Source organism: Phyllobates terribilis, unplaced genomic scaffold, assembly GCF_046119375.1.
Source record: "Phyllobates terribilis strain yellow unplaced genomic scaffold, ASM4611937v1 Scaffold_2__4_contigs__length_985480577, whole genome shotgun sequence".
In the NCBI taxonomy this organism is placed as follows: domain Eukaryota; kingdom Metazoa; phylum Chordata; class Amphibia; order Anura; family Dendrobatidae; genus Phyllobates; species Phyllobates terribilis.
In genome coordinates, this window is record NW_027362762.1 from 479963981 (window position 1) to 480036069 (window position 72089).

At 44.0% G+C, this 72089-nt stretch overlaps 1 protein-coding gene across 1 annotated transcript; it reads right to left on the bottom strand.

Annotated features, from left to right (window-relative positions):
• Nucleotides 1-10324: 10324 nt before the first annotated feature.
• CLIC4 (chloride intracellular channel 4) lies at nucleotides 10325-59133 on the bottom strand. Its single transcript, XM_073665819.1, has 6 exons — nucleotides 58759-59133; nucleotides 26091-26200; nucleotides 20534-20659; nucleotides 20071-20177; nucleotides 15531-15712; nucleotides 10325-15430 (listed from the first exon to the last, which is right to left on the bottom strand). Exons 1-6 carry the CDS (start codon nucleotides 58825-58827, stop codon nucleotides 15266-15268), a joined length of 759 nt encoding a protein of 252 aa, XP_073521920.1. The 5' UTR covers nucleotides 58828-59133; the 3' UTR covers nucleotides 10325-15265.
• Between the last annotated feature and the right edge of the window lie 12956 nt (nucleotides 59134-72089).

Sequence of the window (72089 nt, forward strand, 5' to 3'; positions counted from 1 at the left end):
AACTGATACGTCATGATCAAAAAATCTCCATATCATTCAAAAAACATGTGAATCCATTGGACTGTCACAAAGCAATGAATTGTCAATAGTTATCAGAAGGTAACAACTTTTGAAAAATCTACCGTGAAACACGCGTTAGGGATTGTGCCCGGTCCTGTGCAGGATTGATTAACTTGTTACTACTATATTTAGAGCTGATATATTATAAATTCGGTTGGAGGTTACATCCTCTGATACATACCCATCTTATGTGTTTATACACACTTTTGTTCAGGCTCTCTACTCAGTTATCCACCATGCTCTATAATTTTATTATTAATATTTTAATAAATTTACACTGTATACTGCAATACTATGGTATTGCAGTATACGTGATCAGACGATCGCAGGTTCAAGTCCATTCAGAGAACTAAAAAAAATAAAGTAAACATTGAAAAAAAATGTTTTGGAAAATATAAAAAAAATGTAAAAAATATAAGTTTGAGTTACCCACCTTTACCCTCAGTATAGAAAAAGAAATAGAAAAAAATTTAACATATTTGGTATTGCTGTGTTCTTAAAAGTCCAATCAAAACAGAAAATTAACCTGATTAATAAACACCGTAATGAGAAAAAAAGCAAAATGTCAGAATTGCAGCTTTACGGTCACCACTCACCCCTAAAAAATGCAATAAAAAATCTAAAATGTTGTATTTAACCCAAATTAGCATCAATAAAAGTCAGCAAGTCACGCAAAAAGAAAAAAGTCCTCATATAGCTCAATTGATAGAAAAATAAACAATAAAAAAATAAAAATATGTTACAGGACTCAGAAAATGGAGACAAAACCCCAAATAAAAAAAATTAGATTTTTTTTTTTACTTAAATTAAAAAAATAACATTCCTTTTCCATGTATAGCAAGAGTGGCATTGGCATTCATGTATTCATTAAAGGGAAGCTAACAAATGATGGATTGGGCAGCATGTATTAGACTTTGTTTGTATGACTTCAGCTAAGTATTTTGACTCTGAAATGCTGCTGCGATTCAGAGAAAAACATACTTAAAAAACCACCAGGAACCAAACTGAGGCTAGTCGGACAGACGGGTCCCTGGCAGCTTCTCCCTGCCTATGGCTAGTGACTGACAGGTCTCTCCCTATACATACACACACACACACACACACACACACGTGTCACTCAAGGGCATCAGACAAGGAGAAGCTGCCAAGAACCCGCCAGTCCGGCTTAGTCTTTCTTGTGGCTTTCAAAGTTTGTTCTTCTTTACTGCAGCGTTTCAGAGTCAAACATACATATATACATGGTTCAAATCAATACAGTCAGTGGATCGAACAGCATGTATCAGCTGTCAGAATCTCTTTAATCCCAGTGGGTTGACACATTGTGAATATACACTGCTCAAAAAAATAAAGGGAAACTTAAACAACAGAATATAACTCCAAGTGAATCAAACTTCTGTGAAATCAAACTGTCCACTTAGGAAGCAACACTGATTGACAATCAATTTCACATGCTGTTGTGCAAATTGAATATACAATAGATGGAAATTATTGGCAATTATCAAGACACCCTCAATAAAGGAGTGTTTCTGCAGGTGGGGATCACAGACCACTTTTCAGTACCAATGCTTTCTGGCTGATGTTTTGGTCACTTTTGAATGTTGGTTGTGCTTTGACACTCGTGGTAGCATGAGACGAACTCTACAACCCACAGAAGTTGCTCAGGAAGTGCAGCTCATCCAGGATGGCACATCAATGCAAGCTGTGGCCAGAAGGTTTGCTGTGTCTGTCAGCGTAGTGTCCAGAGGCTGGAGGCGCTACCAGGAGACAGACCAGTTCACCAGGAGACGTGGAGGGGGCCGTAGGAAGGCAACAACCCAGCAGCAGGACCGCTACCTTCTCCTTTGTGCAAGTAGGAACAGGAGGAGCACTGCCAGAGCCCTGCAAAATGACCTCCAGCAGGCCAAAAATGTGCATGTGTCTGCACAAACAGTTAGAAACCAACTCCATGAGGGTGGTATGAGGGCCCGACGTCCACAGATGGGGGTTGTGCTCACAGCCCAACACCGTGCAGGACGCTTGGCATTTGCCACAGAACAACAGGATTTGCAAAGTCGCCACTGGCGCCCTGTGCTCTTCACAGATGAAAGCAGGTTCACACTGAGCACATGTGACAGACGTCACAGAGTCTGGAGACGCCGTGGAGAGCGATCTACTGCCTGCAACATCCTTCAGCATGACCTGTTTGGCAGTGAGTCAGTAATGGGGTGGGGTGGCATTTCCTTGGAGGACCGCACAGCCCTCCATGTGCTCGCCAGAGGTAGCCTGACTGCCATTAGGTACCGAGATGAGATCCTCAGACCCCTTGTGAGACCATATACTGGTGCGGTTGGCCCTGGGTTCCTCCTAATGCAGGACAATGCCAGACCTCATGTGGCTGAAGTGTGTCAGCAGTTCCTGCAAGATGAAGGCATTGAAGCTATGGACTGGCCCGCCCATTCTCCAGACCTGAATCCGATTGAGCACATCTGGGACATCATGTTTCGCTCCATCCACCAACGTCACGTTGCACCACAGACTGTCCAGGAGTTGGCGGATGCTTTAGTTCAGGTCTGGGAGAAGATCCCACAGGAAACCATCCGCAACCTCATCAGGAGCATGCCCAGGCATTGTAGGGAGGTCATACAGGCACGTGGAGGCCACACACAATACTGAGCCTCATTTTGACTTGTTTTAAGGACATTACATCAAAGTTGGATCAGCCTGTAGTGTGTTTTTCCACTTTAATTTTGGGGGTGACTCCAAATCCAGGCCTCCAATGGTTAATAAATTTGATTTCCATTGATGATTTTTGTGTGATTTTGTTGTCAGCACATTCAACTTTGTACAGAACAAAGTATTCAATGAGAATATTTCATTCATTCAGATCTAGGATGTGTTATTTGAGTGTTCCCTTTATTTTTTTGAGCAGTGTATATGTTTGTATACATGCCACAGCGTATTTGTGCACCAGCATACTAGTTTAATTCTAAAGGTGTACAGGCCCTTTTTTTTTTTGCAGTATACATTGTGCGGTGTGGTACCTTCCCGGGGTGTGGCCCCTTCACAGACTGTGCCGTATCCACCCGTCTTTCCCAAAAAGGTTTCATTACGAGCTAAATATGGTTCTTACCTCTCCATGTGACCAGGCAAGCCTCAAATTAATTGGGGAAGAGAGAAGAGGAGTTAGGGACCATCCATATGAGGTACACCTTGACATGGTTAGATGACATTTACACTTTTTGATCAAAAATGATAGCCAAGTATCTCAGGTTTATGAGTATAGCAATAGTCGAATTCGAAGGCATGCGGTGAGTTGCTGCATTGTGACCTGCTGAGTGCTTTTCTACCTGTTTAGTTTTATTGGGCTTTTTAAAACCTATTTTCTCACTACAGTTTTACAGTTTCTTAGTTTACTACCTGTGTATTTAAGGGTTAACTACATTGCAATAAAATCCTGAGGTGTAGCTATACTCACAAGGGGTTAATTAAGAGGGAGGGGTCATAATTAAGGGTTTATAAGGGGCAGCTGGTTGGGCATCCAGTCCTTTGGAAGTGCATTGAGCTGTAGGGTGCATTGCTGGAGAAGGGAAAAAAAAAAAAAAAAAAACCTCTTTAAATCTCTTAGTTTGCGAGTGTGAACGAGCTGCGTGTGTCCGGAGCGTAAGTGCGAACGAAAGTAAGTGCGTGACTTGTTTTTCAGTGACTTCGGATTCAGGAAGTTTGGAAGGGAGGTGGAAGGGAGGACTTTGGACTGAATTGCTGTCTGTATTTTATTAATTCTTTACTTTTCTTTTTACTTAACATTCTGTCTATTGCAATCCCCATTAGGAAATGAGCTCCATTATTGACAATTCTATCCGGTGTACATCTTGCCACATGTATGCATTCCTTGAACAGCCGGTCGGGGTTGCTTACTGCTGCGCGAGATGGGTGCACGTTGTGCATTTGGAAGCCCAGGTACTGGATCTAAATGAGCAGCTGGCAACACTGAGATCCATTGACAATATGGAAAGGAGTCTGCTGCTCACTGAGCAGCAGCTCACTGGGGTAGATGTGGGGGAGGGTGGTAGTCGGGAGCTGCAGGACAGTGAGGACGTTAGTTGGGTGACAGTTAGAAAGGGAGGTAGAAGGAAGAGTGCCAGGGAGGCTAGTCCTGATCTGGCACACCCCAATAAGTTTGCAAAGTTGGCAGATAGGGAAGTGACGGTACAGGGGTAGCAATGCTGCAGCAAGGCATGTCCCCTGAAAGCCGGAGGAGTGTCAGCTCCAGTAAAGAGGGAAATAGGAGAGCAGGGCAGGCCAGGCAGGTGCTGGTAGTGGGGGACTCAATTATTAGGGGAACAGATAGGGCAATCTGTCACAAAGACAGGGATCGTCGAACAGTGTGCTGCCTACCTGGCGCTCGAGTCCGGCACATCGCTGATCGGGTTGACAGATTACTGGGAGGGGCTGGTGAGGACCCAGCGGTCATGGTGCACATTGGCACAAATGACAAAGTTAGAGGTAGGTGGAAGGTCCTTAAAGATGATTTCAGGGAATTAGGCTGCAAGCTGAAAGCAAGGACCTCCAAGGTGGTATTCTCTGAAATACTACCGGTACCACGTGCCACGCCAGAGAGGCAACGGGAGATTAGGGAGATAAATAAGTGGCTCAAGAACTGGTGTAGGAAGGAGGGATTTCGGTTCCTGGAGAACTGGGCCGACTTCTCAGTTGGCTACAGACTCTACGCTAGGGACCAGCTGCACCTCAATGGGGAGGGTGCAGCTGTGCTGGGGGAGAAAATGGCTAGAAGGTTGGAGGAGTATTTAAACTAGGGTTTGGGGGAGGTATTCATTTTATAGGTGGGGAAGATAGTGCAGATAGTGACCTGGGCACAAATAAAGAAATTGGGGGTGGGGTTAGAACAGTCAATAAAGTAAGAAGGAATAGAGGTACAGAGAGATACATAAAATGCATGTACACTAATGCCAGAAGCCTCACCAACAAAATGGAGGAATTAGAATTAATTTTGTTGGAAAATAATTATGACATGGTAGGGATATCTGAGACGTGGCTGGACGAGAGCTATGACTGGGCAGTTAACTTACAGGGCTATAGTCTGTTCAGAAATGACCGTACAAACAAGCGAGGGGGGGGGAGTAGATGTAAAATCATCCTTAAAACCCGTCTTGCGGGAGGATATAGGTGAATCTAATGAAAATGTAGAGTCCCTGTGGGTGGAGATAAGGGGAGGGGGAGAAAATAATAAATTACTGATAGGGGTTTGTTATAAGTCTCCAAAAATAATGGAAGTAGCGGAGAATATCTCGTAAAGCAAATAGATGAAGCAGCGACTCAAGGAGAAGTCATTATTATGGGAGACTTCAACTACCCTGAAATACATTGGGGGACAGAAACATGTAGTTCAAGCAAAGGTAATAGGTTTTTGACAACTATGAGAGACAATTACCTTTCACAACTGGTTCAGGACCCAACAAGAAGGGGGGCACTGCTAGACCTAATATTAACCAATAGGCCAGACCGCATATCAAATATACGAGTTGGGGGTCACTTGGGTAATAGTGATCGCAAAATAATACGTTTTCATGTAACCTTTAATAAAATGTGTAGTAGAGGGGTTACAAGGACACTAAACTTCAGGAAGGCAAATTTCCAACGGTTGAGAGATGATCTTAGTGCAATAAACGGGGACGATATCCTGAGACATAAAACTACACAAAGCAAATGGGATACATTTATTAGCATCCTAAATAGGACCTGTGCACAATATATACCCTTTGGGAATAAACATGCTAGAAATAGGAGGAAACCACTATGGCTAAATAGAGCTGTAAGGGGCGCAATAAGTGACAAAAAGAAAGCATTTAGAGAACTAAAGCAAGTAGGTAGTGATGAGGCATTAAATAAATCTAGAAAATTAAATAAATTATGTAAAAAACAAATCAAGGCAGCAAAGATTGAGGCAGAGAGAATCATTGCCAGAGAAAGTAAAAATAACCCCAAAATATTCTTTAACTACATAAATAGTAAAAAACTAAAAAATGGTAGTGTTGGCCCCCTTAAAATAGTCTGGGTGAAATGGTGGATGAGGATGAGGAAAAAGCAAATATGCTAAATGATTTTTATTCAACCGTATTTACACAAGAAAATCGCATGACAGAAAACATGATTAGTGATAACAAAAATTCTCCATTAAATGTCACTTGCTTAACCCAGCAGGAAGTACGGCGGCGTCTAAAAATCACTAAAGTTGACAAATCCCTGGGCCCGGATGGGATACACCCGCGAGTACTGCAGGAATTAAGTAACATCATAGATAGACCATTATTTTTAATCTTTAAAGATTCCATAATAACAGGGTCTGTACCACACGACTGGCGTATAGCAAATGGGGTGCCAATATTCAAAAAGGGGACAAAAACTGAACTTGGAAATTATAGGCCAGTAAGCTTAACCTCTACTGTGGGTAAAATCCTGGAGGGTTTCCTAAGAGATGCTATAATAGAGTATCTGAAGAAGAATAACCGCATGACCTAATATCAACATGGGTTTACGAGGGACCGTTCCTGTCAAACTAATCTGACCAGTTTTTATGAGGAGGTAAGTTCTGGACTGGACCAAGGAAATGCAGTGGATGTTGTGTATATGGACTTTTCAAAAGCTTTTGATACGGTTCCACACAAAAGGTTGATACATAAAATTAGAACAATGGGGATAGGGGAAAATATATGTATGTGGGTTAAGAATTGGCTCAGTGATAGGAAACAAAGGGTGGTTATTAATGGAAAACACTCAGACTGGGTCTCAGTTAACAGTGGGGTACCACAGGGGTCAGTATTGGGCCCCCTTCTTTTTAACATTTATTAATGACCTTGTAGGGGGCATACAGAGTAATATTTCAATATTTGCAGATGACACTAAACTCTGCAGGGTAATCAATACAGAGGAGGACAATTTTATATTACAGGAGGATCTATGTAAACTAGAAGCTTGGGCTGATAAATGGCAAATGAGCTTTAATGGGGATAAATGTAAGGTAATGCACTTGGGCAGAGGAAATAAAATGTATAATTATATGCTTAATTGTAAAACACTGAGCAAAACTGTTACTGAAAAAGACCTGGGTGTATTGGTGGACGACAAGCTCATGTTTAGTGGCCAGTGTCAGGCAGCTGCTGCAAAGGCAAATAAAATAATGGGATGCATTAAAAGAGGCATAGATGCTCATGAGGAGAACATAATTTTACCTCTATACAAGTCATTAGTGCGACCACACTTAGAATACTGTGTACAGTTTTGGTCTCCGGTGTATAAGAAAGACATAGCTGAACTAGAGAGGGTGCAGAGAAGAGCGACCAAGGTTATTAGAGGACTGGGGGGTCTGCAATACCAAGACAGGTTATTACACTTGGGGTTATTTACTGTGGAAAAAAGAAGGCTTGGGGGTGATCTTATTACTATGCACAAGTATATGAGGGGACAGTACAAAGACCTTTCTACTGATCTTTTTACTCTGAGGCCAGAGACAGGGACAAGGGGGCATCTTCTACGTCTGGAGGAAAGAAGGTTTAATCATAATCACAGACTGGGATTCACTATTAAAATTTAAGAAGGGCATGGATGCCTTTCTTGAAAAGTATAATATTACAGGTTATATATACTAGATTCCTTGATAGGGCGTTGATCCAGGGAACTAGTCTGATTGTCGTATGGAGTCGAGAAGGAATTTTTTCCCCAATGTGGAGCTTAGTGTTTGCCACATGGGTTTTTTTGCCTTCCTCTGGATCAGCATGTTAGGCTATGGGTTGAACTAGATGGACTTAGTCTTCCTTCAACCTAAAAAACTATGTTACTATGTATTCACCGCTGAGATAGTGTTTGCATCATGGCCACAGCATATTTGTGCACTTGCATATTAGTTTAATACTAAAGGTTAGGAATACCTGCCGTGGTTGCAATCATTCTCCTCCGGTTTCCAGACTGCTCCGCTAGTCTGTCCGCGCTGGGGGCGGAGCTAGAGCGCACTTGGGTGGTGCAACTGCGCACAGTGGTACTTCGTGTGTGGAAGTGGTGAGCGATGTGAGAATACAGGACGCCGTGCTTCCTACTGGTTTTGTGGCTTGGGAGACATGGGAAGCTGTGTCTCCCGATAGCCAGGCAACGCAGAAGGCTGCCTTGCCTGGTGTTAGCCAATGGTGGGAATGTGTTCACCCTGCTGTGCAGGTGAGCAGGGAGTGGCTCCCTGGACATGACTTGGAGGAGTGCATCACCTGATTGTGGAGGTGCAAGTGAGTGCTTCCTAGTTGAGCTCTGGTTCCTTCTCAGTAGTTGCTAATGGTCGCTATTGGTTCTTCTTTATTAGCTACAGGGTTTCCCTTTGGTTTTCCCTTTGATTTTCATTTGGGCTTTTGCCAGCTTTGGATTTACTCTTGTACCTGACTATATATCACCTGCGTTACGAGACGCCAGCTATTCTGCGACAGCAGTCTGGGAAGGGCTCTGTAAAGATTCCCTCCCCTTCGGGAGTGGGCGAAGAATATACCAGCCCTTAAGGACTTGCCTAGCAGTGGTGGCTTGCACAAAGTTTGTCTGTGACTGCGCTTTTGCTGGTCTGATCTGTCTTGCTACATCGTAGCTAGTCCTGCGCATAACAAAAGGTGTGCGGACCCTTTTTTTCTTTTTTGACTACAACTCATTTTGCAAAAAACCAAGTCCTCGTATGTCGATGGAAAAATTAAAAAAAAGTTATGACTTTTGGAAGAAGTCATTCCAGAATATTTTTTGCAGTGTGGCAGGGTACGTTATTCTGCTGAAAGAGGCCACTGTCATAAAGTGGTCTACTTTGTCTGTTTAGAAAGGTGGCACATGCAAAAGCAACAGCCACATGAAGGCCAAGATGTATAGTTTCCAAGCAAAACAATACCCAGAGCATTATACCGTCTTAACTAGCTTGCCTCGTCCCATGGTGAATCCAGTTCCCATTTCTTCCACAAGTAAACAACAGACACTCATCTGGACGCTCAAATTATTGAAAAAAAAAAAAAGATTTATCAGACCAGGCATCCTCCTTCCATTGCTTCACGGTTCAGTTGTGATGCTCAAGTGGTAATGTAGGTGGTTTTAGCAATGGATAATAGTCAGAATAAGCGCTATTGACCAGTCTACTGCTACTCATCAAGCTGAGATGCACTATATGTTCCGACACTTTTCTATTATAGCATTAACTGTATGATTAATTTGTACTACAGTGGCCCTTCTAAAATCAGAAAGCACAGACTATTCCCCACAACATCATTGAGCTTGAGGTGCCCCCTAACTTTTTGCTTCTCTGCTGGTTGCCCTTCCTTCAACCACTTCGCTTCGGATGGGTACTAACTAGTGTTGAGTGAATTTGCTCAGATAAGTTATCCGAGCACACTCGTGTGCTAACAGAGTGTCTTTGGCATGCTCGAAAAATATATGTTTGTGTCGCCGCAGCTGAATGTCTCGCGGCTGTTAGACAGCTGCAACACTTGTGGGGTTTGTGTTTATTAGGCATTCCCTGCATGTGTTGCGAACCCATTTTTCGAGCACTCCGAAAACACTGTTAGAACAAGAGCATGCTCGGATAACACCTTATCAGAGCACGTTCGCTCAATACTAGTACTGACCACTGCATATGGGAAGGACCTCACAAAGCCTGTCATTCGGAGGTATGTGACTATGTCCTCTAGGCACGACAATTTAGCTGTGAAAGTTACTTAGATCCTTACAATTTCCCATTGTTCCAGCTTCCAACAAAATAACATTAAGAACTGAGCAATCTACCTGAAGTAGATGATCAATGTAAGGCTACTTTACACACACACCACACAAAAAAATACAACCTTGATTTCTGTTATATATTTTAAGGCCCATCTGTGGCTCCCTACTGTTTGTAGAGGTAAGGCGGTAGTGCCACACAACTACTGCCGGATGTAAATTTATTATACAGCTGCAGTCAGTTTATTTTCTTGCGGTGTCATGCAGAGATCCTGCCAGGGATTTTAGGTTGTTCACTTTTTACATCATGCATTATCTTTTTATTGTGTATATATGTATATGTATATATATATATATATATATATATATATATATATATATATATTTATTAAATACAATTTAATTTCGTTTTGGTTATTTTTGTGGAGTCTTTTATGAGCCATTCATGCACTCTGTTCTTTTTCTTACTTCACCATTTGGATAGGTGTTCTGGAATAGTTTGGACACCCAAATGAATAGCGGATGTTTACGCAAGACACTGGCATCATCAAAACCAAACTTTATTAAAGAAATAAAAATAGCAACAATTTCTTAAGTACAGTCACTGATTACAAAGCAGACAATAAAAACAAGACTGGTGTTGTCACATCATATTTCTGCAGAATTCACTTTAAAGTAGTTGTCCAAAAGTATAACAAAACAAAAATTTCTAGGCAAGGATTGTTTGAAGATAGGAAACTGAGGCATAAGCATCTTCCAGAGCCTCCCACGAATACAGCGCAGGCCACTCCGGAAGTAGTTTCTCCTATGTAAGGAGAGTATGCCTCCATTTTGAAAACAATCCATGCTAGAAAAAAAAATAATGTTACAATTGGGCAACACCTGTAATCCTCAAGTCAGAGAAAACTTTTTGAAATCATGTAAAAACTTTTTAGTGGGGATATTAAAGTAGTTTTCTGGGCAGTTATAAACCGTATGTTTAGTAGATTTATCATTAAAGGGAATCTGTCAGCAGGTTTTTGCTACCTCATCTGAGAGCAGCCTATTGTAGGCAAAGAGACCCTGAATCCAACGATGTATCACTTAATTTACTGGGTGCAGCAGTTCTGACACAATCAGAGCTTTTTGTTTTAACAATGAAGCAGAGCTGAGAAAGCTAATCCCGCCCGCACCAGACTGTCTATATACAATGTCCATAGACAGTGAGATGTTCATTACAGGAGGGGCGTGTTGGACTAGCATATACCACTGCTGTGTCCCAGCAATGATAAGCTACTGGTTAAAAAACAATCATTACAGGTAAGAAAAACCTCAGAGCTTGATAAGAGGCATTGCTGAAATCTGTGTTTCAAACCCTACAGCATGCTGCCTTCAGATTACATAGCAAAAACCTGATGACAGATTCCCTTTAAGACTTTCTTATATTCACTTGGCCAATATTTAAGATCTGAGTAGTCCGCCTTACATGCGCTTCATCCATACAAATCAATCTAATGCAAGAGCAGATACCCACTGAAATCTAGTTATCAAAAACATTTTTGGCCAAAACATTCATAAACAATGTCTGCCCCATGATATCATGGACCTCAAGATTAGAACTGAATTATAATTTCTAAGTAGAAATATACCGTATGTGCTAGAGCAATAATACTAGAACTAGATATGTATAGCATTATAACGGCATGCTGGATATAATATTAGAGAACCCCTTTATATCATCATCGTGCCATGTGTAGCGCACACAAGAGTTGACACACTATATATTAATCACTTCATGAGAATTAAGCTGAATATACTACTCATGTGATAAAACTGTATATTACCTTAGTAGCTGTAGGGAAGATAGAATGATATAATAGAACATAAGTTTCCTTTATGTGAAGGTAAAATAAAGCACAGGACCTTTAAAGCCCCATATTGTTAATTAAAAGAAAACACAGAAACTGCTTATACAAAGAAAATTCAAATACAAAACTGAAATTATATACAGCATAATTAATCTATAGTGCACAACATGAAAATGCCATATTCAACTGAAAACCAATACATTGTTGTTAGAAAACGGTTAAGCTTGGTGTTAAAACTGGACAGATATGCCTATATTCAAAGGGTTGCACTGTGTTTTCTTGTAAAAAATGTAATAAAAAGAAACAAGTCAGTAAAAATAAACTTTAGTCTAAAGTGGAGATTATGCTCTCGCAAAAAAATGGTACAAGAATAAGTAAAGGACACTTTTCAGATAAAATTGTAACATAAAAGCATTTAACAGTCTCAGAAATCCCTGAAGATATAAGTAAAGAAATAACAGACAGCCAGGTAGCAAGGAAAAGTGCACACCAAGCAACCTGTCACGTCTTACAAAAGATTAATCTCAAACAGCATTACTGGTACATTGTATTTATTGCTTTATACAAATGTGCACATTGTAGCCATTACTGCGAATAACAACTCCCTGTCGGCAGACCCACTAGGACGTTTATTTCGTACTGTGTATACAAATCAAGCAGGAATGAATTCTTACAAATCCTACTTGAAAACAACCATGTGTCTTAAAGGGCATCTGTCAGTAAGGCCTCCCCTACATAAACACAAATTTGTGCGTGCCAGTCTTCAAAATTCCATCAACATCTTTATATCTTCTATCTGTTGTTGCATTCCTGAATGATTAGCAATTTTAAGTAATAGGCAATTGAGGTGTTATGTGCTCTGGATGTGAAAGAGCACTTAACAAGCCACTGATAAGTACTCTAGAAGTGAATGCGCAATTGACGCCTCATTTGCATAATAAAAACTGCAGCGACAGATAGAAGATATTACTAACCGATTCCCTTTAAGCAGCATGCTGACACAAAAGAAGCTTCCTGACATTGAGCTTAATGTAATAGCTTCATGCCAACAGAAACTCCTGACCCGTCTATAGTAAATTGCCTCTTTTCTATGCTTGATCCCAGGCGGCAGATTCTGAACATGTCTCTATAGAGGTCAATTTATCTTGCTCTCTGGAGGGGAATGTACAGGAACATTTTTATTTCTGGTTTGTATATAGGATAAATGTGCCGCATATAAAGCAAAAGCAATGGAATAAAAGTGTTGACTGATAGGACAGCTTTAGTGTGTTTAATGCTATTCTACCAAAACTTCCTATGCTGATTATACATCACGCAACACAAGTGAACAACTGATAAAACACACATCTTCAAAAATTTGGGCATCGCTCAAGTCGGTCGTAGGGCAGAAAAATAGCTGGTAAAATAGAGCCCTAAGCAGTTAGAGATAAATGGGGTCACAACACAATTTCAGCCTACTGTCAGGTTCCTTTTATATCTTAAATAGGTTGTTCATGATTAGAAGGTATGGTTGTTTTATTTTTTAAAACAGTAGCACTATTTCAGAAGTAAAAGCAAGACCATTTTTTCTAATCCTTAAAAACCCCTTTAAGTACATTCTCTATGTGTTCTAAAGTATGCAAAGAGATGCACTGCAAGATATTAACAATGGTTAGATCAGAAGTCTATGCCCTACTTAAAATTGTCAGATTTTTCTAAAGTACTTTGTTGGGCTAGTAAAACCCCTTCACTAAATTAGATTTTGTACAATAATGTAGACCCCTGCTTTTTTTTTAGTATCTATTTAAAAGGCCAAAACAAGATACATGTATGTTTTCCAACTTTGGGACATAACATGAATACATGACACTTTATAATCTTTGTACAGAGTTAGTACTCTATCACTCAAAAATTAAACTTGTGAAATCCTTTGGTGCATTGCTGTAGATTACATAGACATTAAATATGCTGTTATGTAAAATAAAATAAAAAATCAAGTTAGAATTAGCTCAAAAGCATTACCTAGGGTGGTGGTTTAGTATCTATTGCTAGATATGGCCATAGACTCGCCACTTATTGGATGATACAACCAATAATGAGTGTTTGTGCCAATAGTTTGCTCATCTACAGTAGACCGTTATTTTATCAGACCTGCTTAAAAACGTATTTCTCTGCTGATCCTCGTCGATTCTAGACTTGGAAGTCATCTACTTGGGAAAATTAATATTCAATTATACTGATTTGTCATACATGGAAAATAATTACAAAACAACTATACATATATGTTCCTTAAAAGACAAGTGGTCAAATAATGAAAACCCATCAGAACCTTTGTCTTTACTTGACCTTTCGTTTAAACCCATGTCAATTTGAGACAAGTGAAAATCCAGCTACTTAGACCCCCCAATAAATACAGAAAACAGATCAGTTATCCCATTTTGGAGATGGCCACATCAGATAACTCTACTGAAATGATTGGGATTCGTGGAATTGACTTCGTGTCCCCTTACTCCATACAGCAGCATTTTATCACTGAGAATGATTGCGAATCGCCATTGTACCAAGTGGCATGCAGAGGTATGTAAGCACTGCTATCACAGCAGATTGCATCTACTATACTGTCTAAATTCGATCTCTAGATGTTTTGTTTTTTTGAGGGGGGGGGTAGATACGGACTCTGTGTGGCAAAATTTTATGAAAATTGTCAGTCAGTCCAATCAAGTGAAAGGCTAGGCAGTTTTAGCCAAATGACTGCTGTATTAGTTTTTATCAGCTATAGGGGGCAGGATTAAAACATACCAAAACTGCTTTTCCATTTTCCACCATATTTTTCTTATCTAAAGCCTTATGTAGAGACTAACCATTTTCTTAAAGGTACAATGCCACAAACATCTAGTGGCTAGGCTGCCAATTTTAGCAGGAAATGAGACTAGTACCTGGTGACAAAATACCCACTCTGAAAGATCATTTCCATAGTTTTGACCATAATTTAGCAGCTCAGTAACATTTACGAGATAAAGTATTCCCTGTAAGAACCTAGTAAAAGATGGATCTTTTGTAGCTGAGAAATCTCCGGGTCATAAATATTATTGTTCTCCATTATGGCGGCCCAAGTTACGACACACTTAATATATTTGTCACCTGTACAGTATAATAATTTTTTTTGCTTCTAGTTATAGGGCTAAATATATTCTAAATACATAAAATGTAATATCTCTTGCATTACACATTATCATGTCACAATGGCACATTTTTACTATTAAAAGGTGTAAGGATTAAATCCAGTATGGCACAGTAGCTAATCTACTTGGATGGTAATGACTGAGGGTTAGAAGATATATACCAAACCTTATCTAGATCAATTTTTCAATTAAAGATTCAGATGAGATTGCTTTATTACAATACTGTACTTGGCAACCAGTATTTATGTATGTAACCTACTCCGAACAGAAGAAATACGTCTCGTACTAAATAGGGACTTAAATTATATAATTAGAAAGTAGGGGTTCATTCTGCTTACTTTAGGCCTTGGTTTGTATGGTGTTAAATATTAGAAAACAAAATGAGGCTTTGGGGGAGAAAATAATAAAAACCATTTTGCCCATGAGAATCTCAGATCTTTTTGTGGATTAAGGCCCGGACTGGTTACAAAGCACAGTTCACTTGGTGAGCCTTTTGGCTACGTCTGCATATGCTACTTCTATCTCTCGGTCACATGGACAAGTGTTGATGAATTCGTCTCTGCTGTATGCATTGCTCAGATATCTCCAGATCCCAGTCATTGATTTGGGAATATTGAAGTTTCTGTATTTTTTGGTCACCACCTGTACAATAAAAACATATAGAAAAGGTTAGCTGGCTAGTTAACAAAAATCCCTAGTTTCCCGCACCATGCTAAGCAATGTTTTTTCTATTTTTATGTACCTTTACTATATGAAGCTTTGGCAAAAGATTACAATCAGCTAGAGTCATGTCATCCCCATCTAAGAATTTACGGTTGGAAACTGTATCATCATCAATACTATTCTCATCGATTTCATCAGGCAAGAGCGAGTTCAGGTAGTCATCAAGCTTCTGCAGCGTCTTCAGTAATCCTCTTTCTAGTGCTACAGAATAAACAAAAAAAAAAAGCAATGAAAAGAGAAGTTTTCCTTTCAAAAAGAAGACAAGAAATTAGTGGTCTCTTACTAATTTTAAAGGGGTTGTTCATCATCTTTATATGACCCATCCTTATATTAAGTCATCAATATCAGATTGGCGGTATCGGAGAGCTGGCATTCCCCTTGATCAAGCATAATCTGCTCCGGCAGTGGCCGGACGTAAACAGTGTACAGAGCAGAGCACCAAAGCTCTGTATATTTTGTAGTGGCCGCTCCCAGATACTGCAGCTCAAATTCAATAATAGTAGCTGATCTGCAGTTCTTGGCAATGACCACTACAGAGATTGTACAATTATTACATATAGCCACTGTTGGAGCTGATAATAGCTCATCGTTTGGGGTCCAAGGGGTCTTGGGCACCACCGATCTGATGAGGACTTCATCCACAATAGGTAATCAACATAAAACAACAACTTGAAAGGGTTATTCCCATATTCCTGCCTTTTATATCCGAGAGATTAGTAACTGCTTCTATTTCTCGGCCACCAGAGATGGGATTATAATAACAGCCAAGCGCACCTGTACTACAATGTTTCCGTAATTCGCATAGAAATTAATGAGAGTTACAAAAACAGTGTAGCAGGGCAAGCTATGCTGTTTGTGTGCCTCCCAAGTTATAAACTGCCTCTTCAGAGAGGAAGAGGACTATAAGTCTAGTGCCACATACAGGAAGTAGCAAACCTAAAAGTCAATATTGACTCTCTAACGAGCCTTGTCACATGACTTCGGATAATAGCCAAAACCAAAATCTTAATTTGCAGACACTGTTTCGGGGTACTACCCCTCATCAGTGCAAAGTGTGAGATCTGGTTTGGCTGGGTGAGAGGCGTCTGATCTGGATCCAAGGGGTAACGTTTCTCCTTGTGGAGAGTGACATGTCAAGCCTGACAAGCCACTACTTGGACAACCATGTCTCAATCACCATTTCACCCAAGTTAATAACCCTCGTACGCACATCCGATGCTGGCGCCATTCCAGCAGTGTCGAGACTGGCTCTCCTGGGGCCCGTGTGACATTATGTTACACGAGCCTTGTAGCCAATCAGCGGCCACTTCACTGTCTCCTTCTTTGGACGTAACGGATATCTGGAGGAAATGAGAGCCGTGTCTGCTCTCTCAATTCCTCCAGACGTCTGATTTGTCCAAAGGCAGGGACAGTGAAGTGGCCACTGATTGGCTGTTTGGAGAGCCAGTGCCGACACCGCTGGGACGGCGTCTGTACCAGAGGTGAGTATATGGGTTATTATTTACTTTGGGGAAACATACTGATTGAGAAGGGATTTTCCGAGTAGTGGACAACCCCTTTAACAATAAGTATTTCATTAATGCACTCCCTGAGCAGTATCCTTTGCCGCCAACCACACACTCCAGACTTTTTCAAACTTGTAAGCACATTTCCTATGAATATATACACACACGTGGTCAAAATTGTTGGTACCCCTCATTTAATGAAAGAAAAACCCACAATGGTCACAGAAATAACTTGAATCTGACAAAAGTAATAATAAATTAAAAATATATGAAAATGAACAAATGAAAGTCAGTCATTGCTTTTCAACCCTGCTTCCACAGAATTAAAAAAAAAATTAAACTCATGAAATAGGCCTGGACAGAAATGAAGGTTCCCCTGAAAATAATGTGACAAAAGGGACATGTTTAATCAAGTTGTGTCCACTAATCACTAGCATCACAGGTGTCTACAATCTGTAATCAGTCAGTGGGTCTGTACATAGGGATACAGATACTCACTGTGCTGTTTGGTGACATGGTGTGTACCACACTCAACATGGACCAGAGGAAGCAAAGGAAAGAGTTGTCTCAGGAGATTAGAAAGAAAATTATTGACAAGCATGTTAAAGGTAAAGGTTATAAGACCATCTCCAAGAAGCTTGATGTTCCTGTAACTACACTTGCACATATTATTCAGAAATTTAAGATCCATGGGAAATGGAAGTTTTTGGCAAAGCACATCAGCTCTATATTCACAGATGGAAAAATGAAGCATATCAAGAAAAGAACACTGTCCCTACTGTGAAACATGGAGGAGGCTCTGTTATGTTCTGGGGCTGCTTTGCTGCATCTGGCACAGGGCGTCTTGAATCTGTGCAGGGTACAATGAAATCTCAAGACTATCAAGGGATTCTAGAGAGAAATGTGCTGCCCAGTGTCAGAAAGCTTGGTCTCAGTCGCAGGTCATGGGTCTTGCAACAGGATAATGACCCAAAACACACAGCTAAAAACACCCAAGAATGGCTTAGAGGAAAACATTGGATTATTCTGAAGTGGCCTTCTATGAGCCCTGACCTAAATCCTATTGAGCATCTTTGGAAAGAGCTGAAACATGCTGTCTGGAAAAGGCAACCTTCAAACACGAGACAACTGGAGCAGTTTGGTCATGAGGAGTGGGTCCAAATATCTGTTGAGCGGTGCAGAAGTCTCATTGACAGTTACAGGAATCATGTGATTGCCTCAAAAGGTTGTTCAACAAAATATTAAGTTAAGAGTGCCAGCATTTCGGTCCAGGCCTATTTCATGAGTTTAATTTTTTTTTAAATTCTGTGGAAGCAGGGTTGGAAAGCAATGTCTGACTTTCATTTGTTCATTTCCATAGAGTTTTAATTTATTATTACTTTTGTCAGATTCAAGTTATTTCTGTGACCATTGTGGCTTTTTCTTTCATTAAACGAGGGATACCAACAATTTTGACCACGTGTGTAGTATTTTATACATTGGAAAATATTAAAATAATTGAATGCAATGAGATATCCTTGAGACATCTGTAGATTAGTTATCAGATTTTGGACCACCTTCGAGGATATTTGCCATGGTTAAAAAGAAAAAAAAAATTAAAGAGGACCTCGCAGCTACTCTGACATGCATCTTGTGGTCTATTCATGTATTCCCATGTTATAACAATTGTGGAGGATCTTATGTTATTTCTCTGCCATTACTCCTATACATGTTTAATATACTGACAATTGGGCATTACCATGCTCCTTGTGGATAAGGTGTTTCCCTACACAGTCTGGTACGGTACGTGCACTGATGTTTAGAAACTTGGTCCACTGACAAGAGAAACGCCAACACCTAGATGACACTTTATTTATAAATTTCCCTGAGTAATAAGATAGGAATGGTAATAAAATATGTTCTATGCTTTTTCTAGTTTCTGAAAACTCATTTACCCAGGCTGAGGTTGGTTTTAAAAAAAAAAAAAAAAAAAAACTTCTCTTTACTCACCATCCCCAGGTCCACCACTGAGTCACCGCTGCTGTCCTTGGTGTTTGTTGTTGAAGTCACAGACTGCACTCAAGCCTATAACGGAACATGCGGCTCTGCACAACTTGACGGCATGAGCTGCTGAGCTCATTCATTGGGTGCCGCAGACAATAACAAACACAGGGAGCAGTGGCAGGGACTCAGCACTGAACCCGAAGAGTCTGAGTAAAACAGTGTTTGTTTTTTTAAACAAACTGAAGCTGGGGGAACAGAGATTTTTTAAACTGCAAAAACCCTGTAAAGGGAACCTGTCAGATCCGATTAGGCTATTAACCTGCAGACACAGGGTTAATCTGCAACATCATGGAGGTGCCCGTCTGCAGCACGGAAACTGCAGCACCTGGGAGAAAATGAACTATTTCTCTCGGAAGCCTCTGGCTTTCAGTCATGCAGGCCCACACGGATCAATTACAGACACAGTTCACAGCACTGAGAGCGGAAGCTATAAGCACACCCCAGTATTGACTGACAGCCGGCTCTGCAGGGCATCACTGCTGGTCTCTGGGAAGAGCATCTGAATCAGCTGGCAGTATATATTAGATCAGTGTTTCCCAAACTCCAGTCCTCACGGCCCCCAACAGATCATGTTTTCAGGATTTCCTTAGTACTACACAGGTGAGAATCTGTGGTCATTTCTGCTGCCTTGATAATGATTACATCAACTGTACAATACTAAGGAATTCCTGAAAACACAATCTGTCAGAGTACTGTGACAACTGAAAATTGCAAAACACTTCATCAGATAAATGTTGTCTGAACTTTGCCCCCTGAATCCAGCTAAAGTAGCCAATAGTGTAATATATATGGGGGCACTGGAAGTCGTGGGATTTCAACATGCCTCATTATTTGTACCCCAGAGGAACTGACTTCTCCAATAGTGGCTTATTTTCCTCTCCTTACTAAAATAAATATACGTATCCACATGAATCAAAGTCGGGGAGATGGCTTCTGGAAAACAGCAATCATTGGCAGCCATTCCATGTGTATAGTAAGCTGCATAATAAACAATCTGTTTGGTTGGATTACCTTCATTGGCGTCTGGCCGGGAGTTCTTGATATATGCAGAAAACTTTGCAAATATGTCCATGCCAGCTGTGTTAGATTCTGGGTGTCGTGCTGCCAGCTTACGGTACCTAAAGTTTTATAAAGCATTTCATTATTTTAAGTTAATATTTGATCTGCTAGTGCAACCATCATTTATGTCGTGAGGGACTGTTAGATTAGGAATTATGGCTATTCCGCTAAGTGTAACGTAAGCCTGTCTTGTGCTGGCTTTGAATTTACTACAGGTCAGTGCACTGGAGCACCAAGGGTCTCTTATTTCCATGACTCATTTTTGTAGGTCAGATCGGGTCACATAGAGGTGTCAGTTGACAAGTGACTAATGTCAATGAGCTCATCATATGGTTGCCTTTACTTAAAAGTTTTACCAGTCAATCACTGTAGTCAATCCTGACTATCCAATCCCAAAAGTTGGACCATCACTTACTTTGGAGGGCAGAGTACATCTTCCAGGAACTCCTCTATCTTATTCACATCAGTCTTTACTTCATGGTTGTAGGTTATAAATGGAGGATGGGTTCCAGGTGCTAGGTTTTGTAAATCTGCTGGTTTTCTACAGAAAATTAAAAACAAATAAAAACACAGACCCAATTCATTATAAGGTAATATCAATCCATAGTGTCCACATAAAAATACCTCAACACTTACAGCATGTTCTGTAGTGTAGGAGGGGGGACTGATGAAAGATCTCCACTGATCTCAGCAAATTACCCTTAATACTTTTGTATTTCTTTTCAGCAATTGAATTCAATGATTTCCTCTTCTGGGGTCAGGCTGTGATAATCAATTACTCTTATAACTTCTGTGTACGCATTGCCTAAAGTCTTCTGGGTATGTACACCACAGTGCAGGTAGCATTGAGACTGAGGTTTTCTTCTATGACATTTTAGAAAACCTTTCCTTTGAAAGTAAGAGATTTTTGGAACAGAAACGTAGCATTCCACAAGAGGATCATTACCAATATACTGCAAGTGGATGCTTTAAAAACGGTTTAAGAGCGCACTGCTCCCTACCTCCAAGCGTGTCTGGGGACGCTGCGTCCTTGATGATTGACAGTTTAGCCTGAATTATGCACTCTTCCATGCTGCTACAGCTCCTCTACACCATCAGAGGAGTATAAAGACACTAAAGCTGGTTGGATCAAGTGGAGCGGTCAGCTTCAGAGCAGCACTTACAAGATGTACAGAATAGAGCTTGCCAGCACTGTGCTTATTGCCTGCAAGTCTGGTCAGTGCAGACAGACTGCAGAGGTGGCCGGTAACCTAGTTAATGAGCAGTACACAACCCCTCTGTTCTTAAGAATGGAAACATTTTTAATAAAAATTAATTGAAAAGTTGCTGTTTTTCACAAGCACTTTGCAGTTTTGACCACTAATGATGTTGAGAAGACCTGTAAGAACAAAGTGGAGGATTATTGTTTAATTCTAAGGGGAAACAGTTATTTTTACATTTTGCCAGAAATCTTTGAGGTAATTAAAAGGAAGTGTCTACTTTTTCAGTGACCTTTTCTGAAGAGCCAATCCCTTTTCTAGTAGCATGTTACCACCACCACAACAGTGGGGCAGAAATGAGGAGAGTAAGCGTGATCTAAACCTCAATGGCTTATTGCAGAACTTGAAAATGTCCTAACAAGTACAGTTCAATGAGCTGATCCTAAAGTCGTATTAGGGGATTTTCTGCAATTAAAATTCATGGCTTTGCTCAAAACAACTACAGGAAACCATTTGGATGCCAAAGTGTTTCTGGCATCCCCTTATACACTCATAACCCAAATTCCTTTCCTCTTAAACATTTGCACTTCAGCAGGCTAAAGTCCCATTATGGTCAGTGTTGTTCGTAAGTGAAACCAACCAAAGGGCAACAACCACTTAAGTAGTAAATATTTACTTCTAACAACTGTGCAAGTAAATGATTATTTCACTTATGGAGAAGGATGATATTTATTACTTGTAAGAACAAGTGTAAAAGTGAAGGAGCAGGTAACAATACTATAGTACAGACTCCCTCAAGTGCCTGAAAAGAACTGACAGCAGTGTGAACGGCCACTAGTCACATTCCATCTCCTATGTGTGACATACAGATACGTTTCCAGTTACTGATCCCATGGAATTACACACATGGACAGGCAGGTTATGTTATCCAGTTGCATACAGTCTGTATTTTGTTATCTGGACTAGAAATGCACATTTAGATATGTGAATAAATGTTAGATTGTAGGAATATCTGGATAATTACTGTATACCTGTGGCTTCAAAATACCTCCACTCTATGATGCATACATATCAATTAAGACCTAGGTCTAAAGGGGTATTCCCATCTCCAAGATCCCATCCCAAAATCTAGTAGGTATAATAATAATAATATTAGCAAATACCTCCAATTAGAAATTTAGTATAGATTTTCTGATTCGTTATATCTCTTTCCTCATGTGCAGGCATTGCAGGACCTTAGGTATCCATGGTTACGACCACTGATATAGTGACAGTTAGCTAAGTGCTCATGGTCATAACCATGGATACCTAAGGTCCTGCACATGAGGAAAGAGACATAACGAATCAGAAAATCTATACTACATTTCTAATTGGAGGTATTTGGTAATATTATTATTACACCTACTACATATTGGGATAGGATCTTGGAGATGGGAATACCCCTTTAACTCCAACTCTAAAAACGCATGCTAATCTTTGTGCTAATTCTGCAGTATCCAGCTGATACACAAAGCCACACTCTTACTAAAACTGAACACCAATACCCACAGTTTAAACTCTGACCGTGGCATCTACGTTGTTACATAGAGGGAGGATGCTCCTCTGCCAGGCCATCACCAGAAGCTGGGTCTGACCAGATGCCTGTAATGCTCTGGCACACATTCTGCCTGACATTCACTTGTGGTCTAATCTAGAAAGCCAGTACAAAAACACGTATCATGCATGGTACACATTTTTTTTTTGGGGGGGGGGGGGTGGCCCTTTAAGTATAGCACACTGAGCTTTCTTATACAAACAGTTAAATGGAACGGAATCTGTCAGCAGGTTTTGCTATGTAATCTGAGAGCATGGTGGTGAAGGGGCTGAGACCCTGATTACAGTAATGTGTCACTTAATGGGCTGTGTGTTTTTGTTTCATTAAAATCAGTGTTTATCAACAGGAGATTAATCACTTGAAGACTAGGCGACGCCTGCCTCCTAGTCCAACCATGTCCCACCACTTATTAGCAGCTTTCTATCAATATACAATGTACACAGAAACCTGCTAATCAGGGGTGTGGGCGAGGTTACACAGGACTCCGCATTCTATGCTCTGCTAGATCTGCAGTAGAGAAAACGGAATTTATCCTAACTGCTGCACACAGTAAAGTGACACATCAGGGTTTCTGTTCCTACAGGATGCTGGCATCTTACATAGCAATAATGCTGACGGATTCCCTTTACAGAATTATACCAGCCATGCGGAGATCAATGGACACAGTTGTGACCTCTACCTCACGAATCTAGGCACATGGCAACATTAAAGTATACACAAGTACACCATGGGATTTTCTTGTTGTATACATTAGCTAAGATCACAAACACCGTGAATGCACAGCTTAAAGTCTTTAGTTCCACAAATAAACCTGAAAAGTGTATCTCTACATGTTATCATCAGGTTCAAAATTCTGTGATGATGAATTTCTTCATATATCTATGCAGCTCAGTTTCTTCTGATACTTCACTCCAAATAGCCCGTATAGATTACAGGTAGATAATGGACTTCCTGCAGCCACCACTAGGGGGAGCCGGTAGCGGTCTGCAAATCTATGTCTATGCAGGGGGTTAGGAGCTTTATACCAGAAAAACAAAGCCATGACTAATAGAAAGATATATTAGGAAATTGACTGGTGTAGAATTGTGAGTCAATTTACAATAAGTTGGGAGAGAGCATTAGGCCTTTAGTAAATTCATGTGTCTTTGGCCACCTCTCCTGTTCAGTCACTTCCTTCAATAAGAAAAATCTGAAATCTTGGTCCAAGTGTATGTATGTATGTATGTATGTATATGACTAAGGCTATGTTCACACATGTTGTGTTTTTCAGCAGATTTTTATGCAAATTTTCAGCTGTGTTTTGCAGTACCAGAGTCTATGAGAAATCTGAATTCTCTGCTCACATCATGTTTTTTTGTGGTTGTGTATTTTTTGCCTTGGTTGGGTTTTTGGAAAATAGAGCATGCACTTCTTTCAGCGTATTTCAACCATAAGAAATAATGGGTGGTGAAAAAACTCTGAAAAAAACGCATCAAAAACACACAAAAATTTGCATCAGGGTTTTTTCAGGGTTTTTGATGGCAAAATAGAATGGGGTTCTTTTTTTCACAGAACTTTATGTACATGTATAAATAGAAACAGAAGGACAGTGAAAAAAACACTGAAAAAAAACACACTAAAAAAACCGCAGCAAAAACCAGCGCTTTTGACGCAGCCGATTTCCTGCAGATCTGTGACGCAAAAAAGCCCATAGCCTTAAGGTAGTCTTTCAAGAGCACATTTGTCCAAATACAGCTGTAGTGCTCACCTTTCTGCAATGCAGGGACATGTTAGTCTTACAGACAGTAGAAATCCCCCCACATATCTGGTTCATTACATAATCCCAATAGGCATCTCCCAGAATCCTTAGCAGGGTCTGCACAGAACAAGAGGCTGTGTGTAAAGCCCTGACGGGAGAGCTCCGCACAGTCACTATGAAGTGGACTCATTCACCCTCTGTCCATCTCATTTTCAGCTTAACATTTAACAAAATTTCCTGTTTCTGTCCCTATTTTTAGAGTAACTTTATTTTCTTTTACAATGAGCAATGGCTTTCAGGCAATTCAAGAAACCAACAAATTATTGGTTATTTTCTGAAGCATAAAAAGTAGAAAAAAAAAGTCACTTTCTTTTATTACTTCTGAAGATAAAAGAATTGGTGATCTTGTATAAAACATTTACAGTATTGTTCTTGCAAAAAAAAAAAAAAGCCTACAGCCAACAAAAAAGTAAGAGCTTGATTCGTCAAAGCTTTTACAGCGCCAATACGGCATAAAAAGCTTTCAACAGTCGCACAGTTCTTGTGCAATTCAAGGCTGTGCTAGCATTCTGCGGTTCTCGCATCATTTTCGCCCAGTCACAGCCAAGTGGTGGAGTTGGGAAGAACGGTAACATCGTGGCCAGAACTGTCAAATTCATGACGAGCAGTGGCATTCACTATGCCACAAATAGGGACTGGAGTAGGATTTGTGACGAGGCACACACAAAGGTGTACTCCATTCGTCTGTGCTCCTGATTCATGAGGCACGTGTCGCTTAATGAATCAGAAGCGTCAGGCTCACAGCTCCTCATCAAGACCGGAGTGAATTACGTCTGTCTTCATTAATTGGACCCAGAGGCTTTGCTGTGTGTGCATGCTTTAGTGTAGCAGTTTATAATGCAAAAATCCTCAGAAAAAATTGATATATGACGTATATAGGCCCATGCTAGATTAATGGGCATTTACCTCCTGCTCCGTAATTTACCAGGGCTGTAGATGGACTATAGCTCCCTTGTAGATGAGGCTAAAGTCCCTGTCACAAGCGCGGGCAGACATTTTGCCATACACGCGTAATGCCTACTTTTATTACGATCGTCACTTGAATGAATATAGGTACTGCTAAAATGCACATCAATATCAATGTGTATGGGTGTATGGCAACTCTAGTGCTTTTATTGTAAACTTTTTAAGTTACTGGAAAGCAGGCAAGTACATATGGTATTTCACGTGCGAGTGAGCAGCATTCCATGTATTGTATCTAGACCCCAGGGCAGTGTTACTGAAATGTTACTGTACAATGCCTGAGGATCATACAAGATATATTACACACAAAACAAGACACACCTTCATACTGTCAAATGTATGTTATCCAAAACCCAGAAATAAATTATTCATGTCTACATTGTGTACGGCAGCTTTACTTCTGGTGGTTCTCTCTTACCTCTTTAAGTCAACTGTGGTCACATTGAACACGACTCCTTTCAGCCACAAGATCATAAAAAGTCTTTGTGAGAAAGGGCAATTCCCGATGCTCTCCCCATCAATGCCAGCCTGGAAAATACCAAAATCTCAGTTACCTAAAGTATAGTACAAGTGGTATGCATACATTTATAAGATTCAGCCCATCATTAAATAGTTTATATCTTTTATCTTCTTATAGGACACTTCAACATTTATAATCTGAAACTGCACAACATGTATAGTATTTTATTCTCATTTTTATTATGTTGTATTGCATTTGTACTGCACTCATATTGGATTAAGCTCCCCATTGGCTCTAAATTTATTCTGCAGCAGGACAACAACCCCAAACATACAGTTACTGTCATTAAGAACTATCATTAGCGTAAAGAAGAACAAGGAGTCCTGGAAGTGATGATGTGGCCCCCACAGAACCCCGATCTCATCATCTGTGAGGAATTACATGAAGCGGCAGAAGGATTTGCTCAAGTCTGCATCCACAGGAAATCAGTAGTTAATTCTAGGAGATGTTTGGAACAACCTCCCTGCAGAGTTCCGTCAAAATCTGTATGCAATTGTACCTAGAAGAATTGATGATTTGATGCAGTATTGAAGACAAAGGGTGGCTAGACTAGATGTTGATTCACTTTGCATTTTTTGGATTATAAGACACTTTTTTCCTCCAAAAGTTTGGAAGAAAGTGGGGGGGTGCGTGTCATAGTCTGAATATATATGTGTATACTATGGCTGTGGGTGGTGGGGGGTGTGGGGGAGCGGCAGAAGATTAGCAGGGCACAGGAGGCAGTAGCCACCTGCTGCAGCCTACACTGTGTCCGCTACTAAAGAAAATGAATATTCACTGTTCCCCTTGCCCATGGAGAGCAGTGAATATTCATTTTCCTTAATAGCTCGCACACTGTACACACAGCGCGGCTCCTGTTGCAGCTAGTGGTCACGTGTGCACGCTATTGAAGACCATGAATATTCACTACAACCCACTCCCATGGGTTGTAGTGAATATTCATGCTCTTTAATAGCGGGCACACGTGATCACCGGTCGCAGCAGCAGCTGCGCTGCGTGTACAGTGTGCGCGCCATTAAGGCGAGTGAAAGGTCACAGCTCCCCACGCACACAGTCCCAGTGTGGGGAGCAGTGACTATTCCGGCACAGCATCTCACAGTGTGAGGGCGCATGGCAGTGACGCCATGCACGGCTCACACAGTGAGATCAGTGTCGGCAGCAGAGCGGGACGCAGCGCTGGAGCAGAGAGGCAGTGAGTATAATTGGTTTTTTTTGTGTGCAGAGTGATGGGGATCAGGGGGTGCCAAGCATACCAGGAAGAGTGAGGGCAATACATACGAGGATGAGGGGTGCCATGCATACCAAGATGAGCGGGGCCATACATACCAGGAAGAGGGATGAAGGGTGCCATATATACCAGGATGAGGGGTGCCATGCATACCAGGAAGAGGGATGGGGAATGCCATACATTTCAGGATGAAGGATGAAGAGTGCCATACATACCAGGATGAGGGATGGGGGGGTGCCATACATTTCAGGATGAAGTGTGCCATACATGCCAGGAAGAGGGATGAGGGGTGCCATGCATACCAGGATTAAAAATGAACTTAGGCTATGTGCCCACGATGCAGAAATGCTCCAGATTTTTCCTGAGCGTTTCTGCATCTCCCCTGGCAGAAAAAAAGCATGCGGATTGTACATGCGTTTTTCCAGCCAGGGACATGTGGATGTGAAGCGTTCTTCACATGCATTTCCGCATGCGGGTTGACACACGCTTTCCAAGCGATTTTAGCATCACTTGGAAAGTGCTTGTCAACTTGGTCACACTATATAAATCCATGCAAAGGCATGGATTTATATAATGTGACCCGAGAGAATGTAAAAAAATAAAAAATAAATCTATACTTACCTTCCGATGGCCCCCGGTGTCTTCCTTCACTCGGTGCTGACTGCCGGCAGATCGCGGTACACTGCACTGAAGGACCTGTCGACGTCAGCGTCGCGTGACCCGTCACTTGACCATGACGTCAGCGCAGGTCCTTCAGTCCATCGCGATTTGCCGGCATGAGAGGAGGAGCGCAGCGGGGGCCGCCAGAAGGTAAGTATCATATTTATTTTTTATTTTATTCTTTTTTTCACAGTTTCTATGGTACCCAGGTCCGGAGGAGAGTCTCCTCTCCTCTAGACCTGGGTACCATCCGCACATTGGAAAGCGTGGATTCCGCATCTATATATGCAGTGATGCGTAATCCATGCGTTCTAATGCAAGTCAATTGCGGCGAAAACGCAGCACTTCCGCAAAATAATTGGTAGAGCTGTGTTTTTTTCCACAATGATAATCCGCAGTGGAAATTTCCGCAGCATGTTCACAGCACATGCGGATTATCATTGGGGAACATGGCAGGCCTTCTACCATGCGTTTTTTAAGCGTTTCTGCAGCGTTTTTGCCGCTGCGGAAAAGCTTAAAAAACGCATCGTGGGCACACAGCCTTACACATGTTTGGTATCTACGAACTCATAATGACCCGGAGAATCATAATGAGAAAAAAAATCCAAGTGCGTTCAAAATTGCAAAAAAAATTCCACAATTGTTTTGAGAGCTTTTTATTTACCATGTTCACTACACTGACAATATGATTCTCCAGGTCAGTATGACTACACAGAAATAAAATATGTATAGTTTATTTAAGTGGTAGCCACTTTCATTTTTCGAGATATGGAGCTGAATGAGGGCTTATTTTTTGTGCCCTGAGCCAACATTTTTACTAAATATGATTTTGGGGTAGATACATTGTTTTGATCGCCTCTTACTTAAGTGTTAACAAAAAAAAACAACGTAATTCTGTTTTTTTTTTGTTTATTTTTTGTTACGCCGTTTACCAATAGGATTACTTTATTTTATATTTTGACAGATCAGAATTTTACAAACACAGTAATACCAAATATATGTTGTTATTCTTGGTTTCATTCTTAATGGGGAGATTTGAACTTGTGTTTATTTTTTAGTTTTCTAAAAACGTTTTTTTTTTTTTTTTTTTTTACTACCGTATTTAATACATGAAGACATGAAGTTGTGATTGTCAGATTGACAGCGGCATTTAACAGGTTAACAGCTGCGGGCTCCTCCCACAGCTGTTAAAAGCACATGATGGCTTATTAAATCAGCCATCACCTGCCGGGAGAGATGCAGTCCTCGGTGTACATGTACGTCAAAGGTCATGAAGGGGTTAAAATGGACCAAAAGTAATTGGACAATTATCTCAAAAGCACTCTAATGGGCTGCATGGGCTATTCACTCATTAATCTGTCAATTAAGCAGGTAAAAGGTCTGGAGCTGATTCCAAGTGTGGAATTTGCATTTGGAAGCTGATGCTGTGAACCCACAACATACAGAGCTCTCAATGGAAGAGAAACAGACCATCATTAGGCTGAAAAAAAAAAAAAAATTCTTTCAGAGAGCAGAAATGTTAGGAGTGGCCAAATCATGGAAGACAGCAGTGGTCAATGATCACAGGATTCTTATCATTGTGAAGAAAATCCCCTTCACAGCATCCACCCAAGTGAAGAACACTCTCCAGGAAGATGTTTCAGTATCTAAGTCTACCAGAAAGAGAAGAGTTCACCACAAGGTGCAAACAATTAATCATCCTTAAAAATAGAAAGGCCAGATTAGACTTTAGCAAAAAAAAATTTAAAGAAGCCTGCTCTGTCCTTGAAAAGGATTCTTTACACAGATGAAACTAAGATCAACCTGCACCAGAATACTTTCTGCTCAGATTCAACCAAATTCAGGAAATCCAGCAAGTTAGAATGCGTACATTATACCTTGCTGGATTTCCTAATTTCTTTTTGATTGGTAGTTGACTACGTATTCAACCAAATGCAGCAAGGTTGATTGGACAGCGGTTCACAGTACAGATGGACAATGACCCAAAACATAGTGCGAAAGGAACCCAAGAGGTTTTTTTTTTAAGGAAAAGAAGTGGAATATTCTGCAATTGCTGAGTCCAATCACCCGCTCTCAACCCCATCGAGCATGGATTTCATATTCTTTAGATAAAACTTAGAAAGACCCACAAACAAGCAACAACTGCAAAGGATTCTCTACAAAGCAATAAAAAGGAACATTTTACTTATGATAAAGTTAATTTAGAAAATTACTTCTGAACCCTGAAATGAGGAGGCTTTGTAAAAAAAAACAGGTGCAATTCCTAAAGGTTTCACAGGATATTTTTGTTCAACCCCTTTAGTTAAACCTGAGCGTCTACACATCAATTGCATCTCAGTTGTTTCGTTTTAAATTCAAAATCGTGGCATGCAGAGCCCAAATCATGAAGAATCGGTCATGTAATATTTCTGAACCTAACTGTATGTTAATATGCTGATATTGCATTAAGCAAATACTTGTGGCTCTTTACTTTTTCAATGACACATTACCATACTGCAGAAATGCTTACAATTTAAGTTTTATCTAATCAACTTTCTAAGTGTCATTCAGTCTGTTAGAGTCAATGGCCATTCGGATTGTATTACCCTAACACAATGTGCTATTCTTAGTGCCTTCTGCTTATTCATATCTGCAGCACATTTGCATGGCTCTAAAACCTAATATAGTCAAATAACCTCTAGAGTAAACTGTTCTTCAGAATCCTCCTACAGCCTAGAAGATTCAGTTCCACATACACGGAGGTTTAGTACTAGCTGCTACTTGCATTATTACCATTGCTAGCATTGGACTCCAGTAGAGACAGTGTTTTGTAGCTGGCTTGTACTATTTATAAAAGTGCCAAAATTGAACAGAAACCTGATGCGTCTGATGGAGGCTTTTCTCAGTAGTTTTGCTGCTGACACTTTCCAGATGTGGCCGATGTTCCTGGCTTGAAACTATACTTAAAATGTGTCTGTGTGAAAGGCCAAGACAATTGTAATCGTGCTACAGACACTTTATACTGGTAAAAAATCCATGTAACCAACATACAAATCATTAAAGTATAATAGACTATTCACAGTTCAGTGACCATTTATCTCCACTGAGATTTTATTTTACTACACATTTAACTTTTTTAATTGTACTTTTGAGTTTTACAATTTTTCTTAATACTTATTTTTTCTTTCAGATTAAGAAAACAGTATACGGTATTTGACAAGATACATCGTAATGGTCTCGCAGCATTCACTGAGCGCAGTGCCACTACCACTTTGGAGTCAGCTGTTCCGGGGTAGTGTTTCACTTTACCTATTGCAATAAGGATACTATTGTTATTAATAAAATGTGATTTCCTTTTACCAACATGTGTAACCATCCCACAGACTGCGGACGTGAGATCGTCATATCAATGTGTATTAGAAGGGGCTTTCTAGCAGCCAGATTACTAACTGTACAGGGTAAGACCATCATTCACTTATCTACTCTAAGCCGCTTACCCTCCATAAAGATCAAATATTGTGCAGTGCACTGGCAGCAGCATCCATCAGAATACTATATACAGTTTAAAAGCGCAGCCCTTTTTTTATTTTGGGACCACACACAGTTCATTTTCCTGTAAGTCATAGATAAAGTGTGAGCCTGTCACACTGCACATCCAATAGGTGGTAGGCAAGCTAGATGATGACTGCCACGATCTGGACAAACGAGTCATCTCCCAGAAACACTAGATCCATATGCCACCATTTACTTTACACTGAATCCGTCAGCAAGTTTTTCTACTTCATTTGAGAGCGACATGATGTAGGAGCACAGACCCCCTGATTTCAGCAATGTATCACTTACTGGGCTGCTTGTTGTATATATAAAAAATATCACTGTTTTACCTGCTGCAGATTTACTAGTTATCTGATGGCCTCTATAACCCTGCCCACACCACTGATTAGCAATTTTCTGCACAGAGTACACAGAAAGCTGTCAATCAGTGGTGGGGGCAGGGTTATACAGGGCTCATGATTATGGAGGACTGCATTGCAGCAAGTCACTTTTTATGAGCAGCAGACTATCAAAACTACACTAAGTATCCCAATAAGAGACATCACTGGAATGAGGGTCTCTACCACTATATTAGGCTACTCTCTGTTTAAGTGGCAAGAAACTGGTGACAGATTCCCTTTAAATTAGTTGTGCAACATAAAACATTTAAAGTAACAAAAACAGTAATATAAACAATGCAACACATTTATTTATTGACTTTTATTGGGGTTTGTCATATTTCTGACATGGTGCTTATCATAATGTAACATTAAAGGAGTTCTCCAGTCAAAGGGTAAACTCTGCAATGGGGAGCAGTAGCGATACATACTCACCCTCAACACTCATCTCTGCAGGGCTGAGAAGTGAGGTCTTTGATCACTGGTAACATGACTGTTGTGGCCACTGATTGACTGCAGAGCCGAGAGTGACTGTAGTGGTAATGTCACTGGTGGTCAGAGATATCACTGCTTTATTCTGCAGAGACATCAGTACCAGGGCTGAGAGCTATATGTTTTACATCAGGTCCCATGTATGGATCAGACTCAGGAGCTGGGCCGGCGCCATGCCCAGCAGATACCAGTTGTGTTCAATAACCGCCATATGCCTGTAACAGCAGCCAGCGAAACTTGCGCTGATCGCTGCGGTTTAACCATTTTAAATACCACCATCAATCACTGACAGCAGTGTTTAATAGACGCACACAAACTGGTTTTCATCGTCCCCCTGCAATCAAATTGCAGGTTGCTGATGGGTTATCAGCTGGGGAACTTCTGGAGGACTACATGAGTGCCATCTGTAACTGGGCTTTATTATAGGAGAATGGCATTTTATCTATACACCCATACATAATATAGAACATGCGATCAAATTATTGCAGGTTCAAGTCCCCCACTGTACCCTAAATGGTAATAAAGTTCCACGCAGGAAACAAGTCCTCAAACTGTGGCATCAACTGAAAATAAAAAAGTTACGGGTCTCAAAAATAATAGTAAGCTCAGTCTTGCTTGTGAATATATAGACACTTTATGGTGGACAGAAAACTGATAAAACTCATAACAGGTCAAAAAAAGCAGGCTGCATTGTTTTCATACCTGTGCTTGTTACCTAAAATATTCAGTATCTGTACAAAGCAAAAAACAGGAGTAACTATAATGGGTGCAGGGGTTGCAGTTGCTTTGGCCTATATGACAAAAACGATTCTTGTAAGACTTGTGATAGTTCAGGGAACTGTTTGAGATCTTTTTTTTATTAGGGCTCACAAAGTTAAGCCACTAGTGGGAAAAATACCTAAATGAAGCATTTAATTCTGAATGACAATTGTTAAGAATGACATCACTAACAAGTTGCTCTGCGCCGCTGTTTGTCAGACATCTTTATAACCCATAGGAGAGTTGCTTTCTTACAGCATCTGGCAAGCAATAAATATTCCAGGACCTCACAGAGTGGAAATACAGACAGCATTTCCCAAAATGCCATCAAAGTAGGAACCTATTAGAAAAATAGATGCAAAGATATGGAGTAGAAATTCCCACTGTAAACATGATCCAACACAAAATATTGAAAAGATCTTGACTTAGTCAGTATTGAGCATGAGCACCACGTGCACAAATACAATTATTTACACATCTAGACATGCTATCAATGAAGTTATTAAAAGGTTGTCTGAAGACTGTTCAGCCGACACGGCAAATCATCAAGGTCTGCTGCTGGCAGCTTCCTTTGCAATTGCTGCCCAATGACATTCCAGATGTGCTCGATAGGAGGCCTGATACACTGTAGGCCACAGTAGCACGAGCTACATGCGACCTGCTATTGTGTTGATAAAATGCTAATAGGAGACATTGTAGAAATGGCCGTATCACTGGTTTCACTACCAAACTAATGTAACACTGAGCTGTTAAGTTTACCTGGAATGAAGACTAGAGGTGTCCAGCTACCATACATTATGCTACCCACAGCATAATCCTGGGAGTAAGACCGGTGTGAGATTCCCTCATTAAGGCCACTTCGTGGCATTGCCCACGTGGTATCAAACCAATCTACGGCTACCATTGTGTCCAAGACAAAAGCAGGACTCATCTATGAAGAGGATAAACCTCCTTTATTACAGACTCCATTACGGTCTTGCTCTGCACCATAAAATCCTTTGAGAGCATTGGAGTGAGGTCAATGGAACACCTGTAGTTGTATGCTTGGCTCGAAGCCAAATGTTGCATAAATGCCTTCTAATGGTTTGTGTAAACAGACTTTGAAGCCTTAGGCTTGGTAGGTGAAATAAAATTTCACTTGCAGTACAGAATGGATCAATCGTGAAACTAGTGGTAAGGCCATTTCTCCAAAGTGTCTCTCAATCCTGTGAGTTACATAATTCCACGACTGACTTTTCCTGCTTGGTGTTGCAGAGAGGGTCATAACTTAGACACAAGAGGTGCTCAGATGCCAGCATTTGAGTGCCGGCCAAAGAAGTTTGCACTACAAATGTCCTCGGTGCCATAGAGTATCAACATGGAGGTTGGACCTGGGTCTTGCAAATCTTTTTGTTTAACTCTGGGAAGAATAACTTAATATGTTCGTTCTGTCCACACACAGCATCATATTTTCGGCAGCACATTTCACAACGATTTTATGCGTGAAAAAATTAATCTAATAATCGGGTGAATACGATTTTAACTCATTTGTCAAGCGATTAGTGATTTACATAGACAATAACTGGGAACTGCTTGGCAGATCCATCAAAATTATCTTTTATTTTTTTTTTCAGCAAATCATTAGCACAAGTATAAGCACATTGGCTATCTATTTGCTTCAATGTTCATGCTATCCACACTACATGACTAGTTATTTTTGCTTTACCTGTCAAAGTATTACATGTTATTACAGTATTGCAGCAAGTCATCCAACAGACATTATGCCTACACTATACCACATACACAGTTAGGTCCTGTAATATTTGGACAGTTAGACCAGTTTTGCAATTTTAGCTGTTTAGCAAAACATATTCAAGATACAGTTATGTAATCAATATGGGCTTAAAGTGCCGACTGTCAGCTTTAATTTGAGGGCATTCACATCTTAATTGGAGTGAGAGTTTAGGAATTGCAGCTTTAATATGTAGCGGCCTCTTTTTCAAGGGAACAAGACTAACTGGACAATTATCTCAAAACCTCTTTAATGGACTGTATAGGATTTTCCCTCGTTAATCCATAATCAATTACGCAGGTAAAAGGTCTGGAGCCAATTCCAGGTGTGGCATTTGCATTTGGAACCGGTTGCTGTGAACCCAAGACATGCAGTCAAATGAGAGCTTACAATGGAAATGAAACCGGCCATCATTAGGCTAAAAAAAAAAAAAAAAAAAAAAAAGAGAAATCCATCAGAGAGATAGCAGAAAAGTTAGGAGTGACCAAATCAACAGTTGGGTACATTCTGCAAAAAATAGAGCACAATGGTGAGCTTGGGAACTAAAAAAAGGCCCGGATGTTCACGGAAAACAGTGGTGTATGATCGCAGAATCCTTTCCATGGTGAAGGAAAATCCCATTCACAGCATCCACCCAAGTGAAAAACATTCTCCAGGAAGTGTTTCAGCATATAAAGTCTACCATAAAGAGAGAGAGAGAGCAAACACAGAGGGTTCACCACAAGGTGCAAACCATGAGTCAGCCTTAAAAAAAAAAAAATAGAAAGGCCAGATTAGACTTTTCCAAAAAAAAAAAAAAAAAAATCTATAGAAGCTAGTGCAGTTCTGGAAAAGCATTCTTTGGAGAGATGAAACCAAGATCAACCTGTACCATAATGATGAGAAGAAGAAAGTATGGAGAAGGCTTGGAACAGCTCATGATCCAAATCACACCACATTCTCTGTAAAACATGGTGGGGGCAGTGTGACGGCATGGGCATGCATGGCTTCCAATGGCACTGGGTCACTAGTGTTCACTGATGATGTGACAGTAGACAGAAGCATCCGGATGAATTCTGAAGTGTACAGGGCTATACTCTCTGCTAAGAGTCAACCAAATGCAGCAAGGTTGATTGGACGATGCTTCATAGTACAGATGGACAATGACCCAAAACATACTACGAAAGCTACCAGGGAGTTTTTTTAAGGCAAAGAAGTGGAATATTCTGCAATGGCCGAGCCAATCACCAGTTCTCAACCCCATAGAGCAGCATTTCACATGCCTAAGACAAAGCACAAGACAGAAAGACCCACAAACAAGCAACAACTGCAAAGGATTCTCTACAAAGTATTAAAAATGAACATTTTATTTATGGTAAAGTTAATTTGTCAAGCTATGTGCTCACGATGCAGAAATTTTCCGGAGCATTTCTGCATGTCCTTGGCAGAAAAAATGCATGCGGATTTTACACGCGGTTTTGAAGTGTTTTTAAACGTTTTTACTTGCGGATTTGCCATGCATTTTTCCAATGCATTGTATAGGCAAATCCGCATGCGGAAACGCACAAAAAATGGTCATGCTGCGTTTTTTTCCGCACCTAAAATCCGCGCGGAAAAAATCCTGACCACGAGTATGGAACTTGCAAAATGTCATAGGAAGTCATGGGATAAGATGTGCAATGAGTTTCTGCTGCATTTCCGCACGGGAAAAAAACGCACAAAAAACTCACCAAATCCACATAGCCTCAAATTACTTTTGAGCTCCTGAAATGAGGCTTTATAGAAAAATGGTTACAATTCCTAAACATATCACTGGATATTTGTGTTCAACCCCTTTAACCACTTTACAGCCTGTGCCGTATTTGTACACACAAGGCTGTAACCCCGGTTCAGTGAGGGCTCCAGCTGATTGTTACAGCTGACACATGTCCGCAACAGCCGCGGGTGGAATCACAATCCTCCCGCAGCCGTTAACATGTTTAATGCCGCTGTCAATCTCTGACAGCGGCTTGCAACAGCGCCACGCCGGAAGCGCGCCACTTGCCCCGCCCATCGGTGACCCCGTCACGTGCTCACGGGTCACAGATGTGTGGGCATGACAACCCTGGGTCTGCAGCAGACTCCAGTGGTTGTCATGAGCTGATCGCTATGAGCGCCACCTAGTGGGCGGCGCTCATAGCACAGGACCATTTCTGCTACACAGAGGTGATCTGCTGATCACCTCTATGTAGCAGAGGCGATCAAACAAGTGCTGCTTCTAGTCTCCTATAGAGACTATACAAGCAAGCAAAAAGTGAAGAAAATGTTTTTAAAAAATATTTAAAAAATTAAAAAATATAAAAAGTTTAAATCATCCCCCTTTCACCCCATTAAAAAAAAAACCCCAAAAAAACCCATATACACATATTTGGTATCGCCGCGTTCAGAATCGCCCAATCAATATAAAAAAAGAATTAATCTGATCGGTAAACGGCGTAACGAGAAAAAAATTCTAAATGCCAGAATTACGTTTTTGGGTCGCCGCAACATTGCAATAACGGGCGATCAAAACATCATATCTTCCCCCGGCACGCAAAAAATAAGCCCTCACCCAGCCCCAGATCCCGAAAAATGGCGCTTTATTTTTATTTTATTTTTTTTTAGCAAATTTTGGAATTTTTTTTCACCACTTAAATAAAAAAAGAACCTATACATGTTTGGTATCTGAATACTCGTAATGACCTGGAGAATAATGATGGCAGGTCAGTTTTAGCATTCAGTGAACGTGGTAAATAAAATAAAAAAACATCTGCGGTACTGCACTTTTTTTTTTTTGCAATTTCACCACATTTGGAATTTTTTTCCCGTTTTCCCGTAGACGATATGGTAAAACTAGTAATGGCGTTGAAAAGTACAACTCGTCCCGCAAAAAATAAGCCCTCACACGGCCATATTGACCAAAAAATAAAAAAGCTATGGCTCTGGTAACAAGGGGAGCAAAAAACGAAAATGCAAAAATGGAAAATCCCAGGGTTGCGAAGGGGTTAATTAAACCTGAAAGTGTACACTTCAATTGCATCTCAGTTGTTTAATTTCAAATCCAAACTAGTGGTCTGCAGAGGCCACATCTCGAAGATTCTATCAATGTCCAAATATTTCTGGACCTAACTGTATATATAGAAAATAGAACATTCTCAGAAACATAAATGGGTGTCATACTTAGGTATTACAGCTCACTAGAACATGCCATATATACATATATAGTACCACAGACGGCAGACTCAAAAGTCTTTGTTTGCACTGGTTCCAATGACGATCAGTGACTATGGCATGGCAGCACCAGTGGTATAACAATGGGAGATTCACTCCTTAAACGAGGAGGTTACTTTTGATTACAGAACTTAATGGGGTTATTTGTCCAGAAATGGTTGAAAGGAGGACCATTCATTTTAATAGTTGTTGTTTAATGTGATAATGCTGCAGCAGAAATACGAGAACCTTTTTGAAGATACCTTTCGTAGCTTAGAAAGAAATATGACTGCACCTGTTCAACGTGTGGAAATTGGTTGCTCAAATTTCTGATTCTGAAAATCAGTTCCATTTATCCGAGGGGCTATTTTAGTGGGAACCACATTAATTTCTTGCTGTAACGTTATGATATAGTGGGGGCCTAGTAAGTGGCAGTGGTGCCCAGGATGCTGGACTGAGGATTGCCAATGCAGAAGTGAACATTGTTCTGTTCCAAAGGCAAACAGAGGACAGAATTGGATGCCGGACCAAGGTAATTCTAATCTTTTTGCTCATCTCTACCAAGGAGTACACCGGAGTGGCCTGGGAACTGGACAAAAAACTGGAGGATCAAGATTGTGTATTAATGCATACCCAGAAAAGTAGGTATATTAGAAAGATTTTCAACCTTGGCCTGTTTTACACAAAATAGGCTTATCTGTGAAACACAACTAAAAGACAACTTTATGGCACTAATGCTCATTGTTTTCTCCACCAAGAATTGAAACCTCATTTTATTATGTTAATAAATAAGCCCTATGATCTTCAGCCTTTCAGAATCCGCAAAAGTTAACAGCAACTGATCCCTATTCCCAGATGTCCATAATAAGGCTGTGTGCCCACTATACGTTTTTTAAGCGTTTCCGCAGCTGCAATTCCACTGCAGAAAAGCTTAAAAAAGGCTTGGTAGAAGGTCTGCCATGTTCCCCAATGATAATCCACATGTGCTGTGTACATGCTGCGGAAATTTCCGCTGCGGATTATCATTGCGGAAAAATCCGCAGCACTACCAATTATTTTGCGGAAGCGCGGCGTTTTTGCCGTCATTGACTTGCATTGGAACGCATGTCACAAGCATCACTGGATCTGTACATGCGGATAACATGCAGTTCAATGTGCGGATGGTACCCGAGTTTTGGTTAGTCATGTGATGGGTCATGTGACCGCTGACGTCGGCAGGTCCTTTAGTGTACCGCGAGCTGTCGGCAAGCCAAGACAAGGACACCGGGGGCCATCAGAAGGCAAGTATAATATTTATTTTTTACCATTCTTTTGGTCACACTATATAAATCCATGCCGGTTGCATGGATTTATATAGTGTGACCAAGTTGTCAAGCACTTTCCAAGTGATGCTAAAATCGCTTGACAACCCACATGCATGTGAAGAACGCTTCATCCTCCAATAAACCATGAATTAGACGTGGACGATAAGCTTTCCACCCAATAGATTTCAGGATTCGCATGATAGAAGCTCGTGAAATTCCCAATTCCAAAGAGGCTCTTCTGTGGACTTTTTTGGACTCTGAATAAATGTTTCAGCAACACGTTGTTTATTATCTTCTGTACAGACTGTTTTGGGTCGACCAGTTTTTGGAGCATTAAGGATTGAGCCAGTGGCATTGAATTTGTCATGAATGCGGTAAATAGTTTGTCTCTTTGGGACTTGAGTACCAAATGTTTCAACCCAATTTGTTCTAATGGTTTCAGCATTTTGAGATTTCCAATACTCTGTTAAAATCCATTTTCTTTGATCTGTATTTAAATTATTTGCCATTATGTGTTATCTGAATTATCTGAAAAGAAAACAGATTTGGAGGAGATCTATCTGTGAAAACTAGATCTGTGAAACTGGCTCAGTTGCCCTTAGCAACGAATCAGATTCCACCTTTCATTTTCCAAAGAGTCTGTAAGGAATGAAAAGTGGAGTCTGATTGGTTGCTAAAGACAACTGAGCCAGTTTCACTTTACACCATGTTTGATAAATCTCCCCCTTCATAACCTTATTACACTTTCTGTCCACCTACTTTTGGACCACCCTGTATATCCTGTTAGTCAATTACATATTTATTGGCTTATTTGCCCAAGTGATTTTCCATGTGGGTACAATAAATGCACAATAGAAGTCCAATGTAATTCATGTAATAATTACCACCAAGTATCTGAATATTTGAGCCATCATATAAATATTTGGAGTATCCTGCAGCTCATCTCGTCTTATTAAAACAAAGGATTGGGCATATGTAACAAAACATTCAATACTTCTCCCCACCATTGTTAGGCAGTTATGGATGGTCCCATCTCGACTTTACTCTAGTATATACGAGGATCTTTAATTCCAAAGGTGGGAAAGGAAACCCTATTCTGTAGACAGCTGCTGGTGCCCGAGGTTAATAGTGTCTGCGCTTTAATTTTTTCAGCAATATTCCTTTCTTGTCTGAAGACCTGGTCTTGTAGTAACTAGCCTCACTCTCTGATAACCCGGCTACCATCCACGGAAAAGGCTGGTGCTGTATCTAGCATAAAACTAATCTACAACAAAAGCAGAACTCCATCAGCTCCACAGAACAAATGAGAGCCCCTAACAGCCGTGGGTGAAATCGTGATCCACTCGCGGCTGTTAAATGCCACTGTCAATCTCTGATCACGGCATTTAACTCGCGCAAACCGGATCATCTGATCATCGCCTGTGTGTAGCAGTGGCGATCAGACAATTGCAGCTTCAAGTCTCCCATGGAGACTATTGAAACATGCAAAAAGTAAAAAAAAAAATAATGTTTTTAAAAATATTAACTAAAAAGAAACTATAAAAGTTGAAATCACCCCCCTTTCGTCCCATTCAAAATAGAAAAAATCAAATATACACATTTGGTATCGCCGCGTTCAGAATCGCCCGATCTATCAACATAAAAAATAAGTAATCCGATTGGTAAACGGCATAACGGAAAAAGAATTAAAACCGCCAGAATAACATTTTTCTAGTCGCCACAACATTGCAATAAAGGACGATCAAAACACTGGATACCCTAAAATGGTATCAATAAAAACATCAGCTCGGCACGCGAAAAATAAGCCCTCACCCGGCCCCTGATCCCGAAAAATGGAGACGCTACAAGTGTCGGAAAATGGCGCCATTTTTTTTTTTTTTCACCACTTAGACAAAAAATAACCTATACATGTTTGGTATCTGCAAACGTGAAATGACCTGGACAATAAGAATGGCAGGTCAGTTTTAGCAATTAGTGAACGTGGTAAAAAAAAAAAATAAAAGAACTGTGGAATTGCGCTTTTTTGTTCAATTTCACTGCACTTGGAGTTTTTCCCCATTTTCCAGTACACGATATGGTAAAACCAATGGTGTTGTTCAAAAGTAAAACTTGTCCTGCAAAAAATAAGCCCTCACATGGCCATATTGAGTGAAAAATAAAAAAGTTATGGCTCTGGGAAGAAGGGGAGCAAAAGACTAAAACGGAAAATGGCCCGATCATGAAGGGGTTAAATGAATAAGATAGAATTTGGGGATTTCAGTAAAACTGCCTATAGGAGAACATGCGCTGAGCAGAGCAATAATTAATTGAGGTGAATTGCAGGCGGTGTCCTTACTCAATTTAGTATTCCCATATCAGGCACACTCACCATACCATTGAACCCAAGCATCCCTCTGACAAAAAGTATAATCAACTGCCAGTGTATGCACATCCAGATCTGCTTTTCTGTGCCAGGCTACTTACAAAAGTCACCATCTGGAGACCTCCTCTTCATAGCTGGATTCTAGATCCAGTGCTAATCATTCAAGCTGACAGACATCAAAGGCTCCGGGGCCACAGGTTGGGGACCCCTGTTACAGAACAACATATTTTACAATCCACACAATGTCTATTTCAGGGAAGCTCTTGTGTATTTTAGCAAGACAATGCTATGCCACATACTGTATCTATCACAACAGCTTGGCTTTGCAGATGAAATGTTTAGGTGATGAACTGGCCACCTGCAGTCCAGACTTTTACCTATAGAAAATATTTTGCTTATTATGAAACAGAAAATCCAGCAAAGACCCAGGACGGTTGAGCACCTAAAATCCTACATCAGACAAGAATGGGGCAACATCCTCTCCCAAAACTACAGCAATTGTCTCCTCACTTCCCAGACAATTACAGAGTGTGGTAAAAAGAAGACGGGATGCTACACAAAGATAGACATGGCCCTGGCCTTGGCCTCAGTGTTCTTGCCATCAATTTCTAAAAAAAAATTTTCTCAAATGAAAATGTCTTTCACCTTCTAATATATGTTCTGTTGTGAATAAAAATGGCTATTACGGATTTCAAAATCATTGCATTCTTGTTTTCTTTACATTGGACACAGCATCCCAACTTTTTGGAATTGGGGTTGTATTACAATTCTTCCCAACTTCGTAATGTGGTCATTTGCCCGACGTATACGAATAACCTTATCAATTTATCACGTGCTATAGGTTTGAGAGTGAATAGGATTAAAAAAACAAAAACTTTACAATGAGATATTGATGTTTTCATGAGAAACATAGCTTTTCCAGCTATTTTAGAATCACTGTGTAACAGGGCAGCCTCTTAGACGCAGTGTGACAGCTCTCGTGGGACCAGTAAATACAGTCATATCACCCAGCTTTACCAGAAACAGACATGTCCGTGAAGAACTCACAGCGGGAAGTTTATTTCAATCAGTCTTATGGTACAGAATGTACCAATGAGAAATAGAATCATAGCTACCACCCTGCTTACTATGTATGGGTGGAGATATAGCACCAGTGCCAAATTCATGTTACTGCATGGATCCCACCCTAAACATAAGGGAAATATAGCAGCAGACAAAATACCTGGTCAATCTGTTACTATCAGGAAACAAGTGATTTACAACTGACCTATAGAAAGTGCTTATAAATGACTTGTTGTCTGGATATAACCGCCCTGACAGAATCTTGGCGCTTATAGTACCAACCACTTTAATAAAAACTTTTATCCACACGAACAGGAGCTGTAGATTAATTTAATACAAACTAAAAAGTGACTGCTGCTCCAACAGTAGCTTGCAGATTGAGTAGAGTCACAGTCTTAGCTAAAGCCTCCATGGAAGAGAGTCAAGAGATGGAGGGAGGGAGCAGAGAGGCAGCAGAAGGAGCAGAGAGTCAAGAGAGCGTGAGAGAGGAGGGGGACAAGAGGTGGAAAAACTGCTGGTGGGAGAAAGCTTGAAAAGAGTCCTGAAGGGGGAAGGGCATTAAACAGAGAATCTATGAAAAATCTGTTACAAACTGTGAGGAATGAGAAATCTGAAGTGTAGGGAATGTACTGGAACAACCGTCCCTCCTTGGTGTCCGTTGTTAGAGATTAGGAATTCTTACAGTTTTCAGGATTTTTACCGCTTAATTATGTAAAAACAAAAGGTCTATTTAATCAGCTTTAATGCCGGGAATATTTGAAAAGCCTCGGCTGCTGCGGCATGTCACCAATGCTGCACGTGTCCCATTCTTCCATTATATGGCTCAATACATGATGTATCCCTGGTCATGACACATCAAGTCACAGGTCGTGGCCTCCAGAACTGACAAGTGCCGCAATGCCAACCATCTGAAATCTGTATAGCATTGATGCTTTTTTTATCTTGACATTCAACTTGCTTATCTAGGCTTTTCAGTGCTCTACTCTTCTCTTTGTATTGTTAAAATGCAGGTTGAAGTGAAGTAAATGAATTCCATCCCTTTTATTACATGTAATATATCATTTTAGACAGTGCTGGCAGTTGGCACACCCCACATCTAATCGTGTAGCCTAGGGGATAACCAGATAAGAGTCCATCCCTGGGGACATATCTCCCTTAGCTACCAGTCCCCTGTGAAGAGACACTGGAGATAATTCTTAGAATAGCAGTACAATCTTCTGTCAATGGTTCATAGAGCCCATGGACATTAAAATGATCGCAGAATAACTACCATCACAAACCTTACAGGAATGGGCCTGAGATATTTAATGTGTCACCAACTCATCCTGTTCTGTAAAACATTTATTGTAGGTCAATTTTCAACACTGGAAAACACTGGAGTATTTTACTATTCAGCAGTGGTCTGCAAATTGTGATTGCCAATCTTAGGAAAAAAAATACAACTTCTAGCATGTTCTGCATTAAAATGAGAGCAAAATGGCTAAAGGCTCATTCAGACAACTGTATAATTCGTATGTGTTCTGCCAGAGTAAAAAACCAAACAGCGCTCTGACCAATGACATTTCACAGGTCTGATCAGATGACAGTTTTTTCACACTGTCCGCTTTTTATGGATACATTGGCATTATTAACCTAGGAAAGTGTTTGATCAAACTGTTGTTGTATATAAACATATGGCACACAGATGTAAAATATGGACACAGATGCTAATACAGATGAAAAGTGTCCATTCTGGATGAAACATGGACAATTTTTCATACACTCATCTGAACCTAGCCTAAAAAAAAGCTACATCATGGGGCCACAAGTGGAATTACTCAGAGCATCTGAAGTTGTGCGAAGGTCGCACCCAAAATAATGGACTGAGTCACATAATGCAAGGAGAATCTGTCAACAAGTTTATGCTGCCCTATGTGACAGCAAGATAACGTAGCGAGAGACCTCGATTCCAGAGCCTAGTGATTTTTGTTAATGGAGTAGTTTTCTGGAAAAAAAAAAATATATTATATTATATATCTCTCTCGCAATTTAATAGCTCCCGTGGGCTAAGCCCGTCCACGTGCTGCTGATTGACAGTTCTATTTGTATGCTGTGAAAAGGGAGAAAGGTATAAAGTGGTTATCCAGTTAGAACTACTTATCACCTATTCTCAGTCTAGGTGATAACTAGCTGAACAGTGGGTATCTGACTACTGAGACCCGCATGGATTGGCAGAACGGGTAACTTATCTCTGTAACAAGGTGACCCGACCGCAGCTCCATTCATTGCCTATGAGGCTGCTGGAAGAAGCTGAGCGCTGCACTTGACAGACCCATAGAAAATAGATGAAACTCATTAATATGAACAATAGCTGCAGCTACTACTTCTGGGTGTCTGCCTCCAGTAGGCATATACGCTCAAAAATAATGCACGTCAGAGCACACGTTGACTCTGTGAGCACCATTATAACCTATATCCCCGTCAGCGCATACACCCAAATCCCGTTTTGTGGGGGGTTCGGACGTAAGCCCCGAGGAGACCACTGAACGTTGGCAAGAACGCAATGTGAAAGAAGCTTTACAAAACGGAGTGGCAGGTCGGATGCCTGACTGCTGGGCCATTCATTCTCAACTGAACTGCCGGAAAAATTCGAGAACAGCGCTTGACAGCCCATAGGGAATGAATGGAGCAGCAGTTGATAAAAAATATATATTATTAATTATTATTATTGCCAACTTGTTGATAAAGCTAAATGTGTGGCCTCTTCCTTTCTGGATTGTTAGTGGGGAGAAAGGAACCATTATCCTCCTGATAGGTGGAAGTACTAAAAATACAAGCCGAACCTATTAGATAATTTTGTAGCATATTTTCAATATGCTCTCAAAAGGTAATTTTCCCCAAAACCCAAGTTTTATTGTGGCCTTGGGGGTTGGTTTAATGGAACCATGCGGCCCTCAGACCAAAAAAGGTTGTGCACTCCTGATATAGAACCATGTATGAGATTCCCTCGGACACGGTACAGACACAGTAAGTACATGCACCTTGTCATTTTACTAATGATCTCACAAAATACTCCATATCTTACAATGAAAACATTGTAATGAGATCCAGGTTACAAAATATATTTTTTCAGTTCATTTCTCTGTCCTGATTCAGATGTGGTATTAGAAGGCATGCTTTCTAAGAATGACAAGAGAAACCTCGACACACATTGGAAAAGCAAAGGTCCACATGGACTACAGTCTAATAATCAACCATGGGTTATTAATAAGGTCCCCACATTTGATTGGTTGCTATGGGCAACACTGGGCCTCATGCATAGAAAGCATTCCAACAAAAAGTGTTACAGCTTATACAGCACTTTCACCATGTCACAGCAGAGGCTTGTATACACCACATATCAAAAGTCAATCAAGTGACAATCAATGCAATAGCTGAATTAGTCCCATGTGAGTAGTTCCATACATCACAAAGAGGTGAAAACATTTGTATGCGAGTGCTGCCTGCCCTGCTACTCACAAAAGAGCTGGGACAACATCCATCCACGGAGGCCCAATAGAGTGGCACATGCATGGCAGGCCAGGGCGTATTGTATTCTGCCTTTTCTTCCATGCGGGTAATAAATCCAGCAATGCTTGACTGAACTATCCCAGTTGTGTTTGCTTTGGAGCCTCACATGCTGGGATAGTCACTTGCTCTATATTGTGATAGATTTTGTAGAAACAGCGTATATAGGTTAAGGGCACTCTCGCTGTGGGGCCCATGGAACATGGTGGCCTCCAATCAAAGTTGACACAAGCACTCACCTTCGTGGTGTGCACGGGTCCGGTCTCCAAATACAATGTAACTTGTAGTCCTTCACTGCTTTATGTATGCTCCTGAATAATAAGGATATTCCCAACTGATAAAGTTACAGGATAGCAGGCCTATAAAATAGCAATCACAGTTGCTACTCACCTCTCAAGGTCCAGCGCTACCTCTCCTCCGCTACTCTGTACTTTGCCGATTGGATACAGCGGTTATAAGAGATCCAGACGTGAAGTCATTGCTGCAACCAATCACTGGGCTCAGCAATATTGCCAATCTAGATGGCAGAAGCCGCTGAGCCCAGTAACTGGCAGCAGTGGTGACTTCACTGCTGCAGCCTATCAACAAAGACTGGAGCAGCGGCAGGGACACAGCGTTGTATCTGTAGAAGGTGACTAGCAGCTGTGATTGTTATTTTATAGGTCTGCAGCCCTATAGTCACAACATTTGAAACTGGTCAGCCCTTGTAAATGCTGTATTAAAGGGGTTGCCACCTTTTAGAAAGTTAACTGTTGAGTCTCCACCACTGCTCCTGGTGTCTAATATTGGCTGCAGCACTGACACCACTGAGCTCAGTGATTCGGTGCTGCGCTATCGATGTGACAGCGAGAGCAGCGGGCTACTCAAGTGGTGAACCTTGGGATGGTGAACAAAGGAGTGGACTTTTTTTTAGAACAAACTGCACCCAGGGACTTGGATTTTGTGAAAGGGGGCAGCCCCTTTAAGTATCCTCACATAAACCAATTAAGTGGTATATCCATTTATATATTTTCAGGTCTTAAACATGTATTGGTAGAGATTTTATAAAAGCAATTTCACTTTCTTATTGAGGGATCATGAAATTGGCATCTAACACGCATTGTTCTCTAAGGAGCAGCCAAACCCTTTTTTTACCTTTTTTATATAATGTATATTTATCAGCTTTCACTTTCAGAATTACACATGTAAATTTCTCTTTCACTATTCACTTGCCATTGAGATGTGTGGTAACTGTAGGTGCATATTAAACTGTTGGATTTTCTTCAGACCCCTAGTCTTTGTGTAACTGTATAATGAACATTATGAGATCGGCCTTTACACAGCAATTTGCGATTACCTATCCAGATGTCCCAATTGATGGTGGCTCTGACTATTTTAGCGCACACAGAGAAAAAGTAGGATTTATCTACCTGGTACTACATATAACCTGTGCCACTTCTCATATCATGGCCCCAATATAGAGTGAACAGAGCTGTTGGATGGCAGATGAAAATAGGACACAGATTCCCCCCTCGAGCAAACACTCAGTGTGCAGTCTGAATAAATAACATAAGGACAAAAGAAGAGTAATATCAGGGCAGAGAAAGTCATCCATCAGCCAGGGCTTTACTTCTACTGCTAACCTAGAATGAAATGCTTTGTGTGATCTATGTAGGACAATCACGCCTAGCAGATGGCATAGAAATATTGAGCAGTAGAGATATATTGGTACATAAAATGTGGACAGAATGCAAGTAGCACAATATATAATCCTGTTCTGTTTCTAGTACAAATAGGAGATAAGAAAGGGTGTAAGCAAACGTCATGTGCTGCGGAAATGGTACACCATGTGGCTATGTTGACAGCTAAGCCCTAAACTTGTCAAAATGAAAGAAGCAAGGCATCTGTAGGATTTATCTGGTCAGGAGTGTCAGTGCGGTCAGAAGACGACCATGCATGAATACGTACAGTCATTTATAAGCTGGAGATCACTCACACCAGCACATGGGGTGCCCTACCAACGCTATGAAGCATGATCTAGGATACTACATTGGGCAGCTGGCCCACACCTACACCACAACAAAAATGAATGTCCAGTTAAAACACTTTTTGTCAAAAGAGTAAAGCATGGAAGGGATTCTGTCAGTAAGAACAACCCCCTCCAAACCTCATATGCAGGTCTTTGAAACGCAAATCCATAGAAGATATAAAGGGTGTCAATCTGTTGCTGCATTCCTAATTACAGCCTTAAATCATATGCAAATTATGCATTAAGTGCTGTGGTCCTGACAGAGCACTTAAGAAGCCTCTGCCTATGTGAGAGAAGAGAAGAGAATGCCAAGAGTGTGCAAAGCAGTCATCAAAGCAAAAGGTGGCTACTTTGAAGAACCTAGAATATAAGACATATTTTCAGTTGTTTCACACATTTTTGTTAAGTATATAATTCCACATATGTTAATTCATAGTTTTGATGCCTTCAGTGTGAATGTACAATTTTCATAGTCAGAAAAATCTTTAAATGAGAAGGTGTGTCCAAACTTTCGGTCTGTACTGTATGTGATATGGTGTTCGATGGGAACTGTTAATGTGTGATTGGTGAAGACGTGGTGCAGAAGGTAGAGTTTTTCCAAGAGTGTGGGGTGGGACTGTGGAAGGTTCAAGGGATGGAGGTGGAGCTGGGTTGGAGCCTGAGTGGAGTCTCAAGGGGGCCCGAAAATTTTGCCAGTACGGGGCCCCAAATTTCCTGGTGGCAGCCCTGGCCACCTTTTCCTTCACAGTTGGGGTCCTTTCTTGAGATGTGGAACCTGCATCTCTCAGACATTTATAACATGTTCTGTGGAAGTGCCATACGTACCCGAGATAGAAATACTCCTTTAACGACTTAATTGCCAACTAAATACTTACTCGGCCAACAGCTATTTCTCCCAACTCCCCAATACAAATGCACTCTCAGTTTGGTTGACCGTGCATGTGTTCTGAATGGAGAGAGTAGAGTAAGCCACAGCTAGATAACACTCTCTTGAGAACTAAAGTATTGAGCATGTTAAATTCAAACATGCCCTTCCCTTCTTAACCCCCGACACCCATTACACATTAATTTGTCCTCAAAATCCTTGGCTTTGGCACTCACTCTATTTCTATATGTTTGGACACTAATGGAGAAGAAGACATCAACATACTTGTTTTGTTTTCATATCATGATCATTATTAAAAAAAACATGGGCAAATTAAAACAAAAAAACATGCAACACAAAAATGTGATTTAAAGATCAGTCATTAGTGCAAAAAAAAAGTGAAATACTTAGTAGAGTCCCCGAGCTCCCCCAATTCTGCAACTCTTAATTTTTTGCATTGCGTCACTCCATAGCAGAGATATTCACATTTGTCACTTTTTGAGCTCCCTATGTGAAATCTCTGCTTGCAGACCATCTGGGCGTATCTTCAGAGTCTTCTCTGAGGGCCTCTGATTTGACCCCCTCCCTGACACTGCTAATCATGAAGTACTAGAAGCCTCAGACATTGTTGAGCTGTGACTGAGAGGGAGGAGTGAAAGTGCATGCCCCAAGAGAAGACTGAAGAAAAACACTCAGATGGACTGCAAGGAGAGATTTCACATGTTCTGCTTCAAAAGTAACAAATGTGTGTAGCATTGGCGTCTCTGCCCCCTGCTAGGCAGAGACGCCGTTCCCCTCATCTCTCTGCTCCGTGCTCTGCGTCCTCCTCCCGCGCTGCTGGCAGCGCGCGCTGCTTTCCAGGCACTGTGCTTAGGGCACGCGCGCGCTCCCTCTCTCTTAAAGGGGCCGTGCGCGCCGTCCTAAGGCGTCCCCGGCCAATTGCCGGAGGATCTCCCATATATAAGGCACCTCCTCCAAAATGGAGGTGCCCGAGCAAAGTTTTTTGCACTGTGTCTTCCTGTGCTTCAGCCCTCAGGTCCCGCTGCTAGCCTGACTTCTCGTCCTGCCTGCCAGCCTGTTATCCGCCAGTTACCTGCCTTGGCTATCTGTCCGCTCACCTGGGAGCGTCCACCAGTTACCTGCCTTGGCTATCTGTCCGCTCACCTGGGAGCACCCGCCAGTTACCTGTCAGTTATCCGCCTCGTCTGTCTGCCCGCTCTCCTGGGAGCACCTGCTTGCTTTCTGCCAGCCTGCCTGGAGATCCTGCCGTCACTTGCCGTGACCTCCTGTCTGTCTACCCGGAGACTGTCCCCGTCACTTGCCGTGACCACCTGCCTGTCTGCCCAGAGACCGTCCCCGTCACTTGCCGTGACCACCTGCCTGTCTGCCCAGAGACCGTCCCCGTCACTTGCCGTGACCACCTGCCTGTCTGCCCAGAGACCGTCCCCGTCACTTGCCGTGACCACCTGCCTGTCTACGTCACTTGCCGTGACCACCTGCCTGTCTACCCAGAGACTGTCCCCGTCACTTGCCGTGACCACCTGCCTGTCTACCCAGAGACTGTCCTCGTCACTTGCCGTGACCACCTGCCTGCTTACCCAGAGTCTGTCCCCGTCACTTGCTGTGACTACCTGCTTGCCTCCACTGGGAGTCACCCGCTTCCTTACAAGGACTTCCCCTTTGTATTGCAGCTCAGAGGTTCCACCTCCCGGTCCCGTTACAGTTTGCTCGGGCCATGGAACCCGGTGGCACCCAAGCTCCCTCACTCTCGGACCTATGCCATGAACTATCCCGTCAGAGGTCCCAACAGGAGTCCATCCTGAGTCACCTGCGTAGTGTTAACTCCCGCCTGGACACACTGACTGCCTCATCGGGAGCTGCTTCCACTCGCACAACTACTACCCCGGCAGCGTCGCTGCCCATCAATACCATGGCATCCCTTCCCGGTCCCCGCCTTTCCGCCCCGCCTCATTTTGGTGGAGATCCCGGCCTGGCACGGGGCTTCATTAACCAGTGCACCCTGCACTTCGAGCTTTTGGCACACCAGTTCACCACCGACCGGGCCAAGGTGGCCTTCATCATATCCCATCTCACTGGGGAGGCACTGGCCTGGCTAAATCCTCTATGGGAGAGAGGAGACCCCCTGGTGTCCAACTTGCCAGCCTTTCTCACGGCTTTCCGGAAAGTCTTCGACGAACCAGGACGAAAGACCTCTTCTGCCTCCTCTCTGCTACGCCTCCGCCAAGGGAGTCTCACCGTGGGCCAATATGCCATACGGTTCCGTACCCTTGCTTCCGAGCTTGCCTGGGATAACGAGGCCCAGGTGTCCGTCTTCTGGGAGGGCCTATCCGGCCGGATTAAAGATGAACTTGCCGGTCGGGACATTCCAACCACCCTGGATGACTTGGTGACACTTGCCACCCGGATTGACATCCAGTTCCAGGAGCGTACCAAAGAGGTCACCCGTGAGAGGAAGTTTCCCCGCCTTGTTCCTACTTTCCAGAGACCCGTCTCTTCATCTGTAACTCCCCGGGCACACTCGCCAGAGCCCATGCAGGTCGACCAGACCAAGATGGTCAAAACCCGTCAAGAGTCACGCAGTGCCGAGGGAAGCTGTTTCTACTGTGGCAGTAAGGAGCACCGGATCAGTTCCTGCCCGGAGAGGCCGGGAAACGCCTGTGTCTAGGATCGCTCAGAGAGGTCGTTCTAGACCAGAGTAAACCCTCTCCATCTCTGATGCTGTCGGTCTCTATCATCTGCGGGGAGAACCGTTATTTTGAACTGGCTCAACTTGATTCTGGAGCTGCCGGAAATCTCATTTTTCAGTCCCTGGTAGAGAAATACCGCATTCCCACTAAACCTCTGGCTGAACCCTTATCTGTCGCCTCCGTGGATGGGGGCCTCTTACCGCAAACCATCCAACTCATCACCGAACCCATAACTCTGCAGGTGGGAATGCTGCACTCTGAGAGCATCTTCTTCCATGTTCTACCTGGACTCTCTCACGCCCTTTTGTTAGGTCTACCTTGGCTCCAGAGACATGCACCCGTGCTGAATTGGCAGACCGGAGAAGTCCTACGCTGGGGGCAGGACTGCCATAAGACTTGTTTAGTTCCTGTTCGTCCTGCTCGTCCCTCTCCTTCTCCAGCTAATCTACCCGGCCTACCTGTCCCTTATTGGTCTTATGCTGATGTTTTCAACAAGAAAGAAGCAGAGACTTTACCCCCTCATAGACCATACGATTGCCCAATTGACCTGGTACCCGGCGCTACTCCACCCCGTGGGCGTATTTACCCGTTGTCCGCTGCCGAGACCCGGGCCATGTCTGAATATATCGAGGAAAATCTGGCCCGGGGATTTATCCGGAAAACTACCTCCCCGGCGGGAGCAGGCTTCTTCTTCGTTAAAAAAAAGGATGATTCACTCCGTCCCTGTATTGACTATAGAGGTCTTAACCGGATCACGGTGAAGAATAAATACCCCCTTCCGCTCATTCCTGAATTATTTGACCGTCTGAGGGGTGCCAGAATCTTCACCAAGCTGGATCTCCGTGGGGCGTATAACCTGGTCCGTATCCATCGGGGGGATGAATGGAAGACGGCATTCAACACCCGGGACGGCCACTATGAATACCTTGTAATGCCCTTCGGCCTCTGTAATGCTCCCGCCGTCTTTCAAGAGTTGGTCAATGACATCTTCCGTGACCTTCTCTACTCCTGCGTGGTGGTGTACCTGGACGACAGCTTGATCTTCTCTCCGGATCTTCCCACACACCGGAGGGACGTTCGTCAATTCCTGCTCAGGCAGGGCTACCTCTACCCAAAATTTGAGAAGTGCCTCTTTAAGCAGACCTCGCTTCCATTTCTGGGCTACGTCATCTCCCAGACCGGCCTACGAATGGATCCTGAGAAACTTTCTGCCATCCTGAAGTGACCCCGACCGGAGGGGTTGAAGGCTATTCAGCGGTTCCTGGGCTTCGCCAACTACTACCGCCTCTTCATTCCGCACTTCTCTTCCCGGACTGCCCCTATCTCCGCGCTCACCCGTAAGGGCGCTAGTCCCAAAGAATGGCCGCCCGAGGCAGAGGAGGCCTTCCTTTCGTTGAAACAAGCTTTCTCCTCCGCTTCTGTGCTGCACCGTCCGGACTGCAACAAACAATTCTTCTTAGAAGTAGATGCTTCCTACTCCGGAGCCGGAGCGGTACTCACCCAAAAGTCGTCATCCAGGAGAATGGTAACCTGCGGCTTCTTCTCCAAACTCTTCTCCTCGTCTGAGCGCAATTAGCCATTAAGTTGGCACTGGAGGAGTGGCGTTACTTGCTCGAGGGGGCTCTTCATCCGGTAATAATTTATACAGACCACAAGAACTTGGCTTACCTCCGGAGTGCCCAAAGACTTAACCCGCGCCAGGCCCGGTGGTCCTTGTTCTTCGCCCGCTTTGATTTCATTCTTCATTTCCGCCCGGCAGACAAAAATATCAAAGCAGATGCCTTGTCCCGATCCTTTCTGTCCTCCGATCTTGAGGAGGAGCCAAAGCACATCATCGACCCCGCCAAGGTAATGCAGGTGGCCCCCGTGGATCTGAATCGTCTTCCACCCAGTAAGACGTTCGTGACAGTACCTGATCGTGAGAAGGTTCTGCACTGGGGACATTCGTCTAAGCTAGCCGGCCATGCTGGCCAAAAGAAGACCCTCCAGCTTATTACCAGGCATTACTGGTGGCCTACCCTGCGCAAGGAGGTAATAGACTTTGTCTCGGCCTGTGCGTCCTGCGCTCGCAACAAGGTTCCTAGACATCTGCCAGCCGGCCGCCTTCTGCCTCTTCCCGTACCTGCTGCCCCGTGGCAGCATATAGCCATGGACTTTATAACGGATCTCCCTGTCTCTGCTGGTTGTACGGTCATTTGGGTGGTCGCTGACCGCTTCTCTAAGATGGCTCACTTCATTCCCCTGCCGGGTCTTCCGTCTGCATCTGAGTTGGCTAAGGACTTTATTCATCATATTTTCCGTCTCCATGGTCTTCCTCTCCACAGCGTGTCCGATCGAGGGGTTCAGTTCACCTCTCGCTTCTGGAGAGCCACGTGTAAACTGCTGGGGGTCACCTTGGACTTCTCTTCTGCTTATCACCCACAGTCCAATGGTCAAGTAGAGCGGATCAACCAAATTTTAACCAGTTACCTCCGGCACTTTGTTAGTGCCCACCATTCCGACTGGGTGGATCTTTTACCATTGGCCGAATTCTCCTATAATAATCACGAGAGTGAATCCTCTTCCAAGTCCCCGTTTTTTACAGTCTACGGTCAAAATCCCCAGATTCCGTTTCCCGTCTCCACCTCCGTGGACAACCCGGCCGCGGAGTCTCTTGTTAGCAAATTCTCCTCCATTTGGGAGAGTACCAGATCCGCACTTCTTCAGTCCTCCGAGCGGATGAAGAAACAGGCTGACAAAAGACGTCTGGATCGGCCCCAATTCCGTCCTGGAGATAAAGTCTGGCTCTCGTCCAAATATGTCCGGCTCAAGATTCCTTCCTACAAGTTAGGGCCCCGGTTCATCGGCCCACTGGAAGTTATCAAGCAAATCAACCCAGTGGCCTATAAATTGAAACTCCCGGCCAACTTGCGGATCCCCAACTCCTTCCATGTATCTCTCCTCAAACCCGTGGTACTTAACTCTTTTTCCAAGTCTACAGGTACGCCTCCTGCTCCGGTCTCCGCTGAAGACGAGTTTGAGGTAGAGAGTATTCTGGCCATCAAGAGGGTAAGAGGAAAGACCTTTTTTCTAGTGGATTGGAAGGGGTTTGGTCCTGAGGAGAGAACATGGGAGCCCCGGGAGAACATCCATGCCCCGCTCATCCTTGATAAATTTCTCTCTGGCCTAAGAAAGGGGGGGCCACTGTAGCATCGGCGTCTCTGCCCCCTGCTAGGCAGAGACGCCGTTCCCCTCACCTCTCTGCTCCGTGCTCGGCGTCCTCCTCCCGCGCTGCTGGCAGCGCGCGCTGCTTCCCAGGCACTGCACTTAGGGCGCGCGCGCGCTCCCTCTCTCTTAAAGGGGCCGCGAGCGCTGCTTCCCATGCACTGTGCTTAGGGTGCGCGCGCGCTCCCTCTCTCTTAAAGGAGCTGTCCTAAGGAGTCCCCGGCCAATTGCCGGAGGATCTCCCATATATAAGGCACCTCCTCCAAAATGGAGGTGCCTGAGCAAAGTTGTTTGCATTGTGTCTTCCTGTGCTTCAGCCCTCAGGTCCCGCTGCTAGCCTGACTTCTCGTCCTGCCTGCCAGCCTGTTATCCGCCAATTACCTGCCTGTTACCTGCCTTGGCTATCTGTCCGCTCACCTGGGAGCGTCCACCAGTTACCTGCCTGTTACCTGCCTCGTCTGTCAGACCGCTCACCTGGGAGCGTCCACCAGTTACCTGCCTGTTACCTGCCTCGTTTGTCAGACCGCTCACCTGGGAGCGTCCACCAGTTACCGGCCTGTTACCTGCTGTCTCAGTCAGCCCGCTCACCTGGGAGCGCCCGCCAGTTACCTGTCAGTTATCCGCCTCATCTGTCTGCCCGCTCTCCTGGGAGCACCTGCTTGCTTTCTGCCAGCCTGCCTGGAGATCCTGCCGTCACTTGCCGTGACCACCTGCCTGTCTACCCGGAGACTGTCCCCGTCACTTGCCGTGACCTCCTGCCTGTCTACCCGGAGACTGTCCCCGTCACTTGCCGTGACCTCCTGCCTGTCTACCCGGAGACTGTCCCCGTCACTTGCCGTGACCTCCTGCCTGTCCACCCGGAGACTGTCCCCGTCACTTGCCGTGACCACCTGCCTGTCCACCCGGAGACTGTCCCCGTCACTTGCCGTGACCACCTGCCTGTCCACCCGGAGACTGTCCCCGTCACTTGCCGTGACCACCTGCCTGTCTACCCAGAGACTGTCCCCGTCACTTGCCGTGACCACCTGCCTGTCTACCCAGAGACTGTCCCCGTCACTTGCCGTGACCACCTGCCTGTCTACCCAGAGACTGTCCCCGTCACTTGCCGTGACCACCTGCCTGTCTACCCAGAGACTGTCCCCGTCACTTGCCGTGACCACCTGCCTGTTTACCCAGAGACTGTCCCCGTCACTTGCCGTGACCACCTGCCTGTCTACCCAGAGACTGTCCCCGTCACTTGCCGTGACCACCTGCCTGTCTACCCAGAGACTGTCCCCGTCACTTGCCGTGACTACCTGCTTGCCTTCCCTGGGAGTCACCCGCTTCCTTACAAGGACTTCCCCTTTGTATTGCAGCTCAGAGGTTCCACCTCCCGTTCCCATTACAATGTTAATATCTTTGCAATGGAGCAACACAATGCAAAAAGGAAACGAGCAGCAGAATAAGGTGAGCTTGAGAATTTTTATACTGTATTTAACGCAATTTTTTTTTTAACAAGTGAAAGGCCCTCTTTAAACAATAGATTATTTTCTAATAGCTTCTCTTTAAAGAGTTTGCCCAGTTAAAACAAGTTATCACCTATCCGCAAAATTAGTTATAGCTTGATGATCGGTGGTTGTACCACCATTGGGACCTGCATCGATTGGCAGATGGGGAATTTTTTTCCCGTTACAAAATGGTGCGACATGCTGAACATCTGACTGCTGCTCCATTCATTACCTATGTGGCTGACAAAAAAGCTGAGTGCAATGCTTGGCAGCTCCATAGGGAATGGACCAACAGTTGAACATGCCCACTTGCTGCTTCATTGTAACAGGGGTAAAAGTTCCCCAATCTGCTGATTAGTGCAGGTCCCAGCAGTCGGACCCCCACCGATCAACAAGTTATCAACTACCTGTGGATAGGTGATAACTTCTTTTCACTGGACAGCTCCTTCAACTTCAATAAAAATTGTGTATTCAAGTGTGTACAGCATTACTGTGTATATACTGAATAACTCAGTACTATGTCACAAGCATTCAAGCAATGATAACTGTTTAAAACGATTTGTTCTGGATAATGGGAATAATCCCAGAGTAAGGATGTGCTTTACACTTTTCTCTGCGCTTACGGATTTATCTCTGCAATGGCATGTTAGCCAACATTGAACTCCATGTGTATAAACATAATACTTGAGAATGATGTTCAACATGGAAAATCAATCAGAGCATTAGAGCCATCTTGTAGTGTATGCCCCTTTAACTGTCCATCTAAAGCAATGGATCATGGCCCTCTGCACCATGATGTCAGTGATCGCTGCATTACTGCATGGTGACCCGGATGAAGGTACCGGCCTATGCACCCTGCCGTATGGTGACCCTGATGAAAGTACCGGCCTGTCCACCCTGCTGTATGGTGACCCTGATGACAGTACCGGCCTGTCCACCCAGCTTTATGGTGACCCTGATGACAGTACCGGCCTGTCCACCCAGCTTTATGGTGACCCTGATGACAGTACCGGCCTGTCCACCCAGCTTTATGGTGACCCTGATGAAAGTACCAGCCTGTCCACCCAGCTTTATGGTGACCCTGATGAAAGTACCAGCCTGTCCACCCAGCTTTATGGTGACCCTGATGACAGTACCAGCCTGTCCACCCAGCTTTATGGTGACCCTGATGACAGTACCAGCCTGTGCCAGCTGCTGTATGGTGACCCTGATGACAGTACCAGCCTGTCCACCCGGCTTTATGGAGACCCTGATGACAGTACCAGCCTGTCCACCCTGCTGTATGGTGACCCTGATGACAGTACCAGCCTGTCCACCCGGCTTTATGGAGACCCTGATGACAGTACCAGCCTGTCCACCCGGCTTTATGGAGACCCTGATGACAGTACCAGCCTGTCCACCCTGCTGTATGGTGACCCTGATGAAAGTACCAGCCTGTCCACCCTGCTGTATGGTGACCCTGATGAAAGTACCAGCCTGTCCACCCTGCTGTATGGTGACCCTGATGAAAGTACCAGCCTGTCCACCCTGCTGTATGGTGACCCTGATGAAAGTACCAGCCTGTCCACCCTGCTGTATGGTGACCCTGATGACAGTACCAGCCTGTCCACCCTGCTGTATGGTGACCCTGATGAAAGTACCAGCCTGTCCACCCTGCTGTATGGTGACCCTGATGAAAGTACCAGCCTGTCCACCCTGCTGTATGGTGACCCTGATGACAGTACCAGCCTGTCCACCCGGCTTTATGGAGACCCTGATGACAGTACCAGCCTGTCCACCCAGCTTTATGGTGACCCTGATGAAAGTACCAGCCTGTCCACCCTGCTGTATGGTGACCCTGATGACAGTACCAGCCTGTGCACCCAGGACCAGCAAACATCAGGGATTAGTGCCGCCACTGATGGGATTAGTGTTATATAATGTGCCAAGGATGGGAAGTTAGAGGATGCCCTCCACGAGGCCACCACAGGGCACGCTGGCACACTCACTCACCTTGACGAAGAGCTCTATGAGGTTGTCTTTGTCCTCCAGCACTCCGTTCTGCGGCACGGGCACGGACATGTCTGCTGCTCTGCTGTAGTGTGCACTCCGCCAACTTCTCCCGGGCTGCTCCCCTCTCCTCCTTGTTTGGTGGTCCCACTGTCTTCACTAGCTTCTTCCCTCCCCCACAGGACAGTCTCTGGGGACTTCGCCTACTCTACCACTAGTGGGTTTTCTCTTTGCACCCTCTGTAGCCTAAGCCAGAGATGAGCGAGCGTGGAAAAGGCACTATGGAGCCTGAGGCTCTCCACACGCCAGGGAGGCAGGCGGGATAACGGGACGGACTGGCAGCTGAGGCAGAGAAAGGGAGGAGGCGGGAAGGAGGGCGCGGCAAGACCAGCAAGTGGATTCATTAACCGCTTCATTCTCGTCACACACGCACAATGTGGCACAGTGTTTCCAGTGGGTGGAGGGCCGTGCCCATGCTCCATGCTGCATCCCACCACACAGTATAATACCCCGCACTGTTCTCACTTTTCTACCACTGAGGGTGTAACATTCACTCTGTGGAACTGTATGGCGTGTGTGACGAGATTCTGTCCGTCATAGTGGCTGCTCCCACTTCTGTGGGGGATTTGTCATCATACAGAGTGTAATAATGATTACCCACTCCACCCAAGCTGGAATATCACTAGGTTGTGCACCTACAGACAGCCCTATGTCGCCCGGTTGTGCGGAGAGTCACCCTGTTTTCTGCACGCCTTATTACCTTGTGAAATATATAGCTATGGAGGGGAGATAAAACATATACTATAGGACAGCCCTTAAAGGGTTATTCCCATCCTATTGAATTCGGTATAGTCGTTTTAATGGTGATAAATACAAGCACTTTTGTAGTTTACCACTTACTAAAATTTGCAGCCATTCTTAAAATATTAACGCCTTTCTCGTGTTTACTTCTCATTGCCTAGGAGACCGACCACCGCAGTTGTCTAGCTTGTAAGGATGGATTAGGAGGTAACAGCGCGCTTCCAGGATCGTGGCCAGCGTCAAAGCAGTGTTTACAAGCTCAATAGTAGTGTTGAGCAGCCTGGCTTTTTTTGGTGATCCGGATCATATGGCTCCGCTGACCAAAGAGGCAGCTCTTTTGTATCCTATACGGATTCCTATTAAATATGTGTTCATCACAGGTCACCCGCGGCGAAACCCAGCCCACTTGTACCAGTGTTTTAAACTTCTTTATTTTACCGTCCCCTCGAGCCATTCAGAATCTGCAGTTGGCTCTCACTAGGGTGCCAGCTACTGACTCGCCCCCCTGGGCCGTGGGGTACTCGGCAGCCGGGCCTCTTGATGCCGGTATAGGGGATATCACGGTGGCCGGCCCGGTCCGTGACCCAGGGCGGTCAGTAAAAGGGGGGATAGTTTATAGAGATTTGGGAAAGTTCATGACGCCACCTGTGGATTGCGGCTATAGGGAGCCGCCGCTGTGGGGCAGTCCTCTGAGGCAGATGGTAGGGCAGCTTGTGATGGAATGGCTCCCCACAAGTGGAGCGGGCCTCAGGGCAGCGTGGGGTGTACTGGATAGTGGTGCAGGGGAGAGACGGCAGGACGGTCCCGGAGGAAAGACGGACACTCACACGGGGGTAAGCTTCAGTACCTTTAATGGTGATGCTGCAGGCACGGTCCAGGGTACTCCAGGTGAAGGGCGCTCTTTTGGACTCTCTCCCCAGTGAGCGGGTATAGGGCCTCCTGATCCGTTGCTTTGTCCTCTAAGCTTCTGACCTGGCTGGAGAGCTAGGCCTAGCTTGGTTACTGTCTCTCTTAGCACCTGCTGACCTGGTGGTAGGGCCTTCTCTTTGGAGATCACTCTCCCTGGACGCTGGGACCTTCGTGACTCCTAGCCCTAGTACTGTAGCCAGCGTTTGGTGAACCTGGGACCTGTAGTCCTCCAGGGGTTCCGGTGGTTCCTACTGAGTATAAATGTCCCTGTAGGCGCGGACCCGGTGTCCAGTATATAAATCGGAGTGAGCCTGGTATGCTCCTCTGCCCCCTCACTACTTCTTTCTTCTCCTCTCTGCCTTCGGCCCACTCAAGGCCCTCATTAGGCTTTCACACGTGCTGTAGGCCTTGGCTCGCCTAAGCACAGCAGCCAGCTCGCTGCCTCTTCACTGCTCTCTGAGCGTCAGCACGCTCTCTGCTCAACTCTGAGCTGTGTTCCTCTCTGTCTCTGAACACTAAACTGAGCTGCCTCGCTCCACCCTCCCTATATATGTCCCTAACGGGCTCCCTCTGGTGGTCTGAGGTGGTAGGGTGGAGGTGTGTGAGGGCCTCTTGTGGAGAAGTCAATCCATGCTCCCTTCTGGGTTCTGTGGCACCTCTGCGCAGCAGGGCGCCACACTACCATCACAGAAAGCTTTTTGTACAAGATCACAAATGACCTATCACTACTCAAAACAAAAGAGCTTGTATGCACTGCGCACGTTAGCAGAAGTGGTCGCCAATAGTGTTGAGCCACCCCCTTAGTGTTCGGGTTCGGTTCGGTTCGTCGAACACCGGGATGTTCGAGGAACTGTTCGTCGAACTGTTCGTCGAACACCTTAGAACACCGTCGAACACCGTTAAAACCAATGGCAGGCAAACAAAAACACATAGGAACACATAGAAAACACCTTCAAAGGTGTCCAAAAGCTGACAAACTGCTCAGAAGACGCTTTCTTTAAAAAAGCCGGCCGGCAATTCAGCAGCGGCATACACCGGTACCCGACAATTTAGACATGAAGGAATAGAGCATCACACATAGATTAGATAGATAGAAACATGTCAGTCACATATATATGAAGTACAGTGACAGTGTTGCTTACTGTACTTGTCATTTAGTGTAAAGGATTTATTAAAAAATATAATAGTGTTTTCGTGCACCGTCTCTTTAAAAAAGCCGGCCGGCAATTCAGCAGCGGTACCCGACAATTTATAACAGACAGAATAGAGCTTCACACATAGATTACATAGATAGAAACATGTCAGTCACATATATATGAAGTACTGTGACAGTGTTGCTTACTGTACTTGTCATTTACTGCAAAGGATTTATTAAAAAAAATAATAGTGTTTTCATGCACCGTCTCTTTAAAAAAGCCGGCCGGCAATTCAGCATCTGTACCCGACAATTTATAACAGACAGAATAGAGCTTCACACATAGATTAGATAGATAGAAACATGTCAGTCACATATATAATAAGTACAGTGACAGTGTTGGTTACTGTACTTGTCATTTAGTATTAAAATAAAGGATTTATTATTAAAAAAAATTGGCGTGGGGTTCCCCGTAATTTTAGTCTCTAGCGGAGGTTAAGCAGACAGCTGGGGCAGATGTTTGAAGCCTGGGAAGGGGGTAATACCCACGGAGCTTCCCAGGCTACTAATATCAGCCCCCAGCTGAATACCTAGCCTTTACTAGCTATTAAAATGGAGGACCCCCCCCAAAAAAAATGACGTGGGGTCCCCCCTAATTTAATAGCTAGCAAAGGCTAGGCAGACAGCTGGGGGCTGATATTAATAGCCCAGGAAGGGAGCCATGAATATTGGCCCCTTCCCAGGCTAGAAACACCAGCCGTCAGCCACCCCAGAAATGGCGCATCCATAGGATGCGCCAATTCTGGCACTTAGCCTCGCTCTTCCACGCTGCCCTGGTGCGGTGGCAGGGGGTAATAGGGTTGGGGTTGATGTCAGCTTATAATGCCAGCTGACATCAAGCCCAGGTTAGTAATGGAGAGGCGTCTATAAGACACCCCCATTACTAACCCCATAGTCAAAGTTAAAAGAAAACACAAACACCCAGAATAAAGTCCTTTAATTGAAATAAAGACACATTCCTTTATTGTTCTAAATTAAACCATACTTACCATCACGCCCATTCCAGCTGAAGCCAACGATCTCCTGCAATAAAAGAAAAATAATAAAGCAACATCATCCTTACCTTTCCATGGCTCCTACGACAGCTTCAGCTCTGCTACATCGAGATAACAGGCTGGACCGCAGCAGAACGCTGCCATCTAGCCTGTCATCCCGCAGACACTGAGAAGCGCAGGCTTGCTTGCGCTCCTCAGTGTCTGACTGTGACGGCATCCAGATGAGCCGACAATGAACTCGGCTCACCTCATGTACGTCACTGACAGCGTGGGAAAATTCTCCTGCACTCAGCGCTTCAGCGTGAGAATTTTCCCACGCTGTCAGTGACGTGCATGAGGTGAGCCGAGTTCATTGGACATGACCTCGGCTCATCTGGATGCCGTCACAGCCAGACACTGAGTAGCGCAAGCATGCCTGCGCTTCTCAGTGTCTGCGGGATGACAGGCTGGATGGCAGCGTTCTGCTGCGGTCCAGCCTGTCATCTCGATGTAGCAGAGCTGAAGCTGTCGTGGGAGCCATGGAAAGGTAAGGATGATGTTGCTTTATTATTTTACTTTTATTGCAGGAGATCATTGGCTTCAGCTGGAATGGGCGTGATGGTAAGTATGGTTTAATTTAGAACAATAAAGAATTGTGTGTTTATTTCAATTAAAGGACTTTATTCTGGGTGTTTGTGTTTTCTTTTAACTTTGACTATGGGGTTAGTAATGGGGGTGTCTTATAGACGCCTCTCCATTACTAACCTGGGCTTAATGTCAGCTGGCATTATAAGCTGACATCAACCCCAACCCTATTACCCCCTGCCACCGCACCAGGGCAGCGTGGAAGAGCGAGGCTAAGTGCCAGAATTGGCGCATCCTATGGATGCGCCATTTCTGGGGCGGCTGACGGCTGGTGTTTCTAGCCTGGGAGGGGGCCAATATTCATGGCTCCCTTCCTGGGCTATTAATATCAGCCCCCAGCTGTCTGCCTAGCCTTTGCTAGCTATTAAATTATGGGGGACCCCACGTCATTTTTTTTGGGGGGGTCCTCCATTTTAATAGCTAGTAAAGGCTAGGTATTCAGCTGGGGGCTGATATTAGTAGCCTGGGAAGCTCCGTGGGTATTACCCCCTTCCCAGGCTTCAAACATCTGCCCCAGCTGTCTGCTTAACCTCCGCTAGAGACTAAAATTACGGGGAATCCCACGCCAATTTTTTTTAATAATAAATCCTTTATTTTAATACTAAATGACAAGTACAGTAACCAACACTGTCACTGTACTTATTATATATGTGACTGACATGTTTCTATCTATCTAATCTATGTGTGAAGCTCTATTCTGTCTGTTATAAATTGTCGGGTACAGATGCTGAATTGCCGGCCGGCTTTTTTAAAGAGACGGTGCATGAAAACACTATTATTTTTTTTTAATAAATCCTTTGCAGTAAATGACAAGTACAGTAAGCAACACTGTCATTGTACTTCATATATATGTGACTGACATGTTTCTATCTATCTAATCTATGTGTGAAGCTCTATTCCTTCTATTCTAAATTGTCGGGTACAGATGCTGAATTGCCGGCCGGCTTTTTTAAAGAGACGGTGCATGAAAACACTATTATTTTTTTGATAAATCCTTTACACTAAATGACAAGTACAGTAAGCAACACTGTCACTGTGCTTCTTATATGTGTGACTGACATGTTTCTATCTATCTAATCTATGTGTGAAGCTCTATTCTTTCGGTTCTAAATTGTCGGGTACCGGTGTATGCCGCTGATGAATTGCCGGCTTTTCATGTTTCACTGTGAGCACTGTTCCCATTGATTTGGGCAATCACTGTAATGCCACAACCACCATGGCTGTGGCATTACAGTGAGTGGCAGACAATCCCTGCATGATTGGTGCTCTAAATAGCGCCAGACATGCAGGACACGCTTTTGGTGCACGAACAGTTATCGAACATAACCTCGAACAGCCGAATTTTTTGCAAATCGTTCGGGTTCGTCGAACAACTCGAACACCACCCAAAACAGCTCGAATTTGAGATTGGCGAACAGTTCTAGTCGAACACCGCTCATCTCTAGTCGCCAAGGCAAAATGAGGTGAAAGAAAAAAAAATTAATATTACAGATGGGTATATCGATTCACGGGGCTCCAGTCAGTAGTCTATGTCCGCTGGGCATGAAACACGCTAATCTCTTACCTTCCGGAACTGCTTTTGATTAGCCGGGCCTGCACTGCCTCATCTGTGCATCACGCTACAATGATGATGTCGCACCCGTCCGGCTTTTCAAAAGTAGCAATCCGGATACTAGAAGGTAAGATATCCTGTGCTCCATTTGAAAGTTGAAGTCCTGTAGCCCTAGAAATCATCTAGTCACCCGGGCATTCTTCCCTTTCCTTTCCCTCATCCATCTCAGGGGCGTATGATCTGACACTAGCCTGAACTTCGAGCCGAACAGGGAGTACCGCAGGGTGTCAATTGCCAATTTGATGGCCAAGTATTCTTTTTTTGTAATGCCATAGTTTTTCTCACAGGAGAGTTTCATACTTGAATACAGGACTGGATGTTCCTCCTTTTTACCTCCTGGGACAACACAGCTACTAACCCGACCTCTGAGGCGTCCGTCTGGTTCACTGCTCGGTGAATGGAGAAAAAAAAAAGAAAACAATGCTTGAACTACTGTTTATTTTTTCATTCTGCATCCCAAAAATTGGAATAAGGCTCAGCTCGCATTTATCCTTTGCTGTACGCTGAGCACTTACATCTGGGCGTCCATGTAATACCTCGAAGAACGTGATTCAGACAGAACCATTCACTATAATGATCAATAAGTCACTCTGGCCTCTGTTCTGGCAGTGTCCTGTCATTTTAGGTGTCTTTTGAGCCCACAAAAGTGTTATTGACCCCAGTTGTGTGCATACCTAAAAAGATGGACATCACCAGAGAAGACGTCAAATAAAGTTCAAGTTGATTCCATCTGCCTCGGTATAGTGAGTGGTTCCATCAAGGGTTTTGCCTAAATCACATTTTTTGTGGATTTAGACAGAAACCCTGATGTAAGTGCTCAGCAGAGAACAAAGGGTACATATAAGCCTAGTCTTATAGAAAATGTTATGTGCCCCAAAATGCTACTTATAAAAACTTGAACTTATCCTGCAAAAAACAAGTCACCACTCAGGTCCATTATCTGTCAATGGAAATATAGGGGGTTTTCACATTACTAATAGGACAAAGTATCTGGAAAAGAAATATTATTCCCCCTCCATCCACAAATATAATGCAGTGATATCTGCATTCCCAAATCCAAATTACTACTCCCTTCTGAACCCCACAGTATGCCTAAACCGCAGTTAGCATCCACATGTATAACATTGCTGTAGTGGGAAGAGCCAGGGGTGCCCCCAACCCCATGACTGAAACCGAATGCTGGCGGGGAGGAAAAAGTTCATTTTCTCCCTGCTGCATGCAGGTGCCGGGCAGCAGAATAACGCTATTAACCTGCAGATTAACCGCATATCTGCAGGTTAACAGCATTATTTCTGGTGACAGGTTCCCTTTAATTTTGTAGTACATTACTTTAATAAAATGACGACGGACTCGGCGTGTGCGCATAACACGCTATTCGGCGCCATTTTTTTTAAGACCCTTTGTCTGTGAATTTGCATGTATAGTGTCTTAAATAGAATGACGCAAGATAGCACAACATATGCGCACATGCTGACTCCGGCGCCATTTTATTGAAGTAATGTACTACAGCGTCAACATAGCAGTGCGCGTGCACCGCCAATCACATTATCCGTATGGCCGGCACATGCGCACTGCTATGTTGACGTTGTAGTAGATTACTTCAATAAAAGGGCGCTGGAGTCAGCGAGTGTGCATACCGCGATCTCCGGCACCATTTTATTGTAGACCCTTAATATGCGAATTCGCAGACACAGTGTCTTAAAAAAGAAAATTGTGCCGGAAATGTATCAATAAAAATGCTCACTGCCCCGGCATAGTACCATCCTCTCTAGTTATAGTCCTTGTAAGGAAGCGGGTGGCGACCAGGGAAGACAGGCAGGCGGTCACAGCAGGTGACCGGGACAGTCTCTGGGCAAACGGGCAGGAGGTCACGGCAAGTGACCGGGACAGTCTCTGGGTAAACGGGCAGGAGGTCACAGCAAGTGACCGGGACAGTCTCTGGGTAAACGGGCAGGAGGTCACAGCAAGTGACCGGGACAGTCTCTGGGTAAACGGGCAGGAGGTCACGGCAAGTGACCGGGGCAGTCTCTGGGTAAACGGGCAGGAGGTCACGGCAAGTGACCGGGGCAGTCTCTGGGTAAACGGGCAGGTATGACCTGTGACGGCTGAGCCTCCAGGTAGGCTAACAGGCAGGTAGCAGATGAGCGCTCCCAGGTGAGCGGGCAAGAGTCTCTGGACTGGCAGGTGGTCACAGCACGTGACGGCGGAGCCTCTAGGTAGGCTAACAGGCAGGTAGCAGATGAGCGCTCCCAGGTGAGCGGGCAAGAGTCTCTGGACTGGCAGGTGGTCACAGCACGTGACGGCGGAGCCTCTAGGTAGGCTAACAAGCAGGTAGCAGATGAGCGCTCCCAGGTGAGCGGGCAAGAGTCTCTGGACTGGCAGGTGGTCACAGCACGTGACGGCGGAGCCTCTAGGTAGACTAACAGGCAGGTAGCAGATGAGCGCTCCCAGGTGAGCGGGCAAGAGTCTCTGGACTGGCAGGTGGTCACAGCACGTGACGGCGGAGCGTCCAGGTAGGCTATCAGGCAGGTAGCAGGTGAGCGCTCCCAGGTGAGCGGGCAAGCTGGTCCATAGACAGACTGACAGGTGTCGGAAGGCAGACCGTCGGACCTCAGGCTAGCAAGCAGGAAAGCGGATGACAGGCAGGAATCAGGCAGCAAACTGGCAGGAGACTGGCAGGTAACTGGCAGGTAACTGGCAACGGAACCTGAGGGCTGAAGCAGAGTAGTGAACAGTGCAACAACATTGCTCGGGCACCTCCATTTTGGAGGAGGTGCCTTATATATGGAGGGATCCTCCGGCCATTGGCCGGGGACTCCTTAGGGCGACGCGCGCGGCCCCTTTAAGAGAGGGGGAGCGCGCGCCCTAAGCACAGTGACCGGGGGAGAGCGGGCGCTGCAGGCAGAGCGGGAGGAAGCCGCCGGGCACGGAGCAGAGAGGTGAGGGGAACAGCGTCCCTGCCTAGCAGGAGGCAGGGACGCCGACGCTACATAATTTAACCTTGGGCTGCTCTTTTATCTCGATCCACAAATCCACCATTGCTTGGTTTAATTTTCCATGCTACTGGGTGCTGGTTTCTGGCCCAATATAACTCCCGTTAATGGACCGGGTTTATATCGAATGAGGAACAGGTGGCAGCTCTACCGGGCTGATAAGGTACCGTTTCACTGGGGCTAGTGAAAGGGGCCTCTCAGCCTGTCAGGGGTGTGCGCGAGTGTGGTGCCACGTCAGTGATTTGTGGGCCACATCCTCTCACTCCCTGTACCTTCCTGGGCCCGTGTAGACAGGTAGTGTCTGAGTAAAACTGTAAAAATCTGACTTTACGTGCCCCCATGGGGTGCGGAACATCACTTTGGTGTTAAGTGCGGATCCGTATCACATGATCCGTCTGACGTAATAGTGACGACAGGCGGGTTGGCGAGGTGCAGATTCGTCATACAGATTTATATTTTTTTTATATGTTTGGCTGCTATCACACACTAAAAGGCGCTTTTTTTTTCAAAATAAAGTTTTTGCATCGCCAAATTTTGAGAGTCATAATTTTTCTATATTTCTGCCAACAGAGTCATGTTAGGCCTTGTATTTTGTGGGACAAGTTGACATGTTTGTTGGTACCATTTTTGGTCACATAACGTTTTTTGATCGCTTTCTATTTTATTATTTTTGGGAGGCAGAATGAACAAAAAACAGCAATTCATCAGAATTTTTTTTTTTCTTTGACGTTCACCGTGTGGTAAAAGTGAGCCAGTACGATTACAGCGTTACCACATTTAAATATTTTTTTCTGTTTTGTCGCTTCTACACAATAAAAAATATTTTATAGAAAAAATATTGTTTTTGCATCACTCTATTCTGAGAGCTATAACTTTTTTATTTTTACACTAATGGAGCTAATATGGCAGATTGTTTTTGTGGGACAAGGAGACGTTTTCAGCCATACCATTTTTATTTATATTCATCTTTTTTATCGCATTTTATTCCACTGTTTTTCCAGCAGTAGAACGAAAAACCATAGCTTTTTGCCAAGTTCTTTTTTCTTACTGCGTTCACTGTAGGGGTTAATTATTGAGACAGTTATATAGGTCAGGTTTTTCCAGATGTGGCAATACCAAATATGTGTACTTTTTTTGCTTATATTTGTTTTTACAAACAGTGGTGTGAAAAAGTGTTTGCACCCTTCCTGATTTCTTATTCTTTTGCATGTTTGTCACTCTTATATGTTTCAGATCACAAAACAAATTTAAATATTAGACAAAGATAACACAAGTAAACACAAAATGCAGTTTTTAAATGAAACATAAATTAACTATGATTTTTCACATCTTTTGAAAGCTGAGTTAAATTTCCCTAGCCACACACAGGCTTGATTACTGCCACACCTGTTCTCAATCAAGAAATCACTTAAATAGGAGCTGCCTGACAAAGTGAAGTAGACCAAAAGATCCTCAAAAGCTAGACATCATGCTGCGATCCAAAGAAATTCAGGAACAAATGAGAAACAAAATAATTGCAATCTATCTGTCTGGAAAAGGTTATAAAGTGTAACGGGTCTGGGAGGTGGAACCTCTGAGCAACTATACAAAGGGGCAGTCCTTGTAAGGAAGCGGGTGGCTCCCAGGGAAGGCGGGCAGGTAGTCAAGGCAAGTGACAGGGACAGTCTCTGGGTAGAAGGGGCAGAAAGTCACGGCAAGTGACGGGGACAGTCTCTTGACAGGCGGATGGTCACGGCAAGTGACAGCAGGGTAAGAGTCTCTAGACGGGCAGGTGGTCACGGCAAGTGACAGCAGGGAAGAGTCTCTAGATAGGCTAGCAGGCAGGTAGCAGGTGAGCGCTCCCAGGTGAGCAGGCAAGAGTCTCTGGACAGGCAGGTGGTCACGGCAAGTGACGGCAGAGCCTCCAGGTAGGCTAGCAGGCAGGTAGCAGGTGAGCGCTCCCAGGTGAGCGGGCAAGAGTCTCTGGACAGGCAGGTGGTCACGGCAAGTGACGGCAGAGCCTCCAGGTAGGCTAGAAGGCAGGTAGCAGGTGAGCGCTCCCAGGTGAGCGGGCAAGAGTCTCTGGACAGGCAGGTGGTCACAGCGAGTGACGGCTAAGCCTCCAGGTAGGCTAGCAGGTAGGTAGCAGGTAAGCGCTCCCAGGTGAGCGAGTAAGAGTCTCTGGACAGGCAGGTGGTCACAGGCAGGTATCTGGCAGGTACTTCCTGGTCCGCAGGCGGACTGATCCATAGACAGACTGGCAGGTGCTGGTAGGCAGACTGTCGGACCACAGGATAGCAAGCAGGTAAGCAGATATCAGGCAGGTATCAAGCAGTAATCTGGCAGGTGACTGGAAGGTAACTGGTAACGGGACCTGAGGGCTGAAGCAGAGTAGAAAGGCTTTGCAACAACATTGCTCGGGCACCTCCATTTTGGAGGAGGTGTCTTATATATGGTGAGGTCCTCCGGCCATTGGCCGGGGACTCCTTAGGACGGCGCGCGCGGCCCCTTTAAGAGAGGGGTAGCGCGCGCGCGCCCTAAGCACAGAGGCCGGGAAGCAGCGCGCTGCCAGCAGAGCGGGAGGAAGACGCCGGGCACGGAGCGGAGAGGTGAGGGGAACGGCGTCCCTGCCTAGCAGGAGGCAGGGACGCCGACGCTACAGTACCCCCCCCCTTTAGGCCCCCCCTTTTTTAGGCCAGACAGAAATTTATCAAGGATGAGCGGGGCATAGATGTTCTCCCGGGGCTCCCATGTTCTCTCCTCAGGACCAAACCCCTTCCAATCCACTAGAAAAAAGGTTCTTCCTCTTACCCTTTTTGTGGCCAGAATGTTCTCTACCTCAAACTCGTTTTCAGCGGAAACCGGAGGAGGAGGCGTACCTGTAGACTTGGAAAAAGAGTTAAGTATCACGGGTTTGAGTAGAGATACATGGAATCCTCAAATTGGCCGGGAGTTTCAATTTATAGGCCACCGGGTTGATTTGTTTGATAACTTCCAGTGGGCCGATGAACCGAGGCCCTAACTTGTAGGAAGGAATTTTGAGCCGGACATATTTGGATGAGAGCCAGACCTTATCTCCAGGACGGAATTGTGGTGGATCCAGACGTCTCTTGTCAGCCTGTTTTTTCATCCGCTCGGATGACTGAAGAAGTGCGGATCTGGTACTTTCCCAAATGGAGGAAAATTCGTTAACGAGAGATTCCGCAGCCGGATTGTCCACCGAGGCGGAGACGGGAAACTGGATCCGAGAATGCTGACCGAAGACTACAAAAAACGGGGATTTGGAGGAAGATTCGCTCTCGTGATTATTGTAAGAAAATTCGGCCCACGGTAAAAGATCCACCCAGTCGGAATGGTGAGCATTAACAAAGTGCCGGAGGTAACTGGTTAAAATTTGGTTGATCCGTTCTACTTGGCCATTGGACTGTGGGTGATAAGCAGAAGAAAAGTCCAAGGTGACCCCAGCAGTTTACACATGGCTCGCCAAAAACGAGAGGTGAACTGAACCCCTCGGTCGGATACGATGTGGAGAGGAAGACCATGAAGACGGAAGACATGATGGATAAAGTCTTTAGCTAACTCTGATGCAGACGGGAGACCCGGCAGGGGAATAAAGTGAGCCATTTTGGAAAAGCGGTCAGTGACCACCCATATGACCGTACAACCGGCAGAGACAGGGAGGTCCGTTATAAAGTCCATAGCTATATGCTGCCACGGGGCAGCAGGTACAGGAAGAGGAAGGAGACGGCCAGCTGGCAGATGTCTCGGAACCTTGTTGCGGGCGCAGGACACACAGGCTGAAACAAAGTCTATTACGTCCTTGTGCAGGGTAGGCCACCAGTAATGCCGGGAAATAAGCTGGAGGGTCTTTTTCTGACCAGCGTGGCCAGCTAGCTTGGACGACTGTCCCCAGTGTAGAACCTTCTCACGATCAGGAACAGTTACGAACGTCTTACCGGGTGGAAGACGATTTAGATTCACGGGGGCCACCTGCATTACTTTGGCGGGGTTGATGATGTGTTTAGGCTCCTCCTCAAGATCAGAGACCAAAAAGGATCGGGATAAGGCATCAGCTTTGATGTTTTTGTCAGCCGGGCGAAAATGAAGAATGAAATTAAAGCGGGCGAAAAACAAGGACCACCGGGCTTGGCGCGGGTTAAGTCTCTGGGCACTCTGGAGGTAAGCCAAGTTCTTGTGGTCCGTGTAAATTATTACCGGGTGAAGAG

Excerpts from the sequence above, each read along its gene's own strand:
- CLIC4 (XM_073665819.1), bottom strand. The coding sequence starts at position 58,827 with ATGTCCGTGCCCGTGCCGCAGAACGGAGTGCTGGAGGACAAAGACAAC. Across the intron at positions 26,201-58,758 it reads TCATAGAGCTCTTCGTCAAG|GCTGGCATTGATGGGGAGAG; the intron begins GTGAGTGAGTGT and ends GGTATTTTCCAG. Across the intron at positions 15,713-20,070 it reads CCGGCCAGACGCCAATGAAG|CACTAGAAAGAGGATTACTG; the intron begins GTAATCCAACCA and ends TTTATTCTGTAG.